At 39.7% G+C, this 72,089-nt stretch overlaps 2 protein-coding genes across 2 annotated transcripts; both read left to right on the plus strand.

Moving 5' to 3' along the window:
* The first annotated feature begins 27,579 nt into the window (after window positions 1-27,579).
* LOC145823605 (borneol dehydrogenase, mitochondrial-like) lies at window positions 27,580-39,170 on the plus strand. The gene is made up of 4 exons (XM_082923094.1): window positions 27,580-27,702; window positions 27,800-27,831; window positions 34,863-35,489; window positions 39,020-39,170. The coding sequence occupies exons 1-4, from the start codon at window positions 27,580-27,582 to the stop codon at window positions 39,168-39,170; spliced, it is 933 nt and encodes a 310-aa protein (XP_082779220.1).
* Window positions 39,171-45,781: 6,611 nt separating this feature from the next.
* Window positions 45,782-46,321, plus strand: LOC145823606 (putative mitochondrial protein AtMg00310). Its single transcript, XM_082923095.1, has one exon. It carries the CDS (start codon window positions 45,782-45,784, stop codon window positions 46,319-46,321), a length of 540 nt encoding a protein of 179 aa, XP_082779221.1.
* Window positions 46,322-72,089: the final 25,768 nt, after the last annotated feature.

Here is a 72,089-nt window from a genome sequence, read left to right on the forward strand (position 1 = left end):
GGCTCTTGGATTGAAGAAGACTACCTTTAGTTAATTGTCTTTAATTATTAGTGCATGTAAACGTTCAAGCCTAGGGCTTTTCTTGTATTGAGTTAGAACTCATATTTTTGTATCCAAGTGTTGGCTTGGAAAGATGTAAGCCTGTAGGGCATTTTATTCGATGTTACATGTAATGTTTTATTTAGTAATACTCGGATGAATGAATTAATAAATTGTCTTCTTTAAATAATGCATGTCAATGATATATAATGGGTTAATTTTGAGGGCGTTACACAGTTGATATTGGTTGTTATGAGATCTGAGTAGCAGTGGATCAACAAAGAGGTGCAAGGTGATGTGACATCAGCGGTTATTCTTATTTAAATTCAAATTTATGAGGGAAGCTTAACTGCAAATGATGGCATAGTGGAGCTAATCTCGAGGCTACATAATCAGCGATCATGGGGGAGCAGTTCGACGGTTGGAAATACAGTTTGACTGTCATCTTTGAGCAGTATAAATAGCAGAGAAGGCCCTGGAAAAAGCCCCCGGACTCAGATCTAAAAAACCAGTCTTATTCTACTTTACTTTTACGTACCCTGTTCTTTACATTCCAGTACTTCAAATTCTGCACTGCATTTTCATTCATAGGAGTAGTTTCAAATAGATTGTCGCTTCGAATCATTATAAGTTTTTCATTCTAGTGAAATGCTTTAGATTTTCTTTATTTGATTGGTATTCTGTTTAAATTCTCCTAACTCAAGCCACCAGTAAAAGTCCTCTTCATTGAGGCTGAGAAAACTAAAACACAGTCGTCTGATAATTGGTTGGCAATTAAATTTCTATAAGGACTAAATTGATCCTTGCCGGCACGCTCGCAATCACAATAATAACCTTCGAAAACTAAAAAGCCAACATATATTTTTGGCACGCCCAGTGGGACTACATTTAAAATGGCTAGACGTAGGAGACAAGGAGAAAATGAACGTTTGGAAGAAGGCGTGGAAGGAGAGGTAGAGATACCTAATCCAGAGGATAATGTGATAACACATCCTGTGGAAACTCCTATTTTGTCGGAACCTATGGTCGAACAGACCAGTACTTCAGAACAAATACCATTTGTTCGTAATATTGGATGAGACCAAGGAATTGGACCATTCACTGTCCCATCTACTCAGCCAGTGAATCCATGGGGTGGCTTAATATATGCAATGGGACAACAATTAATGAACACAATGGAAAGGTGGGCAACATCCTTTTTAGATCGAATGAATAACCACCAACTAACAAATGCAAGACACATAGAGGAAATTTCGAATGTCCCTCAGCAAAGATTGGCTAGAGATAAACAGCCTATGCAAGTTAATGGATATTCTAATGGACGAACTAGTAACCAGAACCATGAAAGACCATCACCTCAGTCTTGGTACGAACCTGTTCCAAGGCCCACTGTAGGTCAAAATGTCTCAGTGCTTAACAGTGAAGCCATGCAATTTGGTGGAACTGGCCCAATACAAGGAAATGGCATAAGAATGGTTCTGAATCCCATGTTCGAAGCCATACCTGGCACAAGGGGGTTCACTAATCCCTTATTCGAATTTATACCTTGGGGGTTAGAAGGTTTTCCTACAAATGGAAGAGATACAACACCAGTTCCAGCACCTTTCGCAGGTCCTTTCGTAGGACAAATTCAAAGGGGTTACCCACACCCCTAACAGCAACCTGCACCACAGGAACAACCAGTCCCAAATATACCATCTTATAGATCAAGAGGACCACAAGCACAAGTTTGTCCACCAAATCCTGTGTTTGTTCCTCTGGCGGTGATTCAGCAGGCACAAAATATGGTCCCTAGGGACCAAATTGTTGACATCGTTAGGGAGATGTGTGGACCAATGGCTCGGGGGGTCCAGACTCCTGTATACAGAAAACCCTACCCAGAATGGATAGATAGGGTACATGAATACCCAAGAGGTTTCAGGATACTAGATTTCGCCCTTTTTTATGGGAATGGAAACCAGTCAACGGTAGAGCATATCGCTAGGTTCGCTGCTCAATGCGGTGAATTCATTAATAATGATTTTTTGAAGCTGAGGCTGTTCCCAAATTCTCTAACTGGGAGAGCATTTGTATGGTACATTAACCTTACACCTGGCTCAATCCAAACTTGGCAACAAATGGAAGAGGCATTTCATGCCCAATTTTTCCAGTAGGAGCCAGAAGTTTCCATGGCAGACTTGGCAAGGTTGAGTCAAAGGCCTGAAGAAAAGGCTACTCAGTTTATTGCCAGATTTAAAAGGGCTCGAAATAAATGTAGAGTCATTTTGCCAGAGCCAGAATTCGTAAGATTGGCTCAAAATGGCTTAGAATTTAGGCTTCCAAAGAAGTTTGACTCAACAGAGTTCAGGAACTTAGTGGAACTGACTTACAAAGTATCTAGATATGAAGCATTACTAGAAGAGGAGTAAGATCGAAATAATGTATCATATAAGACATACTACAAAGATCCTAACTATGAGATTGATGCAGCAGAGATTGTGGGGAAAGAGCCTATGATCTGTGAAGCATTAATTCATAAGGATACGACAATTGACCAGCAATTTAAAAAGAAAGATCTCCACAAGAAATATTCTTTCGATTTAACTAAGGCCGATGACATTTTTGATCATTTGCTTGCGGCCAACTTCCTTAAGTTACCAAAAGGGGTTAAAATTCCATCTCTTGATGAACTTAAAGGAAAAGTATGTTGTAAATGGCATAATTCTTGGTCTCACTCGACTAAAAACTGTGTTGTTTTTCAAGACAGGATCCAAGAACAAATTCGGAAAGGGAGTTTGAAATTCCCAGCCAAAGCTGAAAAGGCCATGGGGATCGACTGTAATCCATTTCCAAAAATTAGAGAGGTGGCAGCCAATGTCATTATGCCAGATTTTCAGAACCTGTCTTTGAAAGAATTGGAAGAAGTCAATGTACAGATGCATGTGGCCAACCAGACAGCAATCAAGAAAGACACTAGAGATCTACCAGCTATTGGACAAGGTTTCTCACACCAGAGGGAAGACTCTGAGGAAGAAGCATTGGATGACGATTCCTTAGAAGCAGCTGTAATGCAGAGGATGTGTCCTAGGTGCAGACTAAGCTACAAATGGTTGAAAGGACTCCCGAATGATGGGAAGCAGTACTACAAGGATGTGCAGAGACGTCCTAAACCAACCAATGCTTACAATAAAAGGCCATATCCATCTGGCTTCAGGCAGCAGCCCTTGAGGGTTGAACCAACAGTTGATAGGATGCATTTCAAAGGCAAAAAGCCTTTACATGAATCCAGGCCAACTAATTATTACAAAACGGAGAGCAGCCATTCTGGGAGGAGATTTGAGAGAAGTCCAGTTTATGGGATTAAAACCAACGATTGGTCCCCTAAACTAGCCTCACGCATGACAGAAAGTGGACATCTTCATCGAAGGCCAGAGTTAGGCCCAAAGCATGAAGTCAAGACCAAGCAGTGGCCTTCGCGGCTAGCTTCGAGGAAAGCTTCGAAGGAAGAAGAAAGTAGTTCCACGGCAGGGTCAGTAAGTTCGTGGGTACCTGGGGTCCCAGACTGGTTTGTAATGCAGAACAAACCTAGGGAAGTGTCTACCTAGAGAGAGGTTGCTGGAAACCAAGGTAGGATGGTCAGACCTCCTTTGGTGGCTCCGAACAATTGGGTCTTGCTTAAGCACCCAAAAACAAAGGAACCAGATATGGTCCCCGTGATTTCTAGATCACAAAAGAGAAAAATTTAGCGCAAATACACTCAGTACCAACGAGACCTGAAAGAAAATGAAGAGAATTCTTTATTGGCATAGACAGAAGGAAAGAAGAATCCAAAGTCAGACCCTACTCCAAAACCAACTCTACAAGGCAAAATGGGTTGCAACAGAAAACAGTTGGCCAAAGTTCATTCTAAACTAAGAGTCAGGGAGAAGTCCAGTTTAGCGGGATTAGAGAAGGCACTAATGGAAAGTGACAGCGAACCAGAGACGGAAGTTGGTTTAAGCCAAAAGAAAGAAACGGTTGAGGAAGAAATGTTCGAAGCCTTCATGGCTAAACAAACGTTCCTGGTCGAAAAACCAGTCGTGACAGACCATTCAAAGAATAAAGTACTAGAAAGCGGCATGGAGGATGCTTCTGGAGTGACTGAACAAGGTGACCAAAAGGAGAAGTAGACAAAGCCGGCCATCCAATTTGGCTCGGTGTCAGTGAACATGGTACACATACTACCGCATGAATTCCAAGCTGGAGATGAGAATCAAGAGGGGCAAGAAATTGACCGAATTCCAATCTCTAATGAAGACTCACAAGTGAGTATGGTACAAGATAATTCCGGAATGATTACCCCAATGGAAACTGAGTATGAGAGTGAAAAAGTGGTGAGTATTAACCTCTCGTATCCTTTTGAATATCCCTCGAATTCTATGACATGGCATGTTAAGCCTTTGTATATTAAGGCCTTCTTCGATGAGATACAGTTGAACCGAGTCTTAGTGGATAATGGGGCAGCGGTGAACTTACTACCGAAATCTTCCTTGAAGAAATTAGGGAAAAAGAATCCCAGGTTAATCCCAACCAATACAACCATTGTTGATTTTGCTGGGGACAAACAGATGGCCCAGGGAATTCTACCCATCAACTTGAGTGTGGGAACCAGGGACTGCATGACGGCGTTTTTCGTCATCGACAGCAATGCGAAGTACAATGCTTTACTTGGTAGAGATTAGATCCACACTAACAAATGTGTGCCTTCCTCTTTGCATCAAAAAATGATAATGGCTCTAAGCAATAGGGAGACGGAGGAAATTGATGTAGATCCTCAACCTTTCGTAGCCTGCGCAGACATCGCAGAAGCCAAGTTGTATATTGAGGGAGTGACACCGCTCAGTATACTAATAAAATCTGATGGCTCAACCGAAGTAACGGCTGATGAGGAAGTGACACACCTGAAGCACTTAGTCCAGGAGAGTGCTGATGAAGAGGTGGTCCTTAAAGATGACAATGATGCCTGGTTATAGGCAGCGAGATGAAGCACCAGAAGCCAAGTCTTTGGCTTTAATTAGGTTTTCAATATTGGATGTAAAGTCAATAGTCCAGAAAGTGAGGGAGCAAGAGAAAGAAGTCATGATAATTGGCCACAAGCAGGAGCAGCAACAAGCCAGAGTTTTGACTCTTGATAAATACTGTGCATTGGACATAGAGACAAAAGTCCAAGAAATACAGGAAGAAGAAGCCTTGTGGACAGACTTCGTCTATGAGGAGGAGGGTAAAGAGGTTGAATCAAAAAACCTGGAAATAGAACGCAGCAAGAAGATTGCTTCGAAGTCAGAAGGAATCAAAGAAGGAGTTCCAGTAAGTACTCAGATACAAGACCCCTTAGAAGAAATAAATTTAAGGGAAGGTTCCGTACAACAACTCATTTATATAAGTGCTCGGTTGAATACTCTTGACAGGAACCAGTTGTTGGTTATACTGAGGAGATATAAAGATTGTTTTGCATGGTCTTATAATGAACTACCAGGATTGGATAGGTCATTAGTGGAACATAGGATTCCTATGAAGCCTAACTTCAAGCCATACAAACAAAAACCAAGAAGAATGGGTCCAGAAGTGATCCAGAAAGTTAAAGAAGAAATTCTTAGACTACTCAAGGCAGGCTTTATCAGGACAGCCAGGTACGTTGAATGGCTATCTAATATTGTGCCTGTAGTTAAGAAGAATGGCAAAATGAGGGTATGCATCGATTTTAAAAACCTAAATCTAGCAACTCCAAAAGATGAATATCCTATGCCTATAGTAGATTTGCTGGTGGACAGTTCAGCAGGGCATCAAATTTTATCAATGATGGATGGGCACTCTGGTTACAACCAAATCTACATTGCAGAGAAGGATGTTCACAAGACATCATTTAGATGTCCTGGGAATATTGGGACCTTCGAATGGGTTAAAATGCCATTTGGCCACATATCAGAGGGCTATGAACACTATCTTTCATGACCTTATTGGAGGGTATTTAGAGTGTTATATTGATGACATTGTAGTTAAATCCCAATCCATGGAGGAACATCTGTTTCACCTAGAAGTAGCCTCTAAAAGAATGAGAAAGTTTAAATTGAAGCTTAATCCTCTTAAGTGTGTTTTTGGCGTATCATCTAGAAACTTCTTAGGCTATGTAGTACACAAGAAAGGAATACAGATTGACCAGAATAAAGCCAAAGCCATCATTGAAGCCAGACCTCCATCAAGTAAGAAAGAATTTCAAAAGTTCCTTGGACAAGTTAATTTTCTTCGAAGATTCATTTCTAACACTGCAGGGAAAACTAAAGTATTTTCTTCTTTATTAAGGCTGAGAGATGGAGAGGAATTTGTGTGGACAGTGGAGCATCAAATTGCTTTTGAAGGAATCAAAGCCTACTTGGCCAACCCTCCAGTACTAATGCCACCAAATGGTGTTAAGCCTTTAAAGTTGTATATAGCTATAGCAGAAGATTCATTGGGAGCTTTCTTAGCCCAAGACAATGAAGAAGGCAAGGAGCAAGCTGTTTATTACCTTAGTAGGTTTTTAAATTCTTGTGAATGTAAATATTCAGCTGTAGAAAATTTTTGCCTTGCATTGTATTTTGCTACAATGAAATTAAGATATTACCTTTTGCCTACAACTGTCTTGGTAATTGCAATCACAGATTTGGTTAAATATATGTTATCTAGACCTATGTTGAGGGGAAGAATTGGCAAATGGGTATTAGCCTTGTCAGAATTTCACTTAGAATATGTTCTCCAAAAGGCAGTGAAAGGACAAGTTTTAGCCAATTTTTTGGTAGACCATCCATCTCAAACAGAGAGTCAAGAGATAATGGAACTTGGTATGGCTAGTGTCGAGCCATGGAAAATGTGGTTCGACGGATCGAAAGCCAATGGCCTAACTGGAATTGGTATAGTGATTAAGTCACCACAAGGAATAGAAACCACACATGGTTTCAAAGTGGATGAAACTACTTGTTCTAATAATCAAGCTGAATATGAAGCCTTGATAGTGGGATTGGAAATTCTTATTGGATTACAAGTGCATACAGTTGACATATTTGGAGATTCTCAATTGGTGGTTAACCAAGTGAAAGGGATTTTCAAATGTCAAAGTATAAGCATGCTGCCATATTATGTTGTCGCATTACAATTGCTCTCTCAATTTCAAATAGCAAATATAACTCATGTTCCAAGATTCTTGAATAATAGAGCTAATGATGTAGCTCAGAAAGTCTCGAATTTCAAGAGGAAGGATGGTACCCAACAGGACATGAGCCAAACAACATACCAGAAATCTATACCACCCTTAAATTAAAGGAATGTGGTCCTGGAAGTCAATCATAATGATTTACAGGAACAAGATTGGAGGCATCCAATAATACAGTACTTGGCTAGCCCATCCTCAAAGGCCAGTAGAAGAATGAAATTGCAATCTATGCAATACATCATATATAACAATGATCTCTACAAAAGGGGGGGAGATTGTCTATTGTTGGAATATTTAGGACCAAAAGAAGCATTAACAGCTATGGCTGAGGTTCATGAAGGCATCTGTGGTGCACATCAGCCTGGTGTAAAAATGAGATGGATGCTTCGAAGACATTCCTATTATTGGCCAACTATCCTTAAAGACTGCATAGAATATGCAAAGGGTTGCCAGGCATGTCAAAAGTATGGTACAATAAGGCATGTGCCCATAACTGACCTGCATGCAGTAGTAAAGCCTTGGCCATTCAGAGGATGGGCCATGGATATGATGGGGAAAATACACCCACCCTCTTCGAAGCATCATTGTTTCATTTTGGTGGCTACTGATTATTTCACCAAGTGGGTCGAAGCTAAGCCATACAAGGCTGTAGACCAGACTGAGGTCATTGGGTTCATCAGGGATTTGATCCATAGGTTTGGCATCCCGCAAACCATAACTGTTGATAATAGGACTGTGTTTGATGGAAAAATGGTGAGGTCTTTTGTGGCTGAGTTTGGAATTAGCCTTATTAATTCCACCCCCTATTATACATAAGCTAACGGCCAGGCTGAATCATCCAATAAGTCTTTGAAGAAAGGAATACAAAAGGTTGTGGAAGACAATCCTAGGGATTGGCATAACTTGTTGTTGAATGTATTGTGGGCTTATAGAACTTCTCCAAGGTCAAGCACAGGAGTTACTCCTTATGCCTTGGTGTATGGGCATGATGTTGTATTGCCTGTGGAAATTAATGTTAAGTCTTTGAGGGTAAGATGCCAAGACCAGCTAGATTCTGAGCAATACCATCAGAGTATGTGCTTGGAGAAGGAATAGATGAGGCCAGAATTCTGGCATTAAATATCATTCTCTTTCAAAAGAAGAAAGTAGCCAAAATTTACAATAAGAAAGTCAAGCACATTGGCTTGATGAAGATGATTTGGTGTGGAAAACTATACTCCCAATAGGTATTAAAAGCCATAAGTTTGGTAAATGGTCACCTAATTGGGAAGGATCATATCAAATTCATAGAGTCCTGCCTTTTGGGGCATACCATTTGAGAAATTTGAATGGATACGTACATCCCAAAAAGATCAATGACAGATATTTGAAGCCTTATTTTCCAACTGTCTAGGAAACACAAGGAGTAGAATAAATGTCAAGCAAAAGAACACAAGAGTACTTAAATGATAAATCAGAATTTGTTTTTCTTCATAAAGAGTTAAATACATTCTGCCATAAATTGGCCCCAAAATCATTACAATGCCTTAGTTGTTCTTTTACAACAGACTTCCTATTCTTAAATGAGGGAGCCAACTGAATGGCCATGGTCATTTCTTGTTTCCGATCGGCCAATCCTCGGTTGGTGATCTGCAGTTTTGTGTCAGTTCGAATTAAGGCTTGATTCACTGCAGACAGCTCCTCCTCAAGTTGAGCTTTCTTCTCTAGTAGTTGAGTTCGAAAATGGGAGACAAAGGAATGTTGTTCCTTCAGCACTGAGACTTTAGAATGTACTGTGGAAACAAAGCTCTGATCTCTCGCTAATCTCTCCTCTGCAACCTTGGCAGTATGACAAATGTTGATATAAAAGTCAATAGTAGTTGATGTCTGAGATAAATAACTTGAGACAGTCATGCTGGATTGCTCAACGGCTTTGCAGCACTGCAGGAAGCCATTTCTTATTATAGGCCTTTGTAAAGCCTCAAAAGGAATCCTTGAAAAAGATATTAGTAATTCCAGACAGCTGTCTAAATCTATCAGAGGTACAAAAGGCTTCTTACTGGAGGAAGAGAAGCCCTCAAGAATTTCTAACAGGGAGTCAGCTAGTACCAACGGCTCAGCCTCATCATTAGTTATTGGAGAGGTAGAGGCTATGTCGAAGAGACTAGCTAGTCTTGCTTCGAAGACATCTACTTCGTCCATGAGCATGAGGGGTGCAGAAAGAGTAGTGGTAGAAGACACAGAGGATTGCATAGGGATAGGAGAAATGGATGAAACATTTTCAGCAGTCTCTATGGTCCTAGCCACCAATATGTCAAGGGAAGAAGGGCTGGAAGTAGATAAAGGTAATAAACCATGGGTTGGAGAGCCACCAGCACCCTCTTTTGGGGAATCAGATATCGTCTGAGATAGAGTAATAGTTGGAATTTCCTTAGGGAGGAGGGAAAGAGCAAGGCTCGGAAAAGAATCGAATAAAGGTAGATCCAAAGATAAGAAAGGGAGATATGGATTCAATCCAAAAGAAAGAGATGCAGGAATGCTTGGCCTCAAGGAGGATACATTGAATGTAGGCCTAGGAAGTGGGAGTATTATCTGAATGGTCTTCACATATTGCATCTGATCAGCCTCAATTGAAACTGAGAGAGTTCTCATTGAAAGAGTAAGCTCAGGATTTGTTGCTGCAAAAGAAGAGAAGGACAAAGTGATGTCAAAGCTCAATACCCACAAGATTAACAAGAAAAAACAGTAGAGGCTTTAAAGAAGTTACTTGTTTCAGAAGTGACAATAGCAGTAGGAGAGCTTCGAAAAGAGTAGTGATCAACAACGTGTTGTCTTCTTGCAGCATCCCTTTGAAGTGCATCAGCAGCAGCAGCAGCTTCGTCTCTTCTCAGCCCTCTCAAAGACAATTATGGCCTTGGAATGCTCTCGTTCCACTGCCTTAGCAGCTGCCTCATGCATAGGGTCTTCAACAAAATCAGAAGGAGAGACAGTCATCTTCCTTCTCTTTTTTCTTTGTGCAGGCATTGAATGTTCTTCCTCAACTTCTTTCTCTCCAGTTTGGGATTCAGGTTCTTCAGAAGTGAGTTCCTCCACTCTGACCATTGTCTCATGCATGGGATCTTGAACCAAGCCAGAAGAAAGGACGGCCACTCATTTCCTTCTTTTCAGGGAAGACTCTTGCTCTTGGGTTAACTCTTCTTCTGCTTGCACCTCAAAAACTTCCTTCTCAGGCTCAAGTAAAAGTCTCCTTTTCTTTTGTTGCTATTTGCTTTTGAGGAGATTTATAGCTTGAATCTTCTGAGGAGAATCTCCCTATGAGGTACCTACACCACCTTCACAAAAGAAAGAACTAAAGATAAGACTGAAAGCATTATAAAGAAGGTAAAAGAGAAGAGATGAGAGTATATACCTTTCTTTGAGGTGGCCCGAGTAACTCTAGGAGTAGAAGCAGACACAGGAACTGGCGTGCACTATCTTTGTAGGCATGGAGGATGTATACCATGCCACAAGTAGATTCTCCTCTAAACTGCGTCGATGGTCAATGAGCACGTAAGGATAGACCACCGAGCTTCGTGCATAAGAAGGAAACTCCAAAGGGTCAGTAAATTCGACAAAGTAATGGTTAATTCGTTCCCTCAAATCATAAGACTCAGGCTTTGACCAACTTGTCCCGTCGGAAGCACCAGAATAGGAAGAAGTCGCAGCCTTGTCCCATGCGAAGGATTGTGAAGAAGAATTTCCCATGTCCATATTTGTAATTTTCTGAATTAAAGGATTGAGATCAATTTGTTCGTAGTCCAAGGGTGAGACAGAAGAAGAACCTCCTATGTCCATATTTGCGAGTTTCTGGATCGAAGGATTAAGGGCAATATGTTCGAAGTCTAAGGGTTGATAATTCGCAAAGGCATCCATAACCTAAATATAGATAGGTGGGTAAAGGTGGCCAATAAATGCATGGACGTTCTTTCGAGGAGGAACAACATCGACATATGACTCTTCGTGTGCTCGATCGTTGGAGGAAAAAATTAATTTGGCCATGATATGTATCAGTCTGTTCGAATGCTAAGACAGTGGAAGTGTTCAAAGGATTAAACGAGAGTTTAATATAGATGGTGAGTGACAGTTGCATTTCTGGGAAGATGCAAAACCCATGCACGTTCTAAGACGTGGGAAAAAGACCCTGATCCACTAATATCACCAAGTCTTGGGTATATTAGTGCGAGGGGTAATGTTGGCTGCATATTTTGTATAAGCCAATTACAATTTGACGCGTGGCAAAGTAAGGGTAATATGGAGAGACCATTCAAGTCTTCAATCCTGATCGTACATGTGGCAGTTGATATTGGTTGTTATGAGATCTGAGTAGCAGTGGATCAACAAAGAGATGCAAGGTGATGTGGCATCAACGATTATTCTTATTTAAATTCAAATTTAGAAGGGAAGCTTAACAGAAAATGATGGCATAGTGGAGCTAATCTTGAGGCTGCATAATCAACGATCATGGGGAAGCAGTTCGACGGTTGGAAATACAGTTCGACTGTCATCTTTGAGCAGTATAAATAGCAGAAAAGGCCCTGGAAAAAGCCCCCGGACTCAGATCTAAAAAATCAGTCTTATTCTACTTTACTTTTACATACCCTGTTCTTTACATTCCAGTACTTCAAATTCTGCACTGCATTTTCATTCATAGGAGTAGTTTCAAATAGATTGTCGCTTCGAATCATTGTAAGTTTTTCATTCTAGTGAAATGCTTCAGATTTTCTTTATTTGATTGGTATTCTGTTTAAATTCTCCTAAATCAAGCCACTAGTAAAAGTCCTCCTCATTGAGGCTGAGAGAACTAAAACACAGTCGTCTGATAATTGGTTGGCAATTAAATTTCTGTATGGACTAAATTGATCCTTGCTGGCACGCTCACAATCACAATAATAACCTTCGAAAGCCAAAAAGCCAACATTTAAAAAAAAAAAAACTATTTTAGCATGATTCCAAACATAACTTAAACAAGTTTTAGTGTCCAGATTTAAAAAACAATGTAAAAAAAATAAAAGTAAAAAATAATAACGTTACCAAACGATACTATTTACCAAACCAATGTATGTGTTGCTTCAACTAGATAATTATTAGTCTAGACAATAAGATTGTTCACATTTATATTATTGTTTTGAGAAATGTACTAATTAACAATTTCATTGCTCTAAAAGCATTAAGTATTTTTTTTTTTTGAAAAATTATAAAAGTAACCCTAATGTTTGACCTTGGTAACAAATTAAACCGTAATTTTTTAACTATTACAATTTAAACTTGGAAGTTTTAAAATGATATAAATTGTAACCATTTATTTGTATCCATTAGTTACAATTAATAGTGAAGGGGGATCTCTTTACTTTTAATCCCAAAGGGTTGGCCTAGAGGGCCCTGCCTGAGGATTATGGGTGCACTCTCTCTAAGTCTTAAGTTCAACTCTCAATACATGCTATTAACTCCTTGGGTCCACGCCCTCAGGCTCTGCCAGAGATTTGTCCAATCCACCACTACAGGAAATCAAGAATTTAACGGCGTTTTATTAAACGTCACGTTTTCTAATTTTTAACGGCGGTTTTTAATCGCCGCATATTTTTCCAACCAAAACGGCACCGTTTTATAAATTGACGGCGTTTAAAAACGCCTCCAAATGTGGTAGACACACATGCCCCTTTTTTTGAAACCCTTATTTTTTAGTCTGAGACCTCTCTCTTATACGCACGCATCTCTCTTATCTTATACGCAAACATCTCTCTCTTCTCTGTCTCTCTCTCTCTCTCTCTCTCTCTCTCTCTCTCTCTCTCTCTCTCTCTCTCTCTCACAACGACAAAGAAGACAAAGGAGATAACTCTAGGAAGAAACTTCGTCTCTCGAAAGATCAATCGGCTGTTCTTGAAGAGAGCTTCAAAGAACACACGCTCCATCGGCTGTTCAGAGCGATTTCGAAGATTCAGATCAATATCAATCAGCTGTTCAGAGCGATTACGAAGATCCAGATCGATTTCGAGATTCAGAGTGATTTCGAAGATCCAGAACAATTTCGAGATTCAGAGCGATTTCAAAGCTCCGTCGCCATTGTCATCTGTATCGGCGAGGTAGTGAGCTCCACCGTCTCTCTCTCTCTCTCTCTAGACCTCATACTAATTGTACCTTTATAAGAGTTTCTGGTTCTTAGTTGGTTCAGAAGTATATTGGTAAGGGCTCTCGAATGTTTAGAGAACTTTTTGTGATGGCCAGGTTTGTCCGACTTCATTGATAACATTGTTATTGCCAAAAAATTATAATATCTTGTATATCAGGTTAATAAATCTTTTTAGTCTACAGAAGTGTTATATAGTTCCTCTTATATGTTTTATGTGTGATTTATTTTTGTTTATGTTGCACAGGGAGCATGCTCCATCATTCATCTTTATGGATGAAATCGATAGCATTGGATCTGCTTGAATGGAATCTGGATCTGGTAATGGTGATAGTGAAGTGCAAGGGACGATGCTGGAGCTTCTCAATCAACTGGATGGATTTGAGCATCTAACAAAATCAAAGTACTGATTTCATTCTCTTAAACTAGCAACATGAGGGTGCTACTGCTCTGGGTCTTCCAGTTGCAACGAGTGCATATGTGTATACATTGATCTTTGTAAGTAATTTGAGGCATTTTCTTTTAGTTAAACTTGATGTCCTCTTATTTGACATTAATGTAGAATTTATAGCTATGCATACTGTTTGGTCTAAAATTAGTCATTTGTACATTATGGTTTTTTCATCTCATAGACTTGTTTCTAGACTTGATGGGACTCAAGGCTTGGTTTGGTTTGTTTTGTTTTATAGACTTGTTTCTATAATGGTTCAAAAAGAAAGGAAAAAAGAAAAAAAGAAAAGAAAAGAGACTTGTTTCTATAAGGTTGAGGCTAATTTTAGGAGTTCAATGTGCAGGTGACTGTTCCATCTTTGGCCTCAGTCTACAATGAGTATGCTTTGAAGAGCCAATATGACACAAGCATTTATCTTCAGGCGATTCAAATTGAGTATGGTTAGCTTGTATCCTGTGTCAATGAAATATTGGATATTTTTTTGTTTGCATTACTGAAAGACACTTAAAGGGAAATCACCAAATTTTTTATTTATCATGTCAGCAGTTATAGTTCACACCTCTTTCTTTTATTCTTCACTTGAGTACTTTCAAGGATGGTCTTGATAAGGTCGTCTACTTATTACCTCTCTAGTCCATGCTATAAGCAGGTGTGTTATGCACTGGGTAGAACCTTCGTTAAAAAGAGTAATTGTTGTGGCATAAAGTTGAATACCTATTTGGTCTAAAAGAAAAGTAAGCAGGAAGAAGGTTTGTTTATTGGAATTTATGTGCTTGGGAATATTTGGAAAAATTGTAGCTGTAGGATATTGGGTTTTTGTTTTTAAGTGGTGCATTTTATTGGAGTTTGTCTCCCAATAGTTCATTTGTTTGACATCAAGAGAAACTAGAATTGTGTATGTAGGATTCAGGCTCAGTGTCCAGAAAATGATGCATGACTATTTTGGGGTCAAGCTGCCTTGTATTGAATCTGAATCACTCATTACCAACAGTACTTGAAACTCCATTATATATCTGTTCAACTGTAGTGATGCAAGTTTTTAGCGTTGTATAATTTATAAATAAGTTCACTTTGTAATATTTCACTTTTATAAATAATTTCCTGGGCATTCTTGTGACTGCCATGGTCAAAGGTATGGAGATGAAGCTTCATTGTACAGCCTAGTCGATTAATATTGGAAAAAAATGTTTTCAAGTTATACTGACGTCAATTGTTGGAGATGGCAACTTTATTTTTCAGTTTATGCTATAATTTGCCGCAAACTTGATTTCATACAGTTCATCTCCTGCTCCTCTAAGTGAATTAAGTGCATGTTTGAGGCAGTTTTCTCTTTTACTCAGTCCAGTACTGCCATGATTGGTCTCAAATTGTGTTATTTTTTTAGTAGGATACCTTGCCTATTAGTTCTGCTGACTTGCTGACCCCCTATGAAGCATGGGTATTTCGACAAACATGCCGTACCCGTATTGAATACTTACCGGCGTATGATACTTAGTATGATACTTTTGCATATGTACCGGGTACACAAAACATGAATCCAATTTTTTTCTTCTCGGATGTACCTAATATATACCCAAACTGCATTGTACCTCAATCAAAACAATGTTTTCTTCTACTAAAGAGATAAAATTCCTTTCACTAGATTTCTTTTTAAGTTTTAATTTTAGGCTTGACATGATTTTAAAATTAAGCTTTGGTTTGTAATTTATACCTTTACTTTTGCATTAAATGTTGATTGTAGGTTGAATCTTAGCAAGTTAAACCATTTAATCAAATTTTGTATTACTCTAAATTAAAAATAAATATTTGTTATAAACATACCAAGCTGTACCCGTACCCGTACCCTACCTTTTTTTGAATTTTGCCATATCGACGTATCCGTATTGTACCATTTCTCATACTCGTGCTTCATAGACCTCTAATGCTTTTTAGCAGTTCCTTAGGTGGAAAAGATAAACCAAAACTGCCTTTTGTCTTTGCTTTTTTCTATTTTCTTTCATTTACTACTTTGTTAAACAAGTAAAGTGATCGGGTCATATTTTAGAGGGACATATTTACTCAGTAATTATGCCGGTATGACTTTGATGTTGAAGTGCAAAATCCTCAAGAGCTGTGTTCTTCAGATAGCAGAGGGGCTGCGGAGTGGGACCGGTAAGGTGTGGTGGGGGTTAACCTAAGACAATGAACTCGGCTGTGGCGTTGGCATCCTTCCCTTGTGATTATCCTTGTCGAGAGCGAGTTCAAGCATTACCTTCTCAAACAAATCATGGTTTTTATTGAATTTAGGTAGAGTAATAACAGTCTTGCAAATTTGCAGAGCACCATCAAATATATTTCAATCACTTTTAAGGGTATAAAAGTAATTCCAGCAATTGGATGGAGAAACTAAGATTCACTTTAGTCTAGAGTGGGGGGGTGGGGGTTGTAGTGTTTCAAAGTTGTGGGGGGTGGTATGCATTTTTGAGACAAAATACTAGGGGTAATCAAATTTTCTGGGGGTAATCATATTATGCACCATAATTTGTGCCAGTTAAGATGTGAATGCACCTTATGCTGTGAATGCACCATTCTTAAGCTGTTGTAATTTTTAATCCAAGAATTATTGCCTTGCTATAAAGCCCCTGCTCTCAGGATGGAAATGGGGTGATGGCTGCCTTCCAAATGATGGTAGGCATTTCTCTAGTTGATACTGGTTAGTTATTTTCGTCTATGATTTGTAGTGTTTCAACTTATAACTTTTGAAAACAGCTAAAAAATAATTGAGATTATGCTGACCTTCAGAGGAATGTGAAATTCTCTTAGGCACAGGTTATATCATGTATTTCTGTTTGCAGAAACACATGCATGCATGTGCACATTGTTTGTTTTTGTTTTGATTGGCTCAATTACTTACAAGAATATGTTGAGTAGAAAATTTTTATGGTTCTTGTGCTGTGCATTTTCTTTGTTTGTCAAATATTGTTTTCCCTTGTAAAGACATCCATTTGAATGTTAGTTTGGAAGTGGGACACTAAATTTTGTCGTATCAGTTTATAGTAGCTTGTTGCTCATGTGTGATTCAGCGGCCTTTTTGGTAGTCAACATCCTTGTTCATTGGATTGATCAAATAACAATTTTAACTTAGATTTCATCTGCATCACACATTGTGCAATATTGCTTCTTCAGTTAGTAGATTTATATGTCTATTATATTAAGAAAAAAAATTATAAGTGCTTATCATGCCAACCTTTTGCACGTATTTACTGCAGAATATTCTTTAATATGTAAAATTTCTGAGTACAAAAGCCATATATAAGCTTCATGGACAGCATAACAATGGGATTTGGAATTGGCCTATCTGGTCGTGGTCGCTACCAGCTTATCACTGAGGTCTGGTTGCCTTTTCTAGCACATATATATATTTGTTTTAGATAAAAAAACACTATTTAAGTTATTAATTTTTACTTGTTTGAGTTTCTTTCAGAGGACTGTGCTTGCTATGCCAGAAAATGGGATTGGCTTGTTTCCAGATGTGGGCTTTGCATATATAGCAGCACGAACTCTAGGAAGAGGATCAGTTGGTATGCTTTCTGTTATTTAAAAAGTTCAGTTGGGTTCTATGGAGGGAATTTTTTTTATGATGTTATGTTTTCTTTTGTTTGCACATTGAAGCATTTTGGTATCACCTTTAAGTATATTGAATTTAATGTTTAAATCCATCATTGAGGGGCATGATGCTCATTATTTTTTTAGCAAAAGTAAGGTGAAAATGTGATAAATCTGCAATGGGTCTTTTATCATCATCATCAAGGCAGTGACCAATAAGACTGATAAGATGGATTGAAGACTCATCAAAATCCAAATTAAATCAAAGACTCATCATCATGGGATATAATACCCTTAGCCTAATGTAAAAGTGGGATAAACTGTCAAATCTATATGATATTAAATTATAAAATAGCAAAATAAGAACTTTGTTTGATAGTAGAAATAATAATTAAACTGGACGGAGAATTAGTAACTTAAAATTAAATTGTGATTTGTGTATATTACAGGACCGAAGTTCATAAGATAATGTCAGCATCGTCATTGCTGATTAGGGGAATGCACTTGTATGCATTAAGTTAATTTAATCTAATGTTTTCCATTCTAATCTCATGTGTTAATCTATTGTACTAATATTAACTTTTCTAATTTGGTCCTGGCTGTGACTTTTTGCAGGACAGATTGGCAAAGTTTGCCTCGTAAAAAAAAAATTTTTGTTTATAAACTGGGCCAAGCTTTTGCTACTATTGGTATTGTGTCATTAGGAACATGAATGTCTTCTCTGCTTTCTGCATGAGTTTTCAAGCCTGTTGACTTTGTAAATAAATCCTCACTGATTTCCAATATATTGTGGCTAGATATATTCTGTAATTGTACATGTACCACATCTTATTGATATTAATAAATGTGTCTAAGAAGAATCTAAAATGATTGTCATTTTTACATTCATTAAAGTACTGTACCAACTATGTTGCAAGGATAGATTCACTTACAATTGCTTTTATAAATCATTTTACTTTTAGAGTGATTTCTTGCTGATTGAAAAGCAATTAAGATTTGAGGATGCTTGCTAAATTTCAACTCTTTCATGTCCATGTTAGGACACTTCATAGAAATTCTAGTGCCAGTTAAATATTAGCTTGGTATATGCAGAAAAATCAGTTTGGAAACTAGGAAGCCAATTTTCTCTAATGTTCTATGAGATGCAGAGATGTGTGGTAGAACCTTTTGTCAATGAAAGGTGAACTGTGCTAGATGGGTACTCTGTTGAAGAAGGCTACGGCGGCGTTTTTTAAACGTCACTATATCCCTACCGAACGGCTAGATTTGAAAAATGTATAAATGTCTATGACGGCGTTTCCAAAACGTCGCTAAATGTCATAGTGACGTCATTATACCGTTAGGACAAGACATTCGGCGGCGTTTTAACGCCGCCTATACTAAATATAGCGACGCTTTTAAAGCATCATAAAGCTATAGCGACGGCTGCATTTTCGACGTTTGGTACTAAACGCCACAAAAACAATTAGCGGCGTTTTTTATATCTATAGCGGCGTTGTTAAAACGCCGCTAAAAATCAATTTTCCAGCAGTGCACGTAAAGGGAGCACTTTGCGTAAGTCTCGAAATTAGCACTTTGCGTAAGTCTCAAAATTAGTCAAAGTGCATGTAAATTTAGACAATTTAATCACTTTTTTTTTTTTTTTTTTAATTACTGTTAACAGTCACTTCTTATTTTTACTATCATCCATTATCACCCTTGATCTTCTCCAATCCAGTATCATGCATTCGTCCATTTCAACGATTCGCTGCTACTCCTCCATTTCTCCAGTTCAGTGCCACTCTACTCCATTATTTCCCTATCCATAGGCATTATTGTTGCCTAACGCCATTGACAAAACGTGATTAAATTGTCTAAATTACTTTTGTTTTGTTAGTTATACCTAACGAATAGTTAGAATTGATATGATTTCAATGTTGAGTGCTTAAATTAAAGCAATTAAAAAAATTAAAGTTAATTTATTACTCGGGTCTATTTTTTATTTTTTATTTTTTTGTGAAACCACACTTTTTTTTGTTCTTTCTCTCTGAGAAAATAGAAACTGCAAGTATATATATATATATAAAGTTAACCAACAAAATTAGCTACCACGATGCAGGGCAGCTTTCTCCGCAATATGTGCGGGCTTTATAATATTGAGATGTACCTTCACAATACAAACATAGCCCATAGATTCACAATACCGAGGTTTTAGAGAACCAACAATGACTCATATCACTAAAAACATCACCACTAATAGTACTAATGCATTAAAAAAGTAAAAAAATAAAAAAAAAAAGAAAATTGTTTAAGAGCTCTAATAGCTCTAAAAACACTGTAGCCCCAATTGATGTGATGTTTTACTCTTTTTTTTTTTTTTTTTTTTAATTTTTAGCACTGCCAGCTCATTAGAGCTGGCTTAGTGGTCCCTTTTTAGTGGTATGTAGCACCACTGAAAAAAAAAATGCAACTCCAAGGCTAAAACATCACATCATTAATGGCGAGACCCACTGCCACCTAATTAGTGAGAGCACTAATTAGTGCTCCCAAACATTTTTCTTTAGAGAACCAATCAGCAGCAACTTTTGACCTCAAACTATTAATCAATTCTTCGCAATCTGTTTGAATTAAAGCTGTCTTGAGATTTCGGAAACTCTAGCATTTTTCTTTCGGGAACAGCACCATTGTTCATCTTTTTTTGGGTTTGGAGGACACGTCTCTTTCGAATCCTGGCATAATAATAAAAGACTTTGGGTTCGTTTGGTTTGCATTTCGGAAAAAATTTTGAGAAATTTTCTCTACAAATAAGTTTTTAAAAGTAATCAAACCAAACAAATTTTCTCAAAAAAATTTCTCAAAACTTGTAAACCAAACAAGTTTTCCAAACAAATCTCTCTCTCACACACATCAAATCAATCACTTTTTCCAAAACTCTCTCTCAAAATAATTTTCCAAAACATCTTTCCAAAAAAACCAAACCAAACAACTTTTCGTACTTTTTATCTCCCAAACTCATCTCCCAAAATCAAACCAAACAAGCCCTTTTTTTTTTTTTTTATCAGATGAAAAGAAGCAGGGAAACATAACCAAACAAAACAAACTAGGCCAGCCTTAATAAAGCCATAAGAGCCAAAGGGGGGAAAGATATCCAGTCTAGAGGGAGGGCATTCCTAAGTGAAGCCTGGGCCACCCAATGCGCTGCTTTGTTTGCTGCTCTAGGACGCCAAGAAAGTGTCAAATTCAAACGCTGAGCAAGTTGTTTGATGTCGAAAAAGATAGCACCACAATCCCAAGGAGAATCAAGTTCAGATACACTGAGGTGAATAACAGATTTGCTGTCTCCTTCAATTTCCACTCCTGCTAGGTTGCGAGCAAGAGCTAATTGATATGCGAGGGCCTCACCTTGGAGAGAAGAAGAACACAATCTTTTTGACCACACCATCCAGCAACCTTCCATTCGAATCCCGAAGGACGGCAGCAATTGAAGCACAATCTGAGCCATTATGGATAGCCACATCACAATTTATTTTGAAATTTCAACAACCACAATTTGCACATGAAAAATGATTGTTCTAAGGCATCTTTGACCACTTCTTAAAAGTTTATTTTTCTAATTTTTATTTTATTTTATTTGGCCATTTTCATTTCTGATCAAAATGTCTAGTTTAACCACTTAACAGAATAATTAAAAAAAGTCAAAAAAAAAAAATAATAAGAGCACGGTAAAGCTTGTTTTAGCATTAGATTTTTTATTTATTTATTTTTTAATCAACAAGTCAGATTTTACCTAGGAGAAATCTACAATGTGCACGAAAAGTTTTGATTCTTTTATTATAAACATTATGATTATTTGTGATGTATGTTATGATATTTTGTTGTGAAATTATGAATAACGAATTTATGATGTGCACCTTAAAATTAGAAATGATAATGATAATGATAGTTTATGATTTTTGTTATGACATTATAAAATTTTTTATAATATTTTTGAGTGAAAAAAAAAAGAAGAAAAAGTTATGACCTTTTTAATGAAAAAGTTAGGATATTTTGTATTTAATTTGTAAAATTTTCACAAAATTTTATAAAAGGCACTATATATACCTTTTCAACGGTGCACATAGGAGCACCTTCCTTTTAGCTAAGTTCCAAAAGAAAGTCAAGGCAACTTGTTACCAAAGTTTAGGATAATTATACACTTTCATAAAAATTATATAATTATTTAAAACTTATTAATAAATACCTTCATATCAATCATTAACAAAATGTTAAAATTAAAATTTTGTGACTTGAACAAAACTAAACAAAGACTTCAACAACCATAATTTGTCATTTTTATCGGCAGTTGGGTTTCATTGAAGTGGTGCTATGGGATGTCATCTGCTATTTTGTTTTGTATTCTTTGTATATGGTTTTGGGGTTTTGTTGGCATGCGGTTAATTTTTTAGGGGGTTAATTAAAAAAAAAAATTCAAAGATTTACACGTCACTTTAAATTCTAATTTTTTAATTTCGATAAATTAAACCCTTGTATTTCATTCTTGTTTCAATGTGCCCCCTTTGTCCATCTCTGTCAGTGTAAGTTAATGGAAGGCGTTTAAAGTAAAAAAACACGTCTATGAGGTTGATTTTGTAATTAAACTTTTTTTGTTGTTAGTAATTTTAATTTTTAAAAAAATGGTTAATTATACAAAAAATCTCAAGATTTCACGTATTTTTCACTTTAAATCACAATATGTTTGATTTTAAACCCCTTTCATTACTTTATACAGATAGAGATGAACGGAAGGGGCACATTGAAACATGAATGAAATTCTAGGATTTAATTCGTCAAAATTGAAACATTGGAGTTTAAATGAAAAATGTGTGAAACTTTAGGATTTTTTTTTTGTAATTACCCCCCCCCCCTCCCCTCCCTCTTTTATAACGATTTTTCCCTTCTTTTATTTATTTATTAAGTATGTACTTACTTAGGCCTCATTTGGTATATGGGTTGGGACTAAATTAGTCTACTAAAAAATAAAATAGGCTAATTTAGCTAATAAAATAAAATGTTACATCCAAATCATAATCATTTTATTTTTTCCCTCATAATCATCACATATAACCAAACCAAAAAAAAAAAAAACAAGCCAAAAGTTAATTTCAAACAATTTTTTTTTAATTAAGCTAAAATAATTAAATAGTCAAAAAGTCTAAGTTGAAAAAAATTATTTCAAACAAAGCTTTAATTGAGATATTCCTTTACGCGATGATATGCAACTTGCTTTAACTCTCTTCTTTCTCCTTTGTGGTAGTTTTGTACTAATGAAAATTTTCTTTTCTTCGCTAAGAGAGAAACAAATTAGTTTTTTCTTCCCCACCTCCAAAGGTTCTTTTACTTACTTTTAGAAAACTCAATCCAAGAAACCTAGGATCTCTCTGTATAATTTTGAGTAGGATGTTTGCATCTAATGTCTTGCTTTGTGAAGCAATAACATTGGAGGATATAATTAAATAAAAAATGAGTAGGAAGATTGCTCTCTTTTTGATGATGTCTCTCTATTTATCTTTTTATCGACTAGAAGAAGAAAAAAAAATATGAGCAATTGATAGGGAGTAAATAATTAATGTTTTATAATAATAAAAAATTCTTTCTTCTTCAAATTCTTTTGTTTATGTCCCAAAACATTTATGATTATTGAATTATGTAACTTGGTGATTATAATCTTTCTTTTCGTCGAGATCTTGGATCTACATAAATTAGAGTTAATACTCGTAGTACTATTATTGGTCAGAGCCTTCTTATGGGTTGGCTCCTCACTTGTTTTTGGTAGGGCTAAGTAAGGAATTCGTAAAATTTGTAATCCGATCCAGTCCTGTTCAATCCAGTAGGTTTGGATTGGTTTTTTGAATCCGTGATTCAGTTTCGGATTAAAAAATTAAAAATTCGTAGTTCACGGATTGGTTCCGGATTGAACCCCAAGGTTCTAGATTGGAACCAATCTGGACCGTATACAAATATAGTCTATATTTTTATTATACACCCTCATGCATAGTATCTTTTATTATTTCATATAAAACTTAAACCCAAACCTAAACTTGCATAGTATATTCTTTTATTACTTTTGTTTGCTAGTTTTTAGTGTTAATTTGTAATGGTCTAAATACTTATGGTAGAACGAGTTTTCTTATGGTTGTTTAAATTCTAGAACAGTATGTCGCTATTATGAAAAGATATGTTGTTATTGTGAAACTTATATGGTGCTATATTTATATTTTTATGAAATTAAAGTGTTATATATATATTTTTTGTTATTTTATTATGTAAATTTGTGGTCCTAAACCGATCTAATCCATGTTCAAATGGATTGATTCGGATTGGTTCCACGATTTAAACAGATTAGATTGGTTCTAATTTTTCAAGAACCGTAGATCACGGATTGGTCCTGGTTTTACCCCAATCCGGACCATGCTCACCCCTAGTTTTTGGAAAGATGGTTAAAAATTAATTTTTTGATTTTTTAATTTTTTTTTAAAAATCATATAAAAAATATAAGAGATAATATAATCCAAAATGAATTAAAAACTGAAAGATAACTTTCAACCACCTATTCAAAATAATTCATAATAACTAGAAAACTACTAGGCCATATGAATAGGGGTGTACTTTTGGCCCATGACCTATGGGCGGCCCGAAGCCCGCCCGTGGCCCAAGGTGGGCCTGGCCCGTTAAGGCTTGTTTAGGCCCGAGCCCAAGCCCAAGCCCAAACCCAGCCCGAGGCCTTGGGCCAGGGCCATCGTTTTGAAGCCCAGCCCGACCCATGGGCCCGGCCCGCTGGCCCGCTCAAGGCCAGCCCAAAATCTCGGCCCGCCCGATGTCCAGTATTATTTTTAATGAAAAATAATAAAATTTTGGTAGAAAAAATAAAAAAAAAAAATTTTAAATTGTTTAGGCCTGCCTAAGCCCAAAGCCCGAATACCCCTAGGCCTAGGCTTGGGCCCGGGCCTAGTTTTCTGGCCCGTGACCCAACCCGACCCGATTTTTTGGTGGAAGTCTACAAGGCCCGACATGTGGGCCAGGCCAAAATTGCATCCATACATATGAACTTTATAGGGAAAGGGGAAATGACAGCCCTTGGGAGACATGGCCACACAATGTTTGTGTTAGTCCTAGTTTTCATCAAAGTTTGTCAAGGGCTCCAATCCTTCCTTTGCATGCAGATCCAAAGTAACGGAGGGAACAAGGTTTATAGGAAAATGAGTGGCTCAAAAATTTTAAGACATAATCCAACGATTATTCATATTAGGGATTTGAGATACAGAATTTCATGCTGAGAATGACAAATCCATCATATAGTCATATATTTAAGTAAATAGTACTGACATTTTTGTTTAATATTAATTGTTAATTGTTAGATTAAAACATATAAGAGTAGTCTCTTCACCTTTACAAATATCTGCCCCATTAATTCAACTTCTCCTAGAGAGAATTGAACGCATAACTTCTCTTTTAATTCAACTTTCCCTAATGACATGAGAAGAATTTTGTTAATAATTGAAAACCGAGAGGGGGATGTAATGAACCTTACCTCTCATGCAATACAAGAAAAGTGTATTAAAAAATAATCAACATCAACAAACTCAAATATATGAAGTGTCAAACTTATCTAGAGTCACAAGACCCTTAACCAACCTAAGGAACTCTGAAAAAAAAAATAATAATAATAATAAGAATTACCATAATCACAATCCCAATTACCTAAGGCATCTGCAACAAATTTACTTTCGGTAGCAATGAATAATCGAAGAGACCCACTTTCAGGATAAGTGAACTTGTTTTGAGGTCCTATTGGAGACACACCTGATCAACGTGGTTTCTAATAGGAATTCCTTGAAAGTTCTGGGATGAATGGCTATCTTTGTGGACTTGATTCGCTTATGTGTTTAGATGTTTAATTGTTTATATGCAATGGTAATTGTATGCTTTGGGGGCTAAGCGTGTCTTGTAGCTTAGCGGCGGTGAATGTGTGCTTCAGAAAGGCTGTTGCGATGTGCACTAAGTTGATTTTGTTTTGTTTTTTTTTTGTTTTTTTTTTTTTGTTTTATAGGATGTCTACACAAGGGAATAGAGAACGGATAGGCAGTATGAGTGCCGGTAGGGGCACGGTGATTCCTTTAGCACCTGTCATTGCAGCATCGGCTATCGGCGAGGAAGTTGCACGCGAGATTGTGAAAGCGGTGCAATATGCTCTAGCTCGCAACGACGGCAACAACGGGCGTACCCTTAAGCTTACTAAGGAGTTTTTTTGCTCCAATCCACTAGAGTTTTTGGGGGAGGCAAAACCGCTAGAGGCAAAGGGTTGGTTAGAATAGATTACCAAGACTCTTGATATACTCAGAGTTGAGGACGAGGGGTTGAGGATTTCTTTGGCGGGTTTCCAATTGAAAGAATATGCAAATTGTTGGTGGAAGTATGCTAAGAACACTGTAGATGCCACGTGGGTTGTTTTTATTGAGGCTTTTTTGGCCAAGTACTTCCTTCATTCTGCTCGGGAAAGGTTGAGGAAACAGTTTGTTGAGTTGTGCCAGGATGCTATTCTTTTGGCTTAGTTTGAGATGAGATTCACTAGTTTGTCGAGGTTTGCTCTAGAGGAGTGTCGTTGTTGTGAGTTCAAGAGGCAATTACGTGATGATATCCAGAAGAAGGTGATTGGATCTATGTGGAAGAATTATTATGCTCTAGTTGAAGAGGCAGCCCATGTGGAGGCCATGGTTAGAAATGTTGGTTAGGTCAGGGAGGAGGCCACTTCGGCAACTTCTATGGTTTATAAGCACTCTAGGCTCAGTAAGAGGGGAAGGCCTCAGGAAAACCAAACTTTGCCCAACACAACTTTTCACAAACACCTATTGAATAATAAATAGTATAGCCGGGCTAAATCGCCGCCTAGGTCTCAATTTGGGCCTGACCAAGATATTACACTAATACTCTCTTGGCAAGACAGATGATGCTTGGTGCTATTATCTAAAAGTAAAAAGAGGATGCAAAAAGATCGCCAAAAGAATGCCGGACAAAGACTTGTAGGATGAGGACTTCTTGTGGGACACTGGGAACTATGAAGATGTTGAGGCCCCCATGCTCGTTTGGTACATTAAGCATAAGAAAGGATCAACAGATATGGATAGCACAGTTTTGTTTTTTCTTAGCAGCACTATTTCTCTTTTTTTAGAATTTAAATAAAATGCACTAACACATGCATTTTTTCCTGGCAAATTTAGACACACTAAAGGAGAGATATGCCTATGCCAACCAAGATGCCCTTCATACCGTGCTAAGATATAGGCAAAGAGATTGGACCGACTTACTCAACTTCGAGTCAACCTACCGATATAGAGGCAAACAAAAAAGCAAGGTTACATAATTTCTCCTAGAGCCATCACCTGAACCTGATTCCAACCTGCTTGAAATAAACCTTATTCCCTAATGGAGGAGCAAGATATGGCCAAAATGAGAGCACTCTGAGCTCTTATCACCGAGCAAACCATTGCAGCGCCTACTGATGCTCAAATCGAGCAACATCCCCTTGAACAAAGGAGGTCGATAGTGGTTACCTTAACAACATGTAGGGCTTTTTTATCTTGGCCCAGCAAAAGGGCCCGAACTGCTTCCACCATGCAACGATTGGTGGATGAAAAAGAGACTGAGCAGCGGGATGCCAAGCTGTTCAACTTAGAGACACCTCTAGAGGGAAGCCAAACTGAACAGGCTAAAGCTTCTACCTCCCCGGTGTGGGCACCGACCTTGACCTACAAGGGCTGAGCTGTGACCACATCTGACTTGGTATGCACCGAGAAGGATCATCAATTGGCCTTTAAGCTGGCCAAAGGTCTCTACTTTCCTGCCGACATGAAAAGGCATGAGTAGTTGACCAAACTAAAGGCTATCAGGTCGGCTACCAACTCGCTGGCTCTGGTGAGTGATAAATCTTCGATCTTTTTCTTTTTCACTTGTTTGCTTAATATCCAGTGTACTCCACAGGCTATGCAAAAAAATCAAGTGGTACATCAACGCGTGCTGGACTTGAGAAAGGCTACCAAAGTGGCCATTACTGACAACAATGCCAAGGATGCGGAGCTAAGAGAACTGAAGGCAAAGCTAGTCGAGATAAGTACCAAGCAGGATCAGTTGGCCTAGAAAGTTTGTATGGCCGATGCTGACAAGCAGAAGGCTTTGGTTGACAAGAAGAATAGGTATTTGCATGAGCTACAAAAGCTCAAAAACGTGAAGGATGCTACGATCAAAGCATTAGACAAGAAGATGGAGGACGTCTAGAGCCGTGGTTATGTGGAAAGTAAACAAGCCTATGTTAAACAATGCAAGGCTATCAAGGATATATTCTTCAAGTGCGGTTGGAAGGCGATAGTGGAAAAGCTTGGTTAGCCCACTGATTCTGAGGTCTTCTTGAATCTACCTCTACATATCATTCAAAGTTATATGGCAACATCAATCAGCGCCGTGCAACAAAAACTACTTGAGGTGGAGGATAGACCGGCGACCAACCCCACCCCAGTCTTACTAGCTACTAACCCAGTGTGGTAGACAAATCCCCCAGTTAACTAGAAATTGTCAGCCAGACTCAGCTGAGCATCACCATCAAAGAAGAAGTCATCGATCTAACCGTCGAAGATGGTGCTAACGCTGAAGAAATTGTCAGCTACTCTCCTTAGATTGGCCTTTTTAACAATTATCTTTTTTGAAAACCCCATTCTAATTTTATTTTTTTTTCCATTTCATAAAAAATAAAAACTTTTAAGAAGTCCATTCCTAGGCTTCATTTGGCAATATAGGTTGGGTTGGGTTGGGTTGGGTTGGAACTAAATCAATCACTAAAAGATGAAATAGGCTAAAAAGTCAAGACAAAATATCACATATAAACTATAATCATTTTACCTTTTCTTTTACGAAAATCAAAAGATTCAAAAAAGCTAACCCGAACAAACTTTTTAGTTTCAAATTAAAAAAGACTCAATTCAAAAAAGTCAACTAAATTTTTTTTTACCAAACGACAATTGAATAAATATATTTTAATTTTTTTTATAAAAAAATAATATAACTCAAATAAATATATTTATTTAAATAAATATACTTATTTAAGAAATGCAAATAAACTCTAAATCACAAAGTAACCTTTCTACGTCATTTTTTGATGTTGTTGCGTACAAGTATCTTTTGTGTTTATTTATTAATTTGTCACTAGTTACGTGAAAAGATGCAAAGCTTGTCCCTGACTCGATGCTCGGCATTGAGGTTGTTGAACTCTGTGTTTATATCTCTGTTATTAATCAACTTGACTTTATTTGCTCTTTGTTTGTAGCTGTTATATCAAAATTTTATTTTAATTTTTTTGAGAAAAGACACAATTTTCTTTAGTTTGGTTAAAATACTAAGAAAATTATGAGCAAATCAGAGAATTAATTAGGTTCCAATAGTTCGACTTAATTCTCATTAAATCCTATTGAAAATAAGTTTTGATAAAATTGTCACTAAAAATAATTTTTTTTGTGATAATTTTACATATATGTCGCTAAAAATTGATAATTAGTGACCTTTTTTTGTCATGATTTTTATAAATTGTTACTCAAACTTACAATTAGTGACTTTTTTATGACAAATTTTTATCATAAAAACTATTAGACAATAAGTCTGCTTATTAGGACCTACACATAAGTACCCTAAAATTTTAAGCAAATCACAGAGAAATTTTTAAGCAAACCAAAGAAAATTCAACTCAGCAAAATTTCAAAACATAGAGAAAATTAAAGAAATTGAGCAAACCAGAGAAATTTCAAAACACAGAGAAATTCTGTGTTATGAAATTTCTTTGAAAAAATGTTAAGGGACCTCAATCATTATGAAAATATTGCTTATCATTTATCTTATAAAATCTTAATATCAAGAACTTAAAAATAAATTCTTCTTTAAATTATGATGATTATTTTATTCTCAAAACTAAAATAAAAAATCAAATTAATAATAAATAATAACATAAACTCAAGAACACAAGGAAAAAAAACAATTAACTCCGGCATCACCTTATGTTGGGATATTTTTAATAAAAGTAAAATAATATGTTGTTTTAACAAACCAATAAATTGCGAGTTATGAAAAAATTTATATCTCATTATTTCTTTATTTAAAATAATGTTAAATAGTGGTTTATTATTATCATGAAGTGAGTTTTTATTTTATTATCATTAAGTGAGTTTTTACTACTTTACTAGACTAACACCTTAAACATACAATTTTGACTTTACGCTTATCTTTAATAGTTCTACTAGCAATTGAATTCAGAATCAATTTTTTTATGATACAATTTGCTATGAATTCAACTCAATGTTGTTTCCCTAAGCCGAAATCCTAGGTCAGCCACAGATATACAAGGACTAATATAGACTCTTAAACTGTGTTTGAATTATAAATTTTTGTAAGAACTTGAAAGGGGAAAAAAAAAATATGTGAGGCAAATGTAAATGAAATATAAATTAATTTTGTTTTATATTTTTTTTTCCTTTCATTTTCTAAATTCCTACCAAATTCATAATCCAACACAACATTTAAAACAATATAATTCACAACATTTAAAACAATATAATGGTAGGTAGGATCCTATATCTATTTAAGGAAACAACTAGTAATATTTTCCCAAAGGAATCAAAGTTGTAGAGGCCGTTGGCATCAAACTTCAAAAGTTTCCAAAAAGCATTGTATTTATCCCTCAATCATGGCACAGGCCTCTGTGCATGTACCAAGGTACAAGCCAAGTAAACTATATTATTGTAATTAACACAAATATTAGATGTGCTTTTTCTCACCAATTTTAACTAATTTATACAGTTTTTTTTTTCTTAATTGTTTTAAAATTTATTTTATGTGTTTCTATAGTTTCCTCTAGACAAGTTAGATTGCCATTCTCTAAAGGGAGGGGTTTTTCAGTAACGTTTAAATTTACAAATTTTTTGTTAAGTTTTCAAAAAAAATTTAAGAACAACCATATAGACATGTTTAGTGACGAATTTCTTTTTATAAATTATTGTAACCAGTTTGTAAATTTGGGCAAAATCAGTTTGTAACTTGGCTTGCAAAATATGGCATGAACGTTAATGGGTTAATAATAGGTTTTGTGATGATTTTTTTGGAGAATAGTTTTCTCGATAACTGATTTAAGAACATATGGTAAATAGCCAATAGCCCTTTTTGTTTAGCATCTGAAAGTGAATGTGATTAGAAAATTGTTGTTGTTGCTGTTATTCTATGTATGTCTCCCAATGTTGACTTTTGGTTAATTGGTGAGAAAATTATTTATATTCTTAATTGAAGGAGTATCCCCTCTAGTCCAGATTTTGGACTAGAGGGTGTTGTTTGGGCTCGTGAAATTCACTATGGGTTTCGTTTCGATAATTCAGATAGTTTATTTTGTACATTTCATTCACATACAAAATTAGGTCAATTCGATAATTGTAACTTGTTTAATTTATTACGGTTTTAACCAAAAAAAATGTTTTTAAAAATAAATCATAAATTTTTTGGGTTAAAAACTCGATAAATTGAACAAGTTACAGTTATCGGATCGACCTAATTTTCTGTGTAGATTAAATACACAGTGTCAAACAAAATGAACAAAAATGAACAGTTCAAATTATCACAACGAGACTCGTAGTAATCTCCACAAGCCCAAACAACACCCACTAATCCAAAATCTGGACTGGAGGAATTCTCCTCCTTAATTAATTTGCAATTATTATGCATAATCCTTATTGTCTTCTCTGCTTTGTATGATTCCATTGTTATAAATAATAATTAAAAAAAAGCGTCCACAAATATATGAGGCCTTAATAGACAAATATATAAGGCCTTAACTAAAATCGAAAACATTACCAAACACTAAGGTGTCATTTAGTAATGTTTACAATTTGTTATTTATTTTTTTTATTTATAGAAAATATAAAATATTTTATGTTTATTTTGGGTCAAAATAAATAAATAAAAAAAACGTTCTTGATACATAGCATTTTAAAGTTTTATTTTGAAAATAAGTAAAAATGAGTGGTTGCAAGAATGGTTGGAGATGGTGACCGGAGGTTACCACCGATGAGAGGTGGTTAGTAGTGGCCAAAGGTGGTTGATGGTCATGAGAAGTGGTGGCCAAAAGGTGCTTGGATTGCTATCTATTGCTATCTGCTGTCTTTGTGTATCTGTTGCCTTTGCTATATGCTGTATTTTGTTGCTATTTGCTATCTTTGTGTATATGTTGCAATTTTGTAAGCTCTGTTCACTACAACATTTTCTTAGTTTAGTGACATTTGAAAGTGCCACAAAACTATTCTTCGAATGACATATTTTGGTCTTGTGGCATTTTGAACAAGTGCCACTTCTATCGGTGCCACGGTAGATACGAGTGCCACGGTAGATACTTGCAAGTGCCACTGTACCATCATGGCTGAAAACTTTCAATGACATTTTAATGTCATGGTAGATATTATTTGTGGCACTATCAAGCGCCATTAAAAAAAGAGTTAGTGACACTTGTAAGTGTCATTACACCATCAAGACTAAAACCTTTCAGTGACACTTTAATGTCATGGTAGGCACTATTCGTGACGCTATCAAGTGCCATTCATGACGATAATTCGTTGTAGAACAATTTGATCCGCTCTTGCGGAGACTCGAACTGCCAACCTTCCGCACCATAAACCTTATACACCACACTCTTCCCACTACACCTCTATAGCACCACATGATTATATATGCAACATTTATTATTTATATAGTACATACATCCATATTAATATAAAAGTATATGTATAAACATAATTATTTTATTGAACAGAATTTATGTAAAATAAACTATTTACTACCAAAATAAAAAAATACCACTTTTGGCGAATTTTTAGTCGCCAATTCTATACTTTTGGCTACTAATTGTTTTTTAGTTGCTAAAAAACTTAACTTTTGTCGACCAAAATCGGATTTTGTCGCCGAAGATGCACTTTCAGCTACCAAAATTTTGGTCACCAAAAAATTTTATTCCCGCCTTAGGATTTTAGTTCTCCCGCGCTAAAAATGACCACTTTTGGCGACTAAACTTATTTTTTAGTCACCAATTGTAGACTTTTGGCTACTAAAATTTTTTTTGGCACCAAAAAGCTTTACTTTTGGCTACTAAAATTTTTTTAGTTGGTAAAACCCATATAATCGGCGACCAAACTTATTTTTAGTCGCCAATTGTAGACTTTTGGCTACTAAATTTTTTTAGTCGCCAAAAAGCTTTACTTTGGGCTACCAAAAATTTTTTAGTCACTAAAACCCATATAATCAGCAACCAAACTTAGTTTTAGTCGCCAATTGTAGACTTTTGGCTATTAAAATTGTTTAGTCGCCAAAAAGCTTTACTTTTGGCAACTAATGCTGTTTTGGTCACTGAAAGCTACACTTTCAGCGACCAAATTTTTTTGATCAGGAAATTTAGTCGCCGAACATGCTTTTTCCTGTAGTGTATATTGAGTTTAATTCATTTATTTTTAATCATTTACTGCATTTTAAAAATTTTAAAAATATATTGGCATCTTTTGTTTTTTCAAAAATGTCATTATAAGCTTAGAAAGTTTTTAACTTAGTGGCATTTCTCAAAATGCTATAAAATATTTGTTTATGACACTTTTCACCCAAGTGCCATAAAAAGAAATTTGCACCTACCTAGTGTCCTGACATTTTTTAAAAAATGCCATTGCAAATATTCATAAAATTTTTTTGTAGTGACATTTTTGTTGTAGTGAAGTGACACTTTTTTTAATTGAAATGCCACTAGAGCCTTGTATGTTTGTGGCTCTATGACATTTTTCTAAAAAATGCTACCAAATATTCTTTTTGTGACATTTTTAAGAACATGCCACTAGTATGGTGTCACTAAAATATGTTTTTGTTGTAGTGTTGTGACACTTGTTCATTGAAATGTCATTAGAGCCTTTTATGTTTTTCGTTTTGTGGCATTTTTCAAAAACGTGCCACTAAATATCATTTTTGTGGCATTTTCTAAAAATATGCCACTAGTGTAGTGCCACTAAAGTATGTTTTTGTTGTAGTTTTGTGACACTTGTTCATTGAAATGTCATTAGAGCCTTTTATGTTTGTCGTTTTGTGGCATTTTTCAAAAACGTGCCACTAAATATCTTTTTTTTGTGGCATTTTCTAAAAATATGCCACTAGTGTAGTGCCACTAAAGTATGTTTTTGTTGTAGTGTGTTGCAGTTTGTATCGGTTGGTCTCTCACCAACAGGTGCTTGGATTGATGTTTCCATGTGATTGTGTGAGTCGCTTAGTGCCAACCTAGTTGGGATTGGATTGTCTTGTTATGATGGCCTTTGCATCATTCCCCCCCTTTGTTGATATTTTTTCCTTACGTGTAAGGTTCTCTATCATCAATAAAGTTTTCTTCGTTATTGATAAAAAAAAAGTGATTGCGGTTGGTCAAAGAAGCTGGCCAGTCGGCCGCCTAATGTGGTTTTCAATAAAAGTTAAAGGTGGTTACCATTGGTGAGAGGTGGTTGGTGAAGATGGCAAGTGGTTGGCTGTTGAGGCAGGTGGTTGATGGCAATGGCATGTGACCAGTGGTTGAATGAGGTGGTTGGTGGAGAAGGTCATTAGTGATGATGGCCGGTAGTGAGAGCAATGGATAGTAGATGAAAAGGGTGGGAAAAGAAAAAATTTAAACAAAAAAGTGAAACAATTTTTTTTTTTAAATATATTTACGAAATTTAATAAATTTTGCAAATTATTTACAACTTTTAAAAATAAAAATAGAAACCAAACTAGTTTTTGTTGACATTTTTTTAAAAATTTGTAACTATAAGTGTTATCAAATAGGCCCTAATTAATTGGATTTGTTGCAGCTATTCTTATTCTATTTGAAATGGTCATTAATTTTTCAATAATTTTAAGTATTCAAAAAAAAAAACAAAAAAAAGCACTCAAAATTTTCCTTAGAAAAGTAGTGTGTGGTTTCGATACATTTATAGTTGAACCTTACCATTCAAGAGTTATATTGGTTCATAGCCAATTCATAATTGATACAATTGGTTCAACTGAGATAAACCACTTTTTTGTACTCGAAGGTTTTTAAAAAATTAGAATCATGATACCAATTTCCTTTATATATCAGCAGACACTCATGGTATAATTACATTGTGATCGATATGTCTCCCATACTCTATTTAAAACCTTATAAAAAATTACTATTATTTTTCTATGATAGATTTTTTTTCTTCTTATATATACTTGAATAAAATATGAAAAATGTCATTTACCTAGAGTTTTTACACCAAAATTGGTCAATAAATATATACTTTTCTGAGTAATTTTTTTTATTTTTTATTTTTTATTTTTTTGGATATATACAGTGTTGAGAAAACAAATTTATGCACATGTTTCAGATTAGAAGGAAAGGTAGCGCTGATCACTGGCGGTGCTCGTGGCATTGGCGAGTGCATCGCAAGGCTGTTCACCAAACATGGAGCAAAAGTGATTATTGCTGATATCCTAGACAACTTGGGTCACTCGGTATGTGAAGACTTGGGTGACGAACTTGCTTTTTATGTTCACTGTGATGTGAGTAATGAATCAGACATTGAACATGCGGTTAACACCGCCATCCTCAAATATGGAAAGCTTGACATCCTGATCAACAATGCAGCTATAGCTGACGAACCTAAAACCAGCATTCTTGACAATGAAAAATTTGAGTTTGATCAAGTCATTAGCGTGAACCTAACAGGAGTCTTCTTAGGCACCAATCACGCAGCTCGCGTGATGATTCCAGCAAAAAAGGGTAGCATTATTACAATCGGAAGTGTTTCTTCTAGTGTTGGTGGTGTTGCTTCTCATGCGTACACGAGTTCAAAGCACGCCGTGGTGGGGCTGACAAAGAATGTTGCTGCAGAGCTCGGGCAGTTTGGGATTCGCGTTAACTGCTTATCACCCTATTTCATTTTGACACCATTGACAATGAATTTTTTCAAGATAGATGAGAATGGTGCCTCTGGAGTTTATTCTGACCTCAAAGGGATGGCTCTTAGTGTAGGAGATCAACCCAAATTGAGTTGGCAGCCACATGGAAGGGTGGCCAACCCACATGGTAAAAGGAAGGCAAAAGAGGTTGGCATGAGTTGGCAAGCCATGAGGCTTGAGTTGGCAGCCATGAGGCTTGCCATGCGCCAGCAACAAAGGAGAAAGCATGGAGTTGGCCATGTGAAGTCTTCACTTGGTGGGACAAAGCTTTCAACTGGACAGCAGCTCAAAGGAGAATATTGGGCTGGCAGCCAACACACCCATGAGGCCTCCTCTACCTTCTGTTTTGGTGTATAAAATGGAATGGTGATGGTGAGTTGAATACACGGGAAACATAGCAAGCAAGAGAGAAACACACTGTTGAGAGAGAGGCACAAAACAGAGAGAGCTAGTGAGAGCTTTATTCTGTTTGTGTATCAGAGAGTGTGAGAGAGTGTGTTATATAGAGAGACAGTGAGTTGAGAGTGTGTAATCTCCTCCATTTGTTGATATACAACAACATCGCTCCCGTGGACGTAGGCCGGTTTGCCGAACCACGTTAAAAGTCTTGTGTTTTTGCTTGTGAGTGTCCCCTGGTGTGCCCAAGATCCGCAACAATTGGTATCAGAGCCCGGGTGGAGAAAAATCGAGTTTTTTCCGAAAGTGTCCAGATTTCGAAGTGGTCTAAATCCACTTTTGAGCATACCAGGAGGAAGGTCAGGAGAAGAGGAGTCCAAAACTTCAAACCACAGGCCAATCGAAGCTCTAACGCGCCGCCACGCGCCACCTGAAGATCGAGAGTGAAGGCCACTCGCACCCACACGCCCCACGCGCCGACGAAGGAAGAAGACGAGTGGGGGCGCGCGTGAAGCTGACGTCAGGCTGACGTCATCCTGAGCCGAGCCGAGCAGTCGAGCCGTTGACCGCGCCGCTGACTAGGCCGAGCCGCGCCGCCAGCCAAGCCGCGTCGCTGAGCCGCCGTTGACCGCGCCCCTGCGCCGTTGACCGAGCTGCTGACTGCGCCGTTGACCAGCCGATCCGGAGGAATTATCTGGTGCTTCTCAGGCGCACCAGATTCAGCAGATCTGAACCGTTGAAACTGTTTTGGCTAGATCTAGGCCATTCGGAGTCCGTTTTTGGCGATCCAATAGTGAGTTCCAACTATTTGGAGTATTCCGGACACATCCGTATGGTTAGTTTTTGAATCGGAGGCATTCAAACTCTTTTGGCTAGATCTAGGCCATTCGGAGTCCGTTTTTTGGCGATCCAATAGTGCGTTCCAACTATTTGGAATATTCCGGACCCATCCGTACGGTCAGATTCTTAAATCGGAATTTCTTTAAAAAGGGAAAAAATTTACAATGGCAGGAAAAGGCGCAAGTTTCATGATTGAGCCTTTTAATGGCAGTAATGACTTTACCCTGTGGCAGCAAAGGGTGAAAAACATTTTAACACGAGAAGGTCTGGTGAAAGCTCTTCTCAAAAAGTCCAACAAACCGGAAGACATGAAGGATGACAAGTGGGAGGAGTTGAGGGAATTGGCAAACAGTACAATTCAGTTGTATCTCGGGAACAACACACTCCGGGAAGTCATCAGTGAAGTAGATCCGGCGGAGCTATGGGCAAAGTTAGAGATGAGATACAAGTCAAAGTCTTTGACAAACCGGTTATCTCTGAAGAGGCAGCTATATACACTTAGAATGCCAGAAGGTGCGAACCTCACAGAACATCTGGACGAGTTCAATAGGATCACAATGGAATTGGACACCATTGGAGACAAGACCCAGGAGGAAGATAGGGCTATGATCTTGCTGGTCTCTCTACCTGCATCATATGAGCATCTCAGGACAACTCTATTGTACGGGAATGATGCTCTTGGACTGGATGAGGTGATTGCTACGCTCATTTCTCATGAGTCGATGAAGAAACAGGAAGGTAGTAGTAGCAAACACCCAGAAGGAAATGCCATGGTTGCCTCAGAAAATGAGCAAGGCAGAGGTAGGTCCAATGATAGACGGGGTAGATCCAAATCAAGAGGACGTTCGCAATCAAGGTCAGGCTTCAGGAGAAAGTGTTATTACTGTGATCAGGAGGATCACCTCATAAAAGACTGTGCAAAGCTCAAGGAGGACAAGGCACACAAGGAACAGACGAGCTCATCAAATGTCGCTGCTGCAGTAAATGCTAAGGATGAGTATGCATTTACAGTTTCGTCGAGTATGACGAAACCTGACTGGATCTTAGATTCCGGAAGCACATATCATATATGCATGGATAAGACACTTTTTTCTACCTACCAAGCCAAGGATGGAGGTATTGTTCGAGTGGCTAACAACACTGTGAGTAAGATTGTTGGCATGGGAACAGTACGGCTGAGAATGGAAGATGGAAAAATTTTCACGTTGGATGGAGTCCGACACGTGCCAAGACTGAAGAAGAATCTAATTTCCTTAAGTATGCTAGACATGAAGGGTTATAGCTTCACATCTAGCAAAGGAAATCTCAAAGTCATCCATGGAGATACGGTGATGCTACATGGACGACTGGAGGGGAATCTGTACAGGCTTGTGGAGAAGGTTGTGACAGACGGAGCTACTGTCACTTACCGGGCAAGACGTACAAGACATGCACAGAAGAGACATAGGGCCCAGCAGACATGGCAACCAAAGTGTACAAGAACGCATGGAGGCAGTTCGGAGGTGCACAAGACAGAGCCATTGCGGCCAATTTTAAAGACAGCTCAGAGCAAAGAGACCAAGACAGCAAAGCATGTCCCAGGGAAGAAAGTTTCTTTTGCTCCTGAATTAGAGACATATTGGGATCTCTCCAAGACTGGATGGAAGGGAGAGATGCCATCTCAAAGAATTGCAAAGTAAGCTTTGCATGGCACCCCAGTGAGGGGGTGCCGGGCACTCCAGGCAGGGGGTGCTATTATGGATCACCTCATATGGGTTGAGGGGGTGATTTGTAGGAGATCAAACCAAATTGAGTTGGCAGCCACATGGAAGGGTGGCCAACCCACATGGTAAAAGGAAGGCAAAAGAGGTTGGCATGAGTTGGCAAGCCATGAGGCTTGAGTTGGCAGCCATGAGGCTTGCCATGCGCCAGCAACAAAGGAGAAAGCATGGAGTTGGCCATGTGAAGTCTTCACTTGGTGGGACAAAGCTTTCAACTGGACAGCAGCTCAAAGGAGAATATTGGGCTGGCAGCCAACACACCCATGAGGCCTCCTCCACCTTCTGTTTTGGTGTATAAAATGGAATGGTGATGGTGAGTTGAATACACGGGAAACATAGCAAGCAAGAGAGAAACACACTGTTGAGAGAGAGGCACAAAACAGAGAGAGCTAGTGAGAGCTTTATTCTGTTTGTGTATCAGAGAGTGTGAGAGAGTGTGTTATATAGAGAGACAGTGAGTTGAGAGTGTGTAATCTCCTCCATTTGTTGATATATAACAACATCGCTCCCGTGGACGTAGGCCGGTTTGCCGAACCACGTTAAAAGTCTTGTGTTTTTGCTTGTGAGTGTCCCCTGGTGTGCCCAAGATCCGCAACACTTAGCTCAGAAGATGTGGCTGAAGTTGCTCTTTATTTGGGAAGTGATGAGTCCAAGTACATGAGTGGTCATAATCTTGCACTAGATGGAGGATTTACTACTATAAATCCAGCTTTTGGATTGTTTGCGAAGGAAAACTAACTTGTTTGTAATCAAGTTGATGTGTTTGATATAAATGTACTTCAAATTTCTATAATAAATGTTCGGTTAGATATTCCTATCTTTTTTCATATCAATAAATATATTTATTTCTTAATTCCTGTGTCACCCCAAAAAAAAAAAAAAAAAAAAAAAAAATTAAAAAAAAAAAATAAAAAAAAAAAAAAAAAAAAATAATAATAATAATAATAAAATGGTTTCTTATATTTTTATTGTGTCATTATATTTATTTGGAGGAAGGGTTGCTAAGAAAATAATATGGTTGTAAGATCTTTTTAATTGAAAGAAAAGACACCACTACAAGAAAATACAGATTTCGCGACTAAAATAAATTTTTTCGTCGCTGAAAGTAGTACAAATGGCGACTAAAATGGATTTAGTCGCCAAAATTGGTGACTTTTGCCGACTAAAAGAGTTTAGTCGCCGAATACAAGGCTTTTAGCGACTAAAAGGCAGTTTAGTCGCCCAATGTGGGGGTTTTAGCGACTAAAGGTTATTTAGTAGCCAAAAGTGACAGTTTTTGGCGACTAAAAAAATTTAGTAGCCAAAAGTGATGGTTTTGGCAACTAAAAAACAGATTAGTCGCTGATTGTCGGTGTTTTACCGACTAAAAACAGTTTAGTCGCTGAAAGTGAAGCTTTTTGGCTACAAAAAAAAAAATTAGTAGCTAAAAACAGTCCATTGCCGACTAAAATTCAGTTTAGTAGCCAAAAGGGGACGCTTTTGGCGGCTAAAAACAGGTTTAGTCGCCAAAACTACTTATTTTTAGGCGAAACTTAATTTTTTTTGCGACTAAATTATAATTAGTAGCCAAAAATGATAGAATTGGTGACTAAAAATTTAATTTAGTCGCCAAAAGTGGCCTAAATTTTTTTTTAGTAAATAATTTATTTTTTACATAAAAGTATATTGAATTAAAAAAATTATATTTATATATATTATTTTGTATTAATAGCGGTTAATATACTATATAAATAATATATATTGCATATATATTAATGTGATGATGTTGTGGCATAGTGGAGGGAGTGTTTGGCAAAAGGTTTGGAATGTGGGATGTCTCAGGTTTGAAACTTGCAAAGCAACACAGGTTCAAATTTTTTTTTTTTTTAAATATGCTTTTGGCGACTAAAACAGGTGGTCGCCAAAAGCTTTATTATTGGCGATGAAAAAAATAGTCGGCAAATGTATAAATTAAAAAAAAAATTCACTATTGGCGACTAAAACTTTAGTCGCCAAATGTATAATTTAAAAAATATAAATGAGCTTTGGCGACGAAAATTTTAGTCGCTACAGAGTTTGTTTTTGGCGACTATATGTGGGTTAGTCGCCCATACCTTCTGCGACAGTTTTCCAGCGACAAACATGGCGACTAAAAAATTTAGTCGGGAAAACCTAAAATCCGACTTTTGGAGACTAAGAAATCACTTTTTGCGACTAAAAATTTAGTCGCCAAATGTGTATTTTCTTGTAGTGCACAGAGACAAAAATCTTAATATCATATTATGTATGCGGTTATTTTCGTTTTTTGTTTTTTAGCTCAGTAAAAAGGACAAAAAAATTTATTGATACAAACGGAAGGTACAATTTACAAAGTGAATATATCAATAAAGAAGCAGTAATATTAGGCATCATGAAAAACTTTTCATGAAAATAATCATAAAAATTTTATGATCCTTGAATTATACTTAGAATAAAGCACCACACACTAATCAATGTAATTTAAAGATCATAAATCTTTCATGATCATTTTCATAAAAAAAATTTCACGATCCTTAACTTTCTCATAAAAAAAGCTACAGTAAAAATTGCATCAATGTTAGAAAATACATTCCAAAGTTAACACTCGAGATCTAGCTCATCGTATACCAAATCAAAAAAAGTTGACTGGGGCCCAACCACATAAATCATAGATCTGACCAAAGTAGCATGGTTATTTTCTTTATCACAGTTAAGACATTTTGTTTAAGGGAAGGTGGGGAAGAAGAAAAGATTTAAGATTTTGTTTTAAATCATAAATTTAGGTTAGAATTTAAAAATAGAAAGTGAATATGTGAAGAAAATATAATTGAAATATAAACTATACTATATCCTTTTCTCTTTTTAAATTTTTATCCAAAATTCATAATGCAGAAAATCATCGTCAAAGTAGTCCTAATACATTCTTATTTACTTATCAAGTATGGAATCATAACACAGGTAATCTCACAAAGTGTTCTCTCTAGGATGAGAGTGTCTCTATCGTAGGACAGTCTCTCTGGGTTCATCTCAGGTTGCCGGCATCTCCCTCTTTTCCTTTTACTCACTGGTTCTTTCTCCCCTGCTCTCATACAACCTTTTCCTCTCTATTTACCTAGCCCCATCTCTCCAAACAATCGTTACCTGCCTTAACTTCCCTCTCTCCCTCTCTCTTAATCTAACTCTTACCATCCCTTTTCCAATCCACTGATACCTGTCTCTGTACTTTTACTTGGTAACCTCGATCTTTACCCACCCCTCTCTCTCTCTCTCTCTCTCTCTCTCTCTCTCTCTCTTCTCTTTCCCCTCCTCTCAATCTAACCCCACTATCTCCTACTCAACCTAGATACAATCAGTACCCACACATTCCTCCCTCAACCTTTTCTTTATCTATCTATGGCGTCTAACACAATGGAACCCTCGGAATTAGATGGCCTAGCCTTAGAAGGTTGGGGTGAGAATGAGGATCTATCCCACTTTTGTCTCATTGGGAAGGTGTTGGCCCTAAACCACTAAATAGGAATGCAGTCACTACCATTATTCATAATGCCTAGCGAACTTGAGGTGAGCTGTTGATCTCACCTTGGACGGAAAATGCCTTTCTCTTCCAATTCACTGATGAGGAAAATCATCATAAAATTTTGAGGGATAGTCCACGGTCAGTTATGGGTTTTCTATTAGCTCTTCAACCACTCATTGCAAGACAAACCATGGAAGAGACTGATTTCAAGTGGTGCTAGTTTTGGGTTCAAGCCTAGGGCCTACACTTTAACAAGCTCACCAAGGAACATGGTAAGATCATTGGAAACCATGTAGAGCAGCTGATTTGGGTATAAGCTCATACAGAGGGGTTGTTGTTGTATCGCAGTTTTTTGTGTATTCGGGTGGAGATTAACACAACTAAGCCTTTATCTCGAGGTTTCTGGCTCAAATGACCATTAGAGGGCAATGATATTTGGATATCCTACAAGTTCGAAAAACTATCAGACTTCTGTTATGCATGTGGGAGATTAGGCCATGATAGCAATGGGTATAAGTTCGTGTCCAAAAGAGGCAGGGGACCAATCTGGGTATGGTCTAGACTTGAGAACAGGAACCACTCGACCTATATCCCTTCCTGTCGAACACTACCGTCAGCAAGTTGATGAGGTGGAGCACAGACTTTAGGGTTTGCTTCGTCGCCTACCACCACCCGTTGTTCCACACCCAACAACACCACCAACGGGTGATCCGAATCTGGCTGGGGTACTAAACCAATCAGATATGGGATCGCACATTCCACTAGCTCGTTAAGACAAGGGTGCACCCCCACATCCCTTTGCACCTTCTGCCACTACTAGGTCATATGATCACTCAACACATGGAACCCCAACCTTGATCCCAACTCCACAACATGGGGTAGACCAACACCTACTACAGACTACCTTTTTCCATGAACCCAATGCAATTCACCCATTGCTTAACCCATCATTTGGCCCATTCTTTGACCCACTCATCCACTCCACTTCTGGCCCAATGATTAACCTTACCCCGTCTCAGCCCATACCCTGGCCATACCCATAATGAAATTGAACCTGTCTTATCTTAGACTGGACCCATTTACTTAGTTATAGAGCCCCCAAATAGCCCCAAGGGCGGTCTTCTTTTTACAACTAATGAACCCACCAGTGGGCTACCCTTGGCTGACAAGTTGGGCCCACCCTCTACCACACTCATTGCCTATCCTACCCAACTTATGGATGTCTGTTTATCCAAGGCCCTTCAACATCTGACTTTGAAAAGGAAATCTCTCGAGGACGTTGACCTATCCACTCGCTATCCGAAGACTCTGAAATTTAGAGGAGTTGTAGACCATGGCATTAAGCTGCTCAACAACGGTACTTCTCTTTCTTCAAAGGCACCAGGTAAACGAAAATACCTTCAGAGAAAAGCTAAATCTTCAACCATTCCTACTACCAGTTGTAATCTGGTTGATGCCCTAATTCAGCAATCTAATGAGCATGAGGTAGATGAGAGTGTTTGTTCAGTAATTGGAAGCCCTTTTCGTAGTACTAATGATGAGTTTGAATCCCAAGTTCCCAGTACTTACCCAAATATGGATACTAGTTCTGTTACAAGGGTGTTTGTGGCTGGCCCTAAGCAACCACACATTTCATGTTAATTTTGAGTTGGAATTATCAGGGGATGAGACAACCCCTAACAATCCGGATTCTCCGAGGGTTATGCCATGCCCATCGTCCTGCTATAATCTTCTTAATGGATACCAACAATAAACAACCCAAGCTAGAAAGAATTAGAAGAAGCTTGGGTTATCCTCATACTAGCTATGTGGATCCAGTGGGTGTTTCTGGGGGATTAACGCTGTGGTAGAGGGATAAAGTGAATCTACAAGTCCGCTACAAGTCTGCAAATCTCTTCAAGTGTTTTGTTACCTTGGGAGCAGTTCTTGATGGGTGGATGGCAACCTTTGTCAATGCTCCTCCTAGATGGCTAGATAGGAAAAAAGTTTGGCAGTACCTCAAATCCTTAGCTATTGAGAATTATTATCCTTGGGTCTGTTTAAGGGATTTTAATGAGGTTGGAAGCATGAATGAGAAGCAAGGAGTAGTGGGATGCAATCTCTCTAGAATTCAAAACTTTCAGGATTTGCTCTCAGAGTACGAGCTCATGGACCTAGAGTTTAAGGGTCATCCGTATACATGGACGAACAATCAAACGGGTAATCACAATATTCGAGAAAGGCTAGGCAGAGCCTTAGTCTCGGTAGATTGGAGGCAAAAATTTCCCTATGCACAAGTTCTTCATGAAGTCTTAATTGGTTCTGACCATTGTCCTTTACTCCTTTAGTGTTATGTCCCTCCCAAAAAAACACCATGCTTGTTCAAATTTGAGTCTATGTGGACCACCAATCTGAGTTGTGTTGAAGTTATCAAGTCCAACTGGTTGCATTGTATAGTGGGTTTGTCTATGTACAACTTAGTCCACAAACTTAAATCATGCCAACGTGGTTTTTCTTCTTGGAGCAAGAGTGAGTTCGGGGATAATAGCATCAGGCTTACAACCCTTAAAGCTTAACTCTTGGCAATCCAAATGCTTCCTTTTTTAGATGATAATTTGAGTCTTATCAAATCTTTGCAGGGTGAAATTGAGGAAGTTTTATTACGAGAAGAGATATTCCAACACCAATGGTCAAGGGTTAATTGGTTGACTTACGGGGACAAAAATTCTGCTTTCTTCTATGCTACAGTCACCTAGCGCAGGCAAAGGAATCAATTGGTGAAACTCCAAACAGCAACTGGGAAATGGCTAGAATTAGATGAGGCTATCAATGGGCATTTACATGACTACTTCCAAAATCTCTATCAAGCTTTACCTAGTAGGGATTTGAGTGACACCTTGGAGGTGGTTCACACTGTAGTTACTGAGGATATGAATAGAGCTCTCACTAGATCAATGACTGATGATGAGATTAAGACGGCAACCTTCAAGCTTGGGGCTTCAATAGCCCCTGGACCCGATGGTTTTTTTGGGATCTTCTATCATAAGGATTGGGACGTGGTAGGGAATGATGTTTGTGCAGCAGTTAAAAGCTTTTTCACTGGAGGATTTGTGCTCAGAGAGTTGAATCATACCAATCTAGTGCTCATTCCCAAAGTTGTTGCCCTAGCAAAACTCACACAATACCGGCTCATAAGTTTGTGTAACTTTTCCATGAAAATCATCACCAAAGTGCTAGCTAACTGTTTGAAAGGCATTCTTCGCAGTCTTATCACCCCTAATCAATCGACATTTGTGTCAGGACAGTTGATCCAGGACAATATTTTAGTGGCTCACGAAGCTTTCCATTTCCTTAAACACAAGCGAGGAGGAAGAAAAGTGGATATTGCATTGAAACTTGACTTTAACAAGGCATATGATAGAATCCAGTGGGATTTCCTGGAAGTAGTCCTTCATAAGTTGCGTTTGATAGGCATTGGATTCAGTGGGTTATGCAATGTGTCACTACAGTTCAATTTTCAATTCTCGCAAATGGGGCAAAGCGAGCATCTATCTCTCTTTCTTGTGGTCTCTGACAAGGTGACCCTCTCTCTCTATACTTTTTTCTTCTTGTGGCTGAAGTTTTGTTTAAATTACTGCTTCAGAACCTCTACATAAGCGATGTATCAGGCCTCAGAATGAGGGGCATTTGTCCTATTTTATCGCATCTATTCCTCGCTGATGATGCTATTCTTTTTCTTCAGGCGACCAAAAAGAATACCAATCTTTACTAGAAATTCTGAGAATCTACAGTGAGGCATTGGGACAAGTCTTGAATTTTGATAAATCTGGTATCCATCTTCTCGGCAAATGCTAGCATGGTTGTGAAGGGGACTATTTGTTCGACTTTGGGGATTTCTCAAGCGGACCCGAATGCAAAGTACTTAGGTCTACCTTCTCTCTGGGGCAGATCCAAGGCTGATGCGTTTGGGTTTTTGATTGAGAGGGTGATATCCAAATTGCAAGGGTGGAAGAGCAAGCTTCTCTCCCTTGCCGAGCATGAAACTTTGATTAAGGCTGTAGCACAAGCTATCCCTTCATATGCCATGGCCTGGTTTTTTTTCTCTCAACGTTTCTATAACAAGCTGAATGCTTACATTCGGAATTTTTGGTGGAAGGGAGACCTGGAAAGTCAAGGAATTCATTGGGCTCAATGGGAATCCATGACAACTTCAAAAGCTACTGGGGGTATGGGTTTTCAAGATTTTCAGGATTTCAACCAAGCTATGCTGGCTCGCCAAGGTTGGAGACTGATTCAGAACCCTTCCTTCTACTGGGCCAGAATTTTCAAAGGCTTATATTTTCCTCACTCCAATTTCATGACAGCCACTAGAGGATCTAGGCCTTCTTGGGCGTAGACAAGTTTTTTAAAAGGCAGAGACTTACTTCAGAGGGTACTAGATGGCAAATCCGTAATGGGCAATCTGTTAACTTTTGGGAGGATAAGTGGATACCGTCGGCGCTTCGTTTCAAGATTTTAACTATCAAACCAATCAGTACATCCATCCATATTGTGGCAGATGCTATTGACCAAAATCGAAAGAGTTAGAAAATGGAGGTTCTGAGGCAGGTCATTTCCCTGGAGGAACAACAGACTATTAATGTGATCCCTATTTCAATGGAAAACAAACCGGGCGTGGTGGTGTGACATCCATCTAAAACTGGTATTTTTTTAAGAAAAATCGGGGTATGTTTTGGTTCGTTCCTTATAGGGAGAGGAACAACAGACTCATCCTTCAACTTCCTTTTAGCTTCTACACAACTTTTGGAAATAGATATGGCATCTTGATGTACCTCCCAAGCTTAAACATTTTTGGTGGAAAGCTTGCAAAAAAAATTTAGCTACCAAGGCCAACCTCTTCAAATGCAAATGTTCTACTTCTGGGATGAGTCCAATCTGTTGTTCAGCTCTAAAAATGGTGGAGCATTTGTTTTTTGACAGTCCTTGGACCCAAGCGGTGTGGTTTGGGAGCCAACTCAGTTTGCGCATTGATAGGGGTATGATCAGCAATCTAGCCGTTTGGATGAGTCAAAAGTTGGAGTTATTAGAGTCCCGACCCAGTTGGGGCCTTTTTTTAAGTTTGTTAATCATGACTGCTTGGCAAATCATGAAGACTAGGAATGAATTTATCTTTAATCATACTCTAGTTAATCTAGTGGAAACCATAGATTGTGCTATTAGTGCTTGGACGGAACACGTCCAGTTTCTGTGGAGCATTTCACTTGAGCAAACTGGTTCTCCTCTTTCACAGACCAGGCCTAACAGATGGCAACCTCCTTCTCCTGGCCTTTTGAAAGAAAATTGTGATACAGCCTTCTGCAAGCAGTCCAACAAAGCCTCCTTAACCGTAGTCTTTTGTTACTCACCGGGGAAAATTACTGATGGCCACACTATCAACACCCATACTGCTTCAACCTTCCAAGCTGAGGCCCAAGCGATTCGGTTGGCTTGCTTCATGGCCAAACTGCACAACTGGAGGAATGTGATCATTGAGAATGACAATTTGCTAGCTATCAAACTCTGTGTTTCCGAAAATGTGCCCCCTTGGGATAGCTTGGCAGTTTTCTCTAACATTAGATGTATTTCCCAGGTTTGGCCCTTGTTTTTTTGCTAGACAAGGCGAACCTCACCGCTGGAAAATAGACTTTTAGTGGCGTTTAAAAAACGCCGCTATAAGTGCCGAAAATGACGCCAATTCCTTTTGCGACGCTTAGCACCAAACGCCGAGGACGCGGTTTTTAAACGCCGCTATAAGTGCCGAAAATGCCGTCAATTCCTTTTGCGACGCTTAGCACCAAACGCCGAGGACGCGGCCGTCGCTATAGCTTTGTGGTGTTTTAAAAACGTCGTGATATTAGTATAGGCGGCGTTTTTAAAAACGCCGTCAAATGTCCTACTAAACACACACTGACATCACTGACAATATTTAGCGACGTTTTGAAAAAACGCCGTCATATCTTTTTTTAAAAATATGACCGTTAGTAAGTAGGGTTTAAGAGGCGTTTGTGGAAATGCCGTCATATACCTTTTTTTTTTTTTTTTTTTGAAATTGTGCTAATTTTATTTGATTGAACTAAAAAAATACCTGTAATGAAGCGTTAATTGACTTTCTCATTCAATTAATATCCAATCACCATTACCAACAAAATTAACATATCCAAAAATCATGTTTTAACATTAACCACAAACTAATATACATCCAAAAATCATGTCTTAACATTAACCACAAACTAATATATATCCAAAAATCATGTCTTAACATTAACCACAAACTAACATATATCCAAAAGTAATGTCTTAGCATTAAATTTGTAGTTTTCACTAGTCTACATGCCTGCATCAGAACATAAACTGCAATCAAATTTACCAAAATAAACACAAATTAAAGAATTTGTACCCAATACTTATAAACAGTACTTGAAGAAGCACTAACAAGAAGATTTTATCACATACCAAAAAGCACTAAATACATATAAAGAAAAGGACATACCCAAAGACAATACAGACACATATGAGAATCATGTAAAATTAAATAAATAATGCTCTCATCATAGCATAAACAAATTTAGAGGCCATTTGAGTTATTACTTTTGAGAGAAATCAGAAGAATGAAGACCAAGAGTTACCTGAAATGGTGAAGAAATTAGATGTGAAAACGACAGAAGGGTCTCGAGTAACACCAAAAACTGCTGGTATAGAGTCAACCTGAAAATGGGCATCAAATTATCACTAAAATACTAACTACTGTAGACACCCCATTTTTGACCGACCTTGAGACTCAGACGTCACCGATTGAGCGCTCGGTGATGGTGCATATTGTGCTCGTTCAGAAGTTTCAGAGTCTCGGCTGCGAGCCTTGCCTCCGAACTTCCGAACTCTTTCATGCTTTGCCTCGTTTTGCGAACCAGGCTCTGTTTTCTTTGTTTTCTCTTCCCGAAAGGAGGGAGAGGTCTCGTAGATCATCTCTCAGTGGCCGTAGGCTACATTTCGTGGTCATAGGCCATTTTGCCCATTTGGAGTCCGGTTTTCGATTTTTTTGGAGCCGTTGGCCGTGTGCCTCGGTTCGGGACCGCTTAACCACCTCCGTTTGCTCCAGTTTTTGGCATGCATCTTATTTGCTCCCTTTTGAGGGACACTGTGGCTCGAGAGACCAACTTCATGGTCGAACACCACTTTCGGTGCCTAACAGTCAGTTTTTGGGGTCTTGGGCTGCGCGTTTCGGCCCCCGAACCTTCATTTTGCATCGGTTTGGGCTCATTTTTGGTGGAGACCTTATTTCCACTGCTAAGAAGGTCGTAGAAGGGTGGGAGGCCAGTAATTTTTCTGACAACCAGTTTTATTCCTCCATCGCCCTCTGTCGCCCGTTTTTCCCACCTGAAAGCCAATGTTGACCACCCTTAGGCCACTTTTTCTGGCCCTAAACCACATATTTGTGTTGTACACACCTGGGAGGCCACCAATATCATATGACCGGCCAGTAATTGTGTGTGACCCTTTTGAGCCCCTCCTAAAAGTGGGCTTTTCTCTCTCCTGGTTTACTTTCTCCAGTTTTTGACCACATGGTTGTGTTGTGCACACATAGGAGGCCACCAATCTGGGGTGGCCGACCACTAATACTTCTTGAGCCTTTTGACCCTTGGCTGGCCGGCCATGGAGAGGGCCGACCGGCCACCTGCAACTTAGATACCAGGCCGGCCTTGCTCCCCTCCTCTGGTACATTACAAATATGTATTCTGTTTCCCCCCAGATTGTATATCCGGGGGGCAGCACTTTTGGGGGGAAATTTGAAATCCATTTCCCCTCCTTTTTCCCACACTTTTGCCTATATATCCAGCCCCCCCCAGCTGTGTTTTGAGGGTTAGAAACTTTGGTTTGGAGCTCCTACATTGTATCTCTCTCTCTCTACACTCCAACCCTCAAAACCTCCCAAACCCTACACCATTTCTACACCACCACATAGCACCACACCACCACCATCCTTTCCAACACTTGGAGCTGGTTTTCCAAAGGCAAGGAGCACCTTTTCTCAAGCCAAGAGGCTGTTGAAGTTTGGTCTACAAGGGTGAGCCATACTTTCCCTCTTTTTGAGCTTCTTTTGCATGCTTTCTAAGCCATACTTGCTTCCATTTTTGGGCTCCGACCCTCACTGAAAATAGCATTATTTTGAGTTTCTTTTCATGTTTGTTTAAGGGCCCTTCACTGTTTGAGGCTTCCTTTTGTCACTTGCCTCTTTATCCCTCTTTTGGCCTTATGTTTGCATGTTTTGTTAGCCCCTTGTGCTTATATTTTTGGGCTCTGGTCCGAACTGTAAATAGCCTTATTTTGACCCCCTCTTCATGTTTTATTGAGGGACTTTTTCTTTTTGAAGCTCCATTTTTCTCTTTGTGTTTAAACCTCTTTTTAGGCCTTATTTTGCATAGTATTTTAAGCTTGCATGTGCACTGTTTTGGGTTTGGTCACTAACTGTAAAATACCATTTTTTGGGCCCCTCTTCAACTTTGTTGAAGGGCCCTCCTCTGTTTGAGGCTGGCAACCACTACTTGCTTCATTATCTCTCTTACGGGGCCATTTTTGCATGCTAACTTAGCCCTATTTGTGTTCACTTTTTGGCCTTACTTAAAATTGGAAATATGAATGTTTTGGGACTGCCTTGATTCTTTCCTTACACTTCATTTTCAAATAATGCATGCTTTGTATAGCTATAGGCCATTGCGTGTGCCTAGTTTTATGTTTCGGGTCTCATTCCATGTATCGGGTGCTATGTTTCCATGATTCTGGGGCTGTTTTGCATCATATTTTGCTACTGAAATTTGCATGCTAGTATTCCATATTCCATGCCTTGCCATGTCTTGGTAGAGTGGCATTTGGTGCCTTAGGATTGATCCTCGGTTTGCGTGCATGTGTGCACGCATTTCGAGTGTCTCATTTTCATCTCATGGCTACTGATGTGAGTGTGGCTGAGGTCTACTCATGTTGGTGTAAGTCCATTGTGCATTGTGTATGCCATTTTATTTCATAGCATTGTGTATGCTAGGTTGTATGTTAGCGCATTGTGTATGCCATGTTACCTCGTGCATCGTGTATGCCATTTCATAGCATTGTGCATGTTAGGTTGTATCTTAGTTGCATTCATGCATGTCATGCATATTGCATTGTGCTTGGGATAGGGGTTAGCCTAAGCACGGGAAACGAGGGACGTTTCGTACTTCGAGTGACGGAACCTGTCTCAATTCCCAGTCACCGACACTTCGGATTATCCACGATGGAGTTTAGGTTTTGTTGTGATTATATATGCATTCATTTCATATTGAGTCATGCAATTTGACTCCTCGGCCATTATGCATCGATATGCGTGATTGGTGGCACGAGGATCGAGGACTACACTCCCAGAAGGGTAGTCATGCATACATATATGAAAACACATTGCCATGCCCCTTTCTTGCTCTCTGTTACAGCAAATCAAGAGTCAGCAGCCTTCCAGAGCTTTGCACGCATTCCAAGAACAATTGCAAACAGAGGCAAACTGGGGCATCGCGAAGGATTCTCTGCACAAGGCAACCCGAGCATGCATCATTCACCATCCGGAGCAGATTCGAGGCAGTCCCTGTCTTGCATGCCAATTTATTGCTTTCCTAATTTAATTTGTTAATTAATTAGGGTCTTGTACATATTTGGACTGTAATTATTTGGGACTGTATTATTTATTCGGACCCTCTGCGCGAGGGCAATATTGTAATAAGTGTGCGTGTGTGTGATGTATGTCTTCTAACCCCACGTCTTTCTCCCTTTTATTTACCAGCTTATGATGGTTAGATTAGGGTATGTTTCAATTAGCATACAGTATGATAGCATGTTTGCATTCATTCATCTGTTTTGCATGCACCAGGCTCGGGGCATCATGCTAACTGCATTGTATTTTCAATTCAAAGTTGAATACATGTTAGCTGTAGCATTTCATATGCCATGTTTAGAATAGCCGAGCCTGCTATAGTTGCATTTTTGCATGTGTTGCATTAGGCATTTCCGTATAATTAGGATCATGCATGGATTTCTAATTAGCTTCTGTTTTGGCTTGGAGTACTCGGTAAGTTTTATGCTTTACCATCCTTGCATGCGTGTGAGTGATTGCCATGAATAGCATGCTTACCATGAGGCTATATGCTTATGTGATATAACTGCCTGAATGCCTGTGGGTGAAAGTTGCGTTATTTGAATTGGAACAATTCATCAAATGTGTGTTTTAAGCCCACTAGATAGTGGCAAAAACATGTTTTTCTAAGCCCACCCGAGGGTGGCAAATCCACATCTTAGCCTACTTGCGGGTAGCACCATCAAACCACTTAAAAAATAAACATGAAATGTTTTGTTTCAATTCAGACGATCCAGTCTATACTTGTATGCTGTGCGTATCACATAGTAAATCTAGGCTAGTAACTGGAATAAGAACGCATAATGTTTTCAAAAATAGATATCATGGTTAGTAGAGGCCGATCTTTGATCGGGCGAGCGGGGGTGCTCACGAAGTGACCTTCCCCAATCGTACCCAAGTTCCCGAGCCGAGGCAACTTTGGTGATGACGGACACGTGGCCTTAGGAAAACGAGTCAGGGTTTCCTAAATTTCCCCAAAATAAAACATTTAAGTGGCGACTCTGTATCTGGCAAAGCAGTCCATGTTTGGCACTTCTTTCAAAATCTGTTTTCTCAAAACGATTTGCCGGATTTGGACTCTTTGGTTCAGATTTAGAACCGTGACAATTTGAGAGTCTGAACTATAGTGAACCCCAAATGAACGGAACGGAGCTCGTTCCTCCCGGCGCGTTCGGGGGCATCTACAGTTTCTGGCGACTCTGCTGGAGACTTAGAGAAGTTGACTCGAACTCATGATATCTGGTTATGACTACACTTATGTGTTTTTTTGCATTGCATTTGCATTGGTGCGCCTAGGACACCGTGTTTGCTATCTGCTATTCCTGAACAGTTTGCCGGAGGCTTGTCTTGTCAAGACATGACCATAAGGCTGACCGGTTGTGGGCTCTGCCAGTATGGGAATACAAACCCCGGCTTTACGGGGGCACCCTTTTTGACCATTCGACCTAGTGCATATTCGGATCCATAGTGACCATTCCAAACTAGGACAGGTTGCTTACCCGATTGTATGTTGTTTGAAACCGCTGCGTGCGTAGTGAAACCCTAGCTCCTGACAAAATAGGACAGGGAAACCCTACCCCTCCATAGGGGTGTTTTGGTTCTCAATTATCTGTTATGTGCTTTTAGAGTGCGTCTCTATAGGAATGCATGTATCAGTCTACAAGTTTGGGCATCAGGCCTACGGGCACCAGTTTAGTAGTTTGGGCATCAGGCCTGCGGGCACCAGTTCAGTATTTTGGGTTTCAGTTTACCTGAGGGTATCAGATTTGAGGCTGAATTTTGGAGGCAGAATTCAGTAGAGGGCACAGTCATCCTGCTACACTCGTATCTGTTTTGGTGAAGTTGAGCTGAGGTGCTATTTGTTTTCTCTTTTGCTAGGGGATAGTCCTGGAACCATAGCTTCAGAAGGCTCCGATATCCCCCGAGGTTCATCGAACTTGTGCTGATAGACTTTGTCAGGTCAGAGATTCAGTTCAAGGGCAATCAGTGTTCCTTTGCCAGAGGCAGGGTAAAAGGTCCAGTCAGGCACAAATCACCAGTTCAGCAGTTACCAGATCAGTGGCCCTTATCCACCCCACTAGTGAACAGTCAGGCTGAGGTCTCAGTTTCTACTGCAGGGATAGATACCAGTCAGTTAGATGGATCAGCAGAACACATTAGGGATGGAGGCAATGATGCGCTAGATGCAAGAAAGTATGAAACTCATGCAGCAAGATGCTGTCTGCCAAGCTGAATTCGCCAAACAGCAGGCTGCGGTCATGGCCCAACAGGCATAGCTAATCACCAGATTGCAACGCCAAAACGGAGCATCTGCTTCGCATCAAGCTCCCCCCTCGCACTAGTAGATCCAGTACCCGGGGAGACGCCAAATGTCCAGGAAGGTACGGACATTCCGACAGGGCCGGCTCTGCTCCCAATCTTACCCCAGCTGTCTAAAGCACCAATCAACCCACCGGACTCTCCCTTTGAGTTCGAGGTAGACCATACAACGTTGAAGTTGAGCAAGCTTGAAAAGTTGTTCAAAAAATCCCAGGGGGTAAAGTCCATCCCGGACATTGAGGACGGGTACACCGACGCAGCTGTGACACTGCCGGACAGGTTCAAGATGCCTCACATCGATCGTTTTGACGGGTCAGGAGATCCCATGGTCCACCTGAGTTTGTTTTCAGATGTTCTGCGCCCGATGGGCTTGACAAGATTACAGAAGCTTTCCCTTTTTGGCAGGACCCTGTCGGGTATTACGGCCATCTGGTACGCCAAATTGGAGGATTCAGTGAAACGAAGCTGGGAGGAGATGGCCGAGGTCTTCGTCGCACAATATTCATACAATACCCAAATCGAGATTACGACCCGTGATCTTGAGACGACGAGGCAGGAGCCTAAGGAGAGCTTCTCAGAATTCGTGGCCCGTTGGAGGGCCAAAGCCTCAATGATGACCATTAGGCCAACGGATAAGGATCAAATACGGATGGTTGTGTGCAACCTCCAGCCTAAACTAATGCAGAAAATGATCATGCTCCCCTTCCCTACCTTTTCAGATTTGCATGAGATGGGAGTACAGATCGAGGATGCTATGAAGCAGGGCCTCATTGACCTGGAGAAGGAGCAGCCCAGGAGGGCGTTTACCCGCAGTTCGAATGCGACCACCAGCGGTGACACAGCTGCAAGATCTTCTGAAGTGGGCATGGTCGCCACCACCACACCAAGAGCAGCCACCCCCTTTGTTGGTGCATCCACTTCAAACCCCCGAACTTCAGACTATCTACCCCGAGGCAAGAGGGTTTTCACCCCGCTCTATATGTCTTTGTCTAAAGCCCTGGGGGTCCTACTCAGGAAAGGACATCTGAAACCGTTAGAGCAACGGCCTTTACCCGATCCTCTCCCTCCAAAACATGACCGGACTAAGTACTGTGCTTTCCATCAACAAACCGGTCATGACACCGACAGTTGCGTCCGTCTCCGCCACGAGATACAAAATTTGATTGACAACGGGGTTATCCCTGCACCAGTCCTGTAAAGTCTATCGGCACTTGATCAGTGAACTTGTGGGGGATAATGTGATGTGATCGGGGGATGAACAAGCTGCGAGTGGCGCTCGATTAACTCCAGACGTGGGAATGGCATGCACTGTTCTGAGCAATATGCAAATACCAGTTTTTGTGGTTTCTGACTTGGGTATTGGGTCAGTCTTGTTATGTCATACAGAGTCAGTCTTTTCTTACTGAGTCAGTTGGATCTGTCTTGTTGTACCGAGTCAGTCCTATTTTGTTAGAGTCAGGTGATTCTGGGGGTGTTACCTCGGGCATCACTGTTTTTTTTTGTGTTTGTCTTTTTGTTTTGTTTTGAGTCTGTTTCTGCCAGGGAACCAGTTGTGCCGATAGATTTTGAGTGAAACAGTAGTGATTTTCACGCTCTCGTATTTACTTCTGCCTTGTGCCAGTTATGCCGGAAGTTCTGAATAAGATGGCAATATTTGACTAAGAACTCTGCCTTTTCTGTGCCTTGAAGTCATTGTAATGACCTGAGTTTTTCAAAACTTTTTGAATGTTGCGATGAAAACAAAGAGGGAGGAATTCCTCGGGATTTGCAAAACTTTGATCAAACTGAGAGAAAGAGAGGCGTTCTAAGCCCTTAATGAATGAAATCATGCTTGTTAGTGTGAGTATTGAGAAGGACCCTAGCTTTGATCCAGATTGGTTCCACACTATCTTCGGCGCGAGCGATTTGTCGCTTTCTTAAAAACTTTCAAAAACAAAATGTTTTGTGCAATCCTGTGAAGACTTGTGTGGAATCGCTCTTGAGATTGTGCAGCCTAGGATCGCTCTCAGCCTCAAGATTCAATCCATTTGTTTTCGAACCTTGGACCCATTCAGAACGTTCAATGGTCAACCAGCATGTAAGGCCTGTGTGGCCAGATTTGAAGCAGCCCTCGAACAAGAGGCACCCAAAGTCAGGTCAAGAAGATTAGAGCTCATCAGAAGAAGCTTGCGAAGCTAGAACAGCAGCCATTCTCCTGGATTCAGATAATTTTGGTATCTCAAAACCATTTGGCATGGACTTGTTATACTTTTACCCCTTGAGAGGCTCGTTGGGCCGAAAACCCGGAAGGGCGATCCAGGCAAAAGTTAGAGCAAGAGGAAAATACAAAAAAAAAAAAACAAAAAAAAATATGCAAAAGAAAAGAAAAAAAGAAAAAAAAATGTAAAAAAAAAAGAAGAGAAAAAGAAATGAAAAAAAATTGAAAAGAAAAGAAGAACAAAGCTCGCAAGGTCGAACACCCGCAACGGGCGCCTTGGCAAAAGTTAGAGCCTAAAAAGGAGAGGTTAATACCCGAGTGTACCTTAAGCCCGAACTACGTGAGGCTTGATTCCCATCTTTGGGATACGTAGGCAACTTCATTCTGAAGTCCAGCCGTAAAACACTGTGTCCATGTAATGGTTTTGATAATCTTTGCCTTCTCTGTATCCGAGAGTTCGGTTGCAATCATCGCTTCGAGGACTGATTATAATGCGCTGCGGTGCCATTCACACAAGGGGCAACTTTCCGTTGCCATTCAATGCACTGCGGTGCCGTTCAAACAAGGGGCATCTTTCCATTGCCATGCAGCTCTCTTCGAGCAAGGGGGCAATTTTCGTCCAGATCCGAGGTTGTACATCTCAAGAGTAAGTTCCGCGCTTGTTAAGCATCGGCCGTTTGCAAAAATAGTTTTTGAGAATTTTTACTGAGGTTGACTAATTTTCTCCAAAATTGTTCCATCTTTTCCAAAACTGGACCATTTCTTGGACCCAAAAAAGGAAAATTTTCAGTGCTCATAGCCTGACTTGCATGATTTCAAATCAAAAATCAAACAAGTATGTTAATCTAACTCTCATGTTGGTCAAAATTGTTTTAGTATAAAACCAAAACAAAAAATGGTCAAAATAATGAACTAGGGGCACAGTTGAGTCAGGCTTCCTGTCTTTCCCCTGTTGTCAATGCACTTGTCAGAAAGGGCACTCTACTTGCCAAAAAGGGCACAACTGAAGTCAACAACAAAGGGCTAAAAGCTCTCTCATCCTCCAAGCAACGAGGTATCAAGACAAGTGCGAAGCACGAACTGGAATGGGGCGAGATATTCCACTCCCTCATCTGGACAGATCTGATCATGTCCGAACTTCCCAGTAGAGCATCATCAACTGATGACAGCTACAGATTTGCTACATACCCAGTTGTAGCGCAACCCCTCTGTGGGAGGAATTCACTGTTGTGAACAAGAATCAAAAGCTGGTAGAATACTAGGGGCAAGGGCCCACTACTTCCTGTTTATCCATCAACCACCCAGGGGAGGGATTGAAAAATAGAGAGATGTGCGATGAGAGAAAAAGTGAGAAAAGGGCTTTTTCAGAAAAATAGAGCTTGAGGGCCGAGGGATGTGAGGATCACAAATGAGAAAGGGTGGGGAACAATACCTGGTGAAACAGGCTCCCTGTGCACGTCTGTGTGTCGTGTCTTTTGTTTTGTTTGTCTCGATTCTTGCTTTGAGTCGTTTCGAGCGTATCTCGATGTGTTTAGGTTGTTTACCTTTTGTTTTCTGTTGTTGAGTCGTAGTGCGCTGTGTTCAGTCGTAGACTCAATACCCGGTTAAGAACTCATTTCTTAACTTCAAAAATAAAATCGCTTTGTGCTTAGAGTGCTATGCCATTCTTCACGTTTGTGCAAAACAAGATTCGTTCTTTCATAAAACTGTAGGGTTCAACCCAAGTCATGTCAAAACAGTAAAACCGGGACCTATTTGAAGCTATATGGGTTCCAAACTACAAAATGAAAGCAAAAGAGGAAAATATCGGGTATCTGAGTGTGCTTCAACTTCGGAAAACTCCGTGATTGTGCTCAGGATGTACCTCTTCAGGCCTTGTCAGTGCTCCGAAGAATGAGTGTGCCTCTACTCCAAGCTTAAGCCTACTTCAAGTCAGAATGGCAATTAAAGCAGCAGCAGATGTTATCTCTCACCAATGTAAACAGGGTGTCTCTTTTTCGAGCAGAGTTGTGTTGCCAAGTCCTTCGAAAGGTAAATCGGAGGCACCATAGTACATGTTTGATGCCCTTTCATTGCATAGAATGTGAACTTTCATATACACTTCGGTTGCATGCGTGCCGCGCATCGTTATGTTTCTGCATAGAATATGCTTTCAATATTGCATAGAAAATGCCCCCATACTTGCATAGAAAATGCATTTTATCGCACTGTCTTGTGCACCTGCATTGCATTGTTTTGCGCGCTCCTTTGTTTGGAAACACTGGGATACGTCCTTTTGTTTCCTATACCTTTCTGAAACATTGGGATACGTCCCTACGTTTCCGTTTCCCTCTCTTTCCGAAACACCGGGATACGTCCCTACGTTTCTCTCCCATTCTGAAACATCGGGATACGTCCCTATGTTTCTCCCTCTTCGGTTAAAAGTGTTCGGAATACGTTCCAATACTCACACCATTCTGAAACACCGGGATACGTCCCTATGTTTCTCCCTCTTCGGTTAAAAGTGTTCAGAATACGTTCCAATACTCACACCATTCTGAAACACCAGGATACGTCCCTATGTTTCTCCCTCTTCGGTTAAAAGTGTTCGGAATACGTTCCAATGCTCACACCATTTTGAAACACCGGGATACATCCCTATGTTTCACCCTCTTCGGGTAAAAGTGTTCGGAATACGTTCCAATACTCACACCATTCTGAAACACCGGGATACGTCCCTATGTTTCTCCCTCTTCGGTTAAAAGTGTTCGGAATACGTTCCAATGCTCACACCATTCTGAAACACCGGGATACGTCCCTAAGTTTCTCTCTCATTCTGAAACACCGGGATACGTCCCTATGTTTCTCCCTCTTCGGTTAAAAGTGTTTGGAATACGTTCCAATACTCACACCATTCTAAAACACCGGGATACGTCCCTATGTTTCTCCCTCTTCGGTTAAAAGTGTTCGGAATACGTTCCAATACTCACACCATTCTGAAACACCGGGATACGTCCCTATGTTTCTCCCTCTTCGGTTAAAAGTGTTCGGAATACGTTCCAATGCTCACACCATTCTGAAACACCGGAATATATCCCTACGTTTCTCTCCAATTCTGAAACACCGGGATACGTCCCTATGTTTCTCTCTCTTCGGTTAAAAGTGTTCGGAATACGTTGCAATACTCACACCATTCTGAAACACCGGGATACGTCCCTATGTTTTTCCTTTTTTGGTTAAAAGCGTTCGGAATACGTTCCAATGCTCACATCATTCCGAAACACCGGGATACGTCCCTAGGTTTCTCCCTCTTCGGTTGAAAGTGTTCGGAATACGTTCCAATGCTCACACCATTCTAAAACACCGGGATACGTCCCTATGTTTCTCCCTCTTCGGTTAAAAGCGTTCGGAATACGTTCCAATGCTTATACCATTCCGAAACACTGGGATAAGTCCCTATGTTTCTCTCTTTGTCCCCTTCCTCACACGATTTCAGCGTGTCTGGAATTTATCTTAGGATGCATGTAGCGCGCTCCTGATTAATTTTCTTTATTCTTCCTCCACTCACGAGTCCAACGTGGTTGGAGTATGTCACCATTTTGCATCTATTGTACTCTCTGTTGCATCTCATCTATTATCTATTGCATCACTTCTATTACATCCATTGCACCATATCTGTTTTATCATTCGGTCTAAGGAGACCTTAAATCCTGCATCATCATTCGCGTTGTTTTGCGCATCGCCCTTGCATTTATTCGCACCGTCTTGTGCACTTTCCAATCTAGGAGACCTTAAATCCTCTAAAGGTGTAATTTCTTTGGTGTTTGTCGTGCCCGAACGACTTCCCGTGGTCTGTTATAGCCACCTGCCTATGTTTGCGGTGAGTTCCTAGGAGACCAACTGAGACGGTTGAAACTAGAGTTCGAATGGCTCATGCCTAGAACACAAAGGTTCGGGATTTCCGAGACTAAAGTCTGGTTTAAATACCCAGAGGTATATCCTCGGCTTGAAATCTGTATGGCAGCCCCATAGATTGAGATAGCATGTGTATGCGCCTCAATTTTGGATACTGAACCAACCTAGTCTGTCACCCTGTTGGAGAATAGGGAAAGCTGCGACCATAGTCAGGGAGAAAAGTAGTACCTGCGGTTCAACCAAGGAGAAGCGAAAGATCCCCAGCAGCATGAGGTAAGTCATTGCCAATTGCCCCTGTAAGGTACCTTTACCTCTTAGCTATTACATTGCATTTTAGCCACTACATTACAGTGCATTGCATGAATCCTCAATTTTCAAACCGGCTTCGCGTAGCGTATAAGTCCAATTATCAAAATCTTCCTGCATATCATTTTGCATCTTGCCCCCTGCCTGCGGGCATGCTTGCGGGCACATCTTTGTTGTCTTGCCTGTTTGTCTAAGTCTTCGGCCTTGTCAAAAATGGGTTGTCTCTAGGCTTTGACATTCACTCCCGTCACTTATGACTTCCGAGTTCTATCAAAGAGGGGCAAGTGTAGACACCCCATTTTTGACCGACCTTGAGACTCAGACGTCACCGATTGAGCGCTCGGTGATGGTGCATATTGTGCTCGTTCAGAAGTTTTAGAGCCTCGGCCAGGCTCTGTTTTCTCTGTTTTCTCTTCCCGAAGGGAGGGAGAGGTCTCGTAGATCATCTCTCAGTGGCCGTAGGCTACGTTTCGTGGTCATAGGCCATTTTGCCCGTTTGGAGTTCGGTTTCCGATTTTTTCGGAGCCGTTGGCCGTGTGCCTCGGTTCGGGACCGCTTAACCACCTCCATTTGCTCCGGTTTTTGGCATGCATCTTATTTGCTCCCTTTTGAGGGACACTGTGGCTCGAGAAACCAACTTCATGGTCGAACACCACTTCCGGTGCCTAACAGTCAGTTTTCGGGGTCTCGGGTTGCGCGTTTCGGCCCCCGAACCTTCATTTTGCATCGGTTTGGGCTCATTTTTGGTGGAGACCTTATTTTCACTGATAAGAAGGTTGTAGAAGGGTGGGAGGCCAGTAATTTTTCTGAAAACCAGTTTTATTCCTCCATCGCCCTCCGTCGCCCGTTTTTCCCACTTGAAAGCCAATGTTGACCACCCTTAGGCCACTTTTTCTAGCCCTAAACCACATATTTGTGTTGTACACACCTGGGAGGCCACCAATATCATATGGCCGGCCAGTAATTGTGTGTGACTGTCACGACCCAAACCCGGCCCTATGGGTTTAGCACCGTAACCGGCCAGTAATCCAAGATTACCGAAGGCCTGCAGAACAGTAATCCAGTAAAACAGAGTACAGGGCCTGGCAGAAGCCAATACAGTTAATAAACAATGCCCAATGAGCTGTGACAGTCTGTATGCCAAAAAGATTTTTCATGCATTCATATAATCACAACAGTACAGGCTATACAGGCATTTACAGACATTCAGTACAGGGATCTAATCCCTTGATAACAGTACAGTACAGTATTACAAACAGTAACAGGGACTAGCGGGGGAAAAGACACCCCAAGCCATAGCATGGCGAACTCGGAACCTCGCAGTGAGGCACGGTGGTTGGCTTGACAAAACTGGAAAACCCTGACGCCTCTAGCTTTGATCCGGTGCCCGCACACCTACATATATATATGAGCAGTGAGCTAAAGCCCAGTGAATAACATAAAGCGTAAAGGGGTTTAGAATGAATGTCCTTACAGTAATGAAAACAGTTCATTTCAATCAGTATTTCAGTTGCTCAGTACAGTAAACAGTCATATGTGGTACATCCATTAGCAAATCAGTAACAGTAGGTCTTAAAAGACCAAACAGTAATGATGGCCATTAGTCAGTAAACAGTAGTGGCTCCACGAGGGAACCGACAGAGATCTCTGTAACAGTAACAGTAAACAGTAGGTGCTAGGATGCCACAGTACAGTTCAGAAATAAAAGACATACATTCATTCAGTAATACCAGTTCAGTAAACAGTTCAGTTTAGTATTCAAAGATAATCAGTTGAACATATCTTTACACAATTGTTACTCACAGAGTTCGGGCTACGGTTTGCTAGAGCGTGTCTCCCCAGTCGCCAACCCTACACAGTTCACAGGTTGAACACACACTAAGCTACACAGTTGGGAAATATCATAATTTAATCCCTAATTGCCTCGGTGTGTTCTACATCTATATCCTCAACAAGTTGTCTTAAACTAGGTCTAAGAATGCCTAGAATGAGATGAGGATGCAAAGATGCACTTTTAAAAGCAGTTTCAGATTTTTCAGAAAACAGAGTCCCGTTCGAGCGTAGGTAACTCCGCGCAAGCGTAGGTAACTCCGCGCAAGCGTAGGTAACTCCGCGCGAGCGGACATGCAGACAAAGGCACCCGCTCGAGCGTAGAATTACCCGCTTGAGCGTTCTGCAAAACAGTCAAAAGTGCTGGATGGGTGAAATCTCCGCTCGACGCCCGCTCGAGCTTGAGACACGTGATTCCGCTCGAGCGCCCAATCCTCCGCTCGAGTGGACTGTAAAACAATGCAGAGATACAGGATGCTCGGATTCCACGCTTGAGCGTCTCTATCTCCGCTCGAGCGGGAGTGCGAAATCTGGAAATCCCAGATTGCACCTCCAAGCTCAAACTCAAGTTCAAAAGCATCAAAACCGATCCTCTTGGGCTAATTTCTGGAAAAACACTTGTAAACACATAGAATAACATGGTTCAAAGCTCTATTTGAGAAACCAAAGCCCAAGGGTGTTTAATTCAAACCCAATTTCAAACCAATTTCGGGAATACGATGAACATGCAAACATGCATGAATTCAAATCATTTCAAAGCTTCAAAACATGCTCTAGTGAGCCAATTGATCCAAAAACAAGTTAAAAACAAGGACCAATACAAAGTTATGGACATGCATGCACCCTTTTACCATGAAACCAACTCTCAACTTAACAATTCAAACATGCAAGCATGAATTATGCTCTATATCAACATGCATGAACTAAAACATGACTTAGCTCTACAATTTAACATGGACCATGCAAGAATTAGTTCAAACACAAGAATGAGAAGATGAAATCCTTACCTAGGTTCCTTGAATGCAAGTCTAGAGGTTCAATTATGCACTTAAGCTTTCAATTCCTCCAATTACAAGCAATTCTAAAGATGAATCAAGTTGGATCACTCTTTTCCTCTTACTCTCTCTCTCTAGTCGGCAATGACAAGGGAAATGGCTGAGGAGATGGTTTTTGATTCAAGCGTAATGAGTTCAAAGGTGTATGAGGTAGTGGGCACTTAAGGCTAGCTTGGTAAATAAGGCCAACTTAAGCAATTGATCAAGATTTAATCTAATTTAATCACACCTAATCAGTTTTCAGATAAATATACCATAAAATCACATTAATTATGATGATCATAAAACATCAATCAGTTCCGGCTTCGGCCGCCGATAAGGCCTTCAATTAGCAGTTTAAACAGAACACGTGAACAGATCAAAGAAACAATCAAACAGATAGAATACCAATTAACACACATACTCAGTCAATTCAGTTCCAGTTTTCAGTCAATCGGTTCAGTACTTTAACCAGTCCAATTATGAGTCATAATGAGTTCGGTTTAACGGTAATCACTGTTTATCGCTACTCAATCAGTCATTAATCGGTAAACAGTATGAGGGTTGTTACAGTCTCCCCTCCTTATAAAGAGTTTAGTCCTCTAAACTCGAGTTACCTTCATTCTGGAAGAAAACAGGGTTCAGTGGAAACAGTTCAGGATATCTTTTAGCCATGTCATCTTCCCTTTCCCAAGTGGCATACACACCACCATGGTTCTGCCAGTCAACTTTCACTAGCGGGATCTCCTTGTTTCTGAGTTTCTTGATTCGTCTGTTTACAATCTGTATAGGCCGTTCCTCATAAGTGTAGTCATCACTTAGCACTACATGAGTAGGCTCTATTACATGGAAAGGATCCCGGAGGTAGTCTCTCAACATGGAAATGTGGAAGACGTTATGCATATGTTCCATTTCAGGAGGAAGCACAACTTGATACGCCACCGGATTGATTTTCTCAATAATCTCATATGGTCCGACGTATCTCGGTGCTAATTTGCCTTTGACTCCAAAACGAGTCTGGCCTTTCATCGGTGTCACTTTCACAAATACGTGATCACCCACTTCATACTCTCTGTCTCGTCTTCTGACGTCAGCATAACTCTTCTGTCTGCTCTGTGCAATTTTCAATCTCTGTTGTATTAGTTTCACTTTTTCAGTTGTTTCATATACAATCTCGGGCCCAAGCAAAGGCCCATCTCCAACTTCTGCCCAGCAAATCGGAGATCTACATTTTCTGCCATACAATGCCTCGAAAGGCGCCATACCAATACTCGAATGGTAGCTGTTGTTGTAGGCGAATTCAGCCAATGGTAAATGGCTTTCCCAGTTTCCCTGAAAATCAAGGACACACATTCTCAGTAAATCCTCCAGAGTCTGGATGGTCCTTTCTGACTGGCCATCTGTCTGAGGATGGTAGGCACTACTCAGTCTCAGTTCAGTACCTAGTGCAGTCTGTAGGCTTTGCCAAAATCTCGATGTAAACTTCGAATCCCTGTCAGAAACAATGGACTCAGGCACTCCATGCAGTCTAACAATTTCGGTCAATATAGAGTATAGCCAATTTGTCCGCATTATAAATTGTCTTAACAGGTAAGAAGTGAGCAGATTTAGTCAGTCTATCAACAATAACCCAAATCGAGTCCATACCTTTACTGGAGCGAGGCAATCCCACAATAAAATCCATAGTGATATGTTCCCATTTCCACTCCGGTATCGGTAAGGGCTGCAATAAGCCTGCGGGTCGTTGATGTTCGGCTTTAACTTGTTGGCAATGAAGACATTTCGATACAAATTCTGCGATTTCTTTCTTCATTCCTGGCCACCAGAAATTCAATTTCAGGTCTTGGTACATTTTCGTGTTCCCTGGATGGATAGACAGTTTTGAATTGTGGCCCTCTAGCAGAACTCTTCTTCTCAATTCAGTATCGTTTGGTACACACTGTCTTTCTTGAAATTTCAGTACATTATTCTCAAATTTGAATCCCGGTCTCGGTTTAGATTCTCTTTCTTCGATGATCTTTTTCAAGAAGTCATCCAGTTGCTGTTTCTCTTTAATTTCTTCTATCAAGGCTGGTTGAGCAGAAATAGCAGCTAAGGTTCCGCCTTGTTCTCGCAAAACAATTTCAATTTCAGATTTTTCAAGGTCACAAAGCAACTCTTTCTGTCCAGTGAGTAAACAGGCTAAGTTTCCAATTGATTTCCGACTCAATGCATCGGCAATGGTATTGGCTTTTCCCGGATGGTACAAAATCTGCAGGTCATAGTCTTTAATCAGTTCTAGCCATCTCCGCTGTCTCATGTTCAGTTCTTTCTGTGTGAAGAAATATTTCAAACTCTTGTGGTCGGTATATACTTCACATGTCACCCCGTACAGATAGTGACGCCAGATTTTCAGTGCAAATACTACTGCAGCAAGTTCCAGGTCATGGATCGGGTAGTTCTTTTCATGTGGTCTCAACTGTCGGGAAGCATAAGCAATAACTCTCCCATTCTGCATTAAAACACACCCCAAACCCTTATGAGAAGCATCACTAAATACAGTATAACCATCCGTACCTGAAGGTAAGGTCAAAACCGGTGCAGTCAAAAGTCGAGTTTTCAACTCTTGGAATGCTGATTCCCTTGGGTCAGTCCAGTCAAATGATATCCCCTTCTGTGTCAGTTGAGTTAACGGCAAGGCAATTTTGGAGAAATCTTTGACAAATCTTCTGTAATATCCAGCCAATCCCAAAAAGCTTCAGACTTCAGTCACGTTTGTTGGTCTAGGCCAGTTCACTACAGCTTCAATTTTCTGCGGATCAACAGAAATTCCATCTTTGCTAACAACATGCCCCAAAAACATAACATGGTCAAGCCAAAATTCACATTTAGACAGTTTAGCATACAGTTTCTGTTCTCTTAAGGTTTGTAGGGCAAGTCTCAGATGATGTTCGTGTTGTTCTATACTTTTGGAGTAAATCAATATGTCATCAATAAATACTACAATGAAGTCATCAAGGTATGGTTTAAAAATTTTGTTCATGAGGTCCATAAATGCAGCTGGTGCATTCGTGACTCCGAAAGGCATAACTAAAAATTCATAATGGCCATACCTCGTTCTAAAAGCAGTTTTATCAATGTCTTCCGGTTTAACCTTCAGTTGATGATACCTCGATCTGAGATCAATCTTAGAAAACACTTGTGCACCCTGTAACTGATCAAATAAATCATCAATGTGCGGTAATGGGTATTTATTTTTCATAGTTACCTTGTTCAATTCACAGTAATCAATGCACAGTCTCAGCGAGCCATCTTTCTTCTTTACAAACAAAACCGGTGCACCCCACGGTGAGGTACTAGGTCTGATAAACTTTTTGTCCAGCAGTTCCTGCAGTTGCACTTTCAGTTCTTTCAGTTCAGTTGGAGCCATTCGGTAAGGAGCTTTAGATACCGGCTGTGTTCCGGGAACCACATCAACAGTAAACTCAATCTCCCTGTCAATCAAATCCCTTGGCAAATTGTCTGGAAAGACATCTGGGAATTCTCTAACTATAGGAATACAGTTCACATTAGCATTATCATCAGTAGATACAGTCAGTACAGAACACAGATATCCCTTACAGCCCTTTCTAATCAGTTTAACAGCTTTCACAGATGAAATCAGATACGGGGGAGGTACCACTCCAACCCCATTAAACACAAATTCAGGCAAACCAGGTGGACGAAAAACTACTTGTTTTGTTACACAGTCTATGGTGGCATGATATTTCGTTAACCAGTCCATCCCCAATATAACATCAAAATGATCAATATTCAATGGCAGTAAATCAATAAACAGATGTGCATCTCCAACAATGATTTCACAAGCAGGGTACATGTATGCACTGGTCATAGATCCCCCAACGGGTGATGATACAGCTAACAAATAATTCATAGGTTCTAAGGGTCTATTCAATTTTCGAGAAAAGGCATGCGATACATAAGAATGCGTAGACCCCGAATCAATCAGTACATAAGCATTTTGAGTACAAATAGAGAGAATACCTGACACAACGGTCTCGGTATTCTGGACGTCTCCCGGTACTAGGGCGAACACTCGGCCCTACCTCATAGGCTCGTTCCCGGTAGCTTTGGGGTTCAGTTTTGGTGTAACAGTTGATGCCGCTACGCTTGGTGTAGCTTTACTACTAGCTTGTGGAGTAGAGGGGCAGTCCTTAACCATGTGGCCCACCTTGCCACACTTGTAACAGGCTCCTGATATCTTGTAACAGACTCCCTTGTGATTTTTACCACATTTAGAACAGGGCGGTATTGTACGATTTCCTTGACTAGACGTAGTCGTTGACCCCGTATTCTGTTTCTTGTTCAATGGACTATGCTTGCCTTTCTTAAACTTGAAACTCTGCCTTTTACCCCGCCATTCAGACAATGGTGTTTCAGTTTTCAGTGCTTCAATGTTCGATTCAGCCATCAAGGCTCGGTCAAGGACATTCACATAGTTCGGTAGTTTCAGAACATTTATTCAGTCAAGAATTGCAACATTAAGGCCGCCTTCAAATTTTCTGGCCTTCTTATACTCAGTATCCACCATATGCGGTGCATATCTAGCAAGCTCGGTGAATTTCGTCTCATATTCAGCCACAGACATTGCTCCTTGTCTCAGCTGTTCAAACTCAGTTACTTTCCTGTCCCTAACACACTGAGGGAAGTATTTTTCAAAGAAGGCTCCCTTGAATTGAGCCCAAGTCAGAACGGTATTTTCATCACGGATGAGCATCCACCATCTTCTAGCTTCTTCTTGCAATGTGAAGGTGGCCAACAGTACCTTATGTGCTTCAGAGCACGGAAAAACCTCAAATAATTTTTCGGTTTCCAGAACCCAAGCTTCAGCTTTTAACGGTTCAAGGCCTCCCTGAAAGGATGGCGGTTTCATTTTGCTGAACTTCTGGGTCAGAGCAATTATATCCCCATCATTAGCATTCACATTCACATTTTGTTCCGGTACAACCGGAGGAGGGGGTGGGGGCTGTTGATTCAGTTGTTGGTCCTGTCTTGCAGTTATCAGTTCCATCATGTGTTCCAGTCTGGCCATTCTGGCCTCAGAGGATGAGGTTTCAGTTTCGTTTGCAGTGTTTGCATTATCCATTTCACTATAAGCAGTTATAATAGTTTTAAACATAAGTAGTCATTTGTTTAACAGTTTACCACATTAGCATATATTCAGTCAGTCATATCACACACTTATCATGCTCATGAGATGCCCTAATTACTTTTCTAGGACACCCTATAGCTCATTTGGACACGTGTGTGCGGTATGACTCGTGGTTAAGTATCGCTCTGATACCACTCTATCACGACCCAAACCCGGCCCTATGGGTTTAGCACCGTAACCGGCCAGTAATCCGAGATTATCGAAGGCCTGCAGAACAGTAATCCAGTAAAATAGAGTACAAGGCCTGGCGGAAGCCAATACAGTAAATAAACAATGCCCAATGAGCTATGACAGTCTGTATGCCAAAAAGATTTTTCATGCATTCATATAATCACAACAGTACAGGCTATACAGGCATTTACAGACATTCAGTATAGGGATGTAATCCCTTGATAACAGTACAGTACAGTAATACAAACAGTAACAGGGACTAGCGGGGGAAAAGACACCCCAAGCCATAGCATGGCGAACTCGGAACCTCGCAGTGAGGCACGGTGGTTGGCTTGACAAAACTGGAAAACCTTGACGCCTCTAGCTTTGATCCGGTGCCTGTACACCTACATATATATATGAGCAGTGAGCTAAAGCCCAGTGAATAACATAAAGCGTAAAGGGATTTAGAATGAATGTCCTTACAGTAATGAAAACAGTTCATTTCAATCAGTATTTCAGTTGCTCAGTACAGTAAACAGTCATAAGTGGTACATCCATTAGCATATCAGTAACAGTAGGTCTTAAAAGACCGAACAGTAATGATGGCCATCAGTCAGTAAACAGTAGTGGCTCCACGAGGGAACCGACAGAGATCTCTGTAACAGTAATAGTAAACAGTAGGTGCTAGGATGCCACAGTACAGTTCAGAAATAAAGGACATACATTCATTCAGTAATACCAGTTCAGTAAACAGTTCAGTTCAGTATTCAAAAATAATCAGTTGAACATATCTTTACACAATTGTTACTCATAGAGTTCGGGCTACGGTGTGCTAGAGCGTGTCTCCCCAGTCGCCAACCCTACACAGTTCACAGGTTGAACACACACTAAGCTACACAGTTGGGAAATATCATAATTTAATCCCTAATTGCCTCGGTGTGTTCTACATCTATATCCTCAACAAGATGTCTTAAACTAGGTCTAAGAATGCCTAGAATGAGATGAGGATGCAAAGATGCACTTTTAAAAGCAGTTTCAGATTTTTTAGAAAACAGAGTCCCGCTCGAGCGTAGGTAACTCCGCTCGAGCGGACATGCAGACAAAGGCACCCGCTCGAGCGTAGAATTACCCGCTTGAGCATTCTGCAAAACAGTCAAAAGTGCTGGATGGGTGAAATCTCCGCTCGACGAACGCTCGACGCCCGCTCGAGCTTGAGACACATGATTCCGCTCGAGCGCCCAATCCTCCGCTCGAGCGGACTGTAAAACAGTGCAGAGATACAGGATGCTCGGATTCCACGCTCGAGCGTCTCTATCTCCGCTCGAGCGGGAATGTGAAATCTGGAAATCCCAGATTGCACCTCCAAGCTCAAACTCAAGTTCAAAAGCATCAAAACCGATCCTCTTGGGCTAATTTCTGGAAAAACACTTGTAAACACATAGAATAACATGGTTCAAAGCTCGATTTGAGAAACCAAAGCCCAAGGGTGTTTAATTCAAACCCAATTTCAAACCAATTTCGGGAATACGATGAACATGCAAACATGCATGAATTCAAATCATTTCAAAGCTTCAAAACATGCTCTAGTGAGCCAATTGATCCAAAAACAAGTTGAAAACATGGACCAATACAAAGTTATGGACATGCATGCACCCTTTTACCATGAAACCAACTCTCAACTTAACAATTCAAACATGCAAGCATGAATTATGCTCTATATCAACATGCATGAACTAAAACATGACTTAGCTCTACAATTTAACATGGACCATGCAAGAATTAGTTCAAACACAAGAATGAGAAGATGAAATCCTTACCTAGGTTCCTTGAATGCAAGTCTAGAGGTTCAATTATGCACTTAAGCTTTCAATTCCTCCAATTCCAAGCAATTCTAAAGATGAATCAAGTTGGATCACTCTTTTCCTCTTACTCTCTCTCTCTAGTCGGCAATGACAAGGGAAATGGCTGAGGAGATGGTTTTTGATTCAAGTGTAATGAGTTCAAAGGTGTATGAGGTAGTGGGCACTTAAGGCTAGTTTGGTAAATAAGGCCAACTTAAGCAATTGATCAAGATTTAATCTAATTTAATCACACCTAATCAGTTTTCAGATAAATATACCATAAAATCACATTAATTATGATGATCATAAAACATCAATCAGTTCCGGCTTCGGCCGCCGATAAGGCCTTCAATTAGCAGTTTAAACAGAACACGTGAACAGATCAAAGAAACAATCAAACAGATAGAATACCAATTAACACACATACTCAGTCAATTCAATTCCAGTTTTCAGTCAGTCGGTTCAGTACTTTAACCAGTCCAATTATGAGTCATAATGAGTTCGGTTTAACGGCAATCACTGTTTATCGCTACTCAATCAGTCATTAATCGGTAAACAGTATGAGGGTTGTTACAGTGACCCTTTTGAGCCCCTCCTAAAAGTGGGCTTTTCTCTCTCCTGGTTTACTTTCTCCAGTTTTTGACCACATGGTTGTGTTGTGCACACCTGGAAGGCCACCAATCTGGGGTGGCCGGCCACTAATACTTCTTGAGCCTTTTGACCCTTGGCCGGCCGGCCATGGGGAGGGCCAATCGGCCACCTGCAACTTAGATACCAGGCCGGCCTTGCTCCCCTCCTCTGGTACATTACAAATATGTATTCTGTTTCCCCCCAGATTGTGTATCCGGGGGGCTGCACTTTTGGGGGGAAATTTGAAATCCATTTCCCCCCTTTTTTCCAAACTTTTGCCTATATATCCAGGCCCCCCCAGCTGTGTTTTGAGGGTTAGAAAATTTGTTTTGGAGCTCCTACATTGTATCTCTCTCTATACACTCCAACCCTCAAAACCTCCCAAACCTTACACCATTTCTACACCACCACATAGCACCACACCACCACCATCCTTTCCAACACTTGGAGCTGGTTTTCCAAAGGCAAGGAGCACCTTTTCTCAAGCCAAGAGGCTGTTGAAGTTTGGTCTACAAGGGTGAGCCATACTTTCCCTCTTTTTGAGTTTCTTTTGCATGCTTTCTAAGCCATACTTGCTCCCATTTTTGGGCTCCGACCATAATTGAAAATAGCATTATTTTGAGCTCCTTTTCATGTTTGTTTAAGAGCTCTTCACTGTTTGAGGCTTCCTTTTGTCACTTGCCACTTTATCCCTCTTTTGGCCTTATTTTTGCATGTTTTGTTAGCCCCTTGTGCTTATATTTTTGGGCTCTAGTCCGAACTGTAAATAGCCTTATTTTTACTCCCTCTTCATGTTTTATCAAGGTACTTTTGCTTTTTGAAGCTCCCTTTTTTCTCTTTGTGTTTAAACCTCTTTGTAGGCCTTATTTTGCATAGTATTTTAAGCTTGCATGTGCACTGTTTTGGGTTTGGTCACTAACTTTAAAATACCATTTTTTGGGCCCCTATTCAACTTTGTTGAAGGGCCCTCCTCTGTTTGACGCCAACAACCACTACTTGCTTCATTATCTCTCTTACGGGGCCATTTTTGCATGCTAACTTAGCCCTATTTGGGTTCACTTTTTGGCCTTGCTTAAAACTG

The sequence above is a fragment of the Camellia sinensis genome, chromosome 4 (assembly GCF_055761805.1).
Source record: "Camellia sinensis isolate YWXY chromosome 4, ASM5576180v1, whole genome shotgun sequence".
In the NCBI taxonomy this organism is placed as follows: Eukaryota; Viridiplantae; Streptophyta; class Magnoliopsida; order Ericales; family Theaceae; genus Camellia; species Camellia sinensis.

What these genes read in the sequence shown, in the direction of transcription:
- LOC145823605 (XM_082923094.1), top strand. Translation starts at nt 27,580, where the DNA reads ATGGCCGATGCTGACAAGCAGAAGGCTTTGGTTGACAAGAAGAATAGG. An exon ending in TAGACAAGAAGATGGAGGAC is followed by an intron (nt 27,703 to 27,799) that starts GTCTAGAGCCGT and finishes GGAAGGCGATAG; the next exon opens with TGGAAAAGCTTGGTTAGCCC. An exon ending in GGAGTTTATTCTGACCTCAA is followed by an intron (nt 35,490 to 39,019) that starts AGGGATGGCTCT and finishes GGTGTGCCCAAG; the next exon opens with ATCCGCAACACTTAGCTCAG.
- LOC145823606 (XM_082923095.1), top strand. Translation starts at nt 45,782, where the DNA reads ATGGTTGTGAAGGGGACTATTTGTTCGACTTTGGGGATTTCTCAAGCG.